Source organism: Mustelus asterias, chromosome 3 (assembly GCF_964213995.1).
Source record: "Mustelus asterias chromosome 3, sMusAst1.hap1.1, whole genome shotgun sequence".
Taxonomy (NCBI): Eukaryota; Metazoa; Chordata; class Chondrichthyes; order Carcharhiniformes; family Triakidae; genus Mustelus; species Mustelus asterias.
In genome coordinates, this window is record NC_135803.1 from 72,311,193 (window position 1) to 72,372,140 (window position 60,948).

At 42.5% G+C, this 60,948-nt stretch overlaps 1 protein-coding gene across 1 annotated transcript; it reads left to right on the forward strand.

Annotated features, from left to right (window-relative positions):
• The first annotated feature begins 29,258 nt into the window (after window positions 1-29,258).
• Window positions 29,259-60,568, forward strand: LOC144484396 (allantoinase, mitochondrial). The gene is made up of 11 exons (XM_078202920.1): window positions 29,259-29,426; window positions 33,286-33,437; window positions 41,290-41,404; window positions 48,718-48,864; window positions 50,384-50,429; window positions 51,890-51,983; window positions 52,916-53,102; window positions 56,432-56,570; window positions 57,504-57,676; window positions 57,762-57,794; window positions 59,485-60,568. The coding sequence occupies exons 1-11, from the start codon at window positions 29,277-29,279 to the stop codon at window positions 59,620-59,622; spliced, it is 1,374 nt and encodes a 457-aa protein (XP_078059046.1). The 5' UTR covers window positions 29,259-29,276; the 3' UTR covers window positions 59,623-60,568.
• The last annotated feature ends 380 nt before the right edge of the window (window positions 60,569-60,948 follow it).

The following is a 60,948-nucleotide window of genomic DNA, read 5'->3' on the forward strand; positions in this document are numbered from 1 at the left end:
CTTCAGGTGCTACGAGACCTGATTATATCTAGCATTCTCAGCTGCTTCGAGTACTTCCAGTGTCCAATCTGCTGGAACTCATTGCTGGTTGGGTGGGACCTTGCTGGCACAAGAATGATTGTGGGATTTGTACATTACTAGCAAGGCCAGTATTTATTGCTATTGCTAATTGCCCTTGTAAAGCTAGTGATGAGCTGTATTGCAAAACCATTGCAATCCATGTGTTGTAGGTACATGCAGTGCTTATAGAGATGGAGTTCCAGGGTTATGATCCAAGAGCAGTGAAAAATTGGTGAAATATTTCCAAGTCAAAACATTGAGCGAAGAGTGCTGTTGAAGGAGCCAGAGTGAGTTGTCGCAGTGCCCATTGCTGATGGTACACACTAGCCACTGAATGCTGATGGTGGAGGAAGTGAATGTTGAAAGTGGTGGATATGGATTGTGTCAAGTTTCTTGAGCATTGTTGGAGCTGTACTCATCCAGGCAAGTGGAGAGTATTCCATCACACTCTTGACTTGTGCCTTGTAGATGGTAGACAGGCTTTGGGGAAATCAGGTGCTGAGTTACCCTACCACTGGCACATTTTCCAGTCTCTGTCTTGACCTCGGGGTTTAGACATCTGTGAGGGGGATGAAGTCGGGGGTTGGGCCAGAGGGTGGGTGTTGAGTGGGGATGGTTGGCTGGTTGGGGAGTGGGTTTGGGTTGGGTGGGTAGATTGCGGGTCATGTTGGGGGGGGGGGCATTGGCTGCATTGCATTCATCCTGCAGTTTTCTTACTTTATAGAAAGAGGGAAGAAATCTGTGCGTGCGAGAGAGAGAGAGAGGCATGTGAGAAAGCGACATTGGTAAGAATGGCCATCAGAGCAGCATCATGGTACAGTGGTTAGCACTGCTCCCTCATAGTGCCAGGGACCTGGGTTCAACTCTGGCCTTGGGTGACTATCTATGTGGAGTTTGCATGTTCTTCCCATGTCTGCATGGGTTTCCTGGCATGTGTCCCGAGGCATGGTACATTGGGGAAACATGCAGACGCTACGACAACGGATGAATGAACACCGCTCGACAATCACCAGGCAAGACTGTTCTCTTCCTGTGGGGGAGCACTTCAGCAGTCACGGGCATTCAGCCTCTGATCTTCAGGTAAGCGTTCTCCAAGGCGGCCTTCACGACACACGACAACGCAGAGTCGCTGAGCAGAAACTGATAGCCAAGTTCCGCACACATGAGGACGGCCTAAACCGGGATGTTGGATTTATGTCACATTATCAGTAACCCCCACAGCTTGCCTCCTGGACTTGCAGGCTGTCCTGTCTGGAGCCAATACACATCTCTTTAACCTGTGCTTAATGCTCCCTCCACCCACATTGTCTGTATCTTCAAGATCTGGCTGGCTGTAGGGATTCGCATTCTAATCAGTATTCTGTAACTTGATTTTTGTGTCTCTGTGCCCTGTTTGAGAGCACATTTCCACTCCATCTGATGAAGGAGCAGCGCTCTGAAAGCAAATGGTGTTTGCTACCAAATAAACCTGTTGGACTTTAACCTGGTGCTGTTAAAACTCTGACTGGGTTTCCTCCCACAGTCCAAAGATGTGCAGGTTCGGTTGATTGATCATGCGGGGTTAGGCGATAGGGTGGATAGGAGGGCCTGGGTGGGATGCTCTTTTGGAGAGTCAGTGCAGACTCGATGGGCCAAATGGCCTCTTTCTGCACTGTAGGGATTCTTCTTCTTAGAGAGAGGAAAAAATAGAAGTAGGGAATAAATAGATGAGGATGAAACCAAAGACTAAAAACTGTTGGGGATGGAAGACGCAATAGAATTTTTAAAAATAGTGCAAGTGAACAATGGAAGCTAAACATGCTGGAAATACTCAGCACCCCCATTGAAATCCATGAGGGGAAAGGAAAAGTTAATGTTCCATATGTATCTTACGTCAGAAATGGGTCAGATAGACAGGGGAAAGATAAACATGCAGACACTGGAAAGAAAAGAATGAAAATTAACACAAAGGACAGACAAGATAAAGTGGCAGAGGCGCCAGGCCCAAGGGAGAGACAAAAGGTGACAAAAGACTATTGTGATATCAACTGAGCTGGAGAAAATTCCACTAGTTTTGAGCTATGTTATTTCTGTAGAAAATTCTCACGGCTTCTCAGAAGGGGACAATAATGGGCTTCCTGACGTGATACAATTGGTAGGATAACTATCCCAGCATTTCTTTAGAGGCAGCTACAAGGGAATCATGTCACAGCCCACATCAAAGGTGAACTGTCACCTTGGCAACAGTCCTCGGGGACTGTCGTCAGCTGAGCTTGGAAAAATGGCATTTCTTGCACACATCCATCAGACTAAGCTCTAAAGGCCTGTGTACCAAGCACAGCTTTGTTGGGGGATGGTGCTAACTTTCAAAGCATCTCATTTTTGACAGCTGTAAAAAGCAGAGCTGTTGATCTGGGTGCTGCCCAGACTGCAGTCAAACTCCACATTAAAAGAGCTGAAAAGGAACCTTACTGAAGTGTCATCTAAGGACCTACAACCACGCACCCCTTGATTCAACCTCTCCTTCAAAGTCCATGAACATGTGTTCCCATCCTCCATGCCCACCTTTCACACAACTCCATGTTTGAATATCGCACTGTGCCAGCCGTGGCTCAGGTGGTATCAGTCTCGCCTCAGAGTCACAGGATTCTGGGATCAAGTTCTACTCCAGGGTTTGAGCACAAAAAGTAAGGCTGATACTTCAACGCAGTACCGAGGAAGCACAGCAATGTTGGAGGTGCTGTCTTTTGAATGAGACATTAAACCAGCACCTGTAAAAGAAACCATGGCACTATTCAAAGGATGAGCAGCAGAGTTATCCCTGATGCCCTAGCCAATGTTTATCCTTCAATCGACATCAAAAGAGCAGATTATCTGGTCATTATCACAGTTGTTTGTTGTGTGCATATTAGCTGTTGTGTATCCTCCATCACAACAGTAACCATGCTTCATAAGTGATTAAATGTCCGTAAAGAGTTTTGAGACATCTGATAGTTGTGAAAAGTGCTGCATAAATGCACATCTTTCTTTTCCCTCAAATCAGATTTCCACCTGGCCACAGCAACATATCAGTGCTTTTCAAAGTCCTTGTTGATATCCTATGTGACTATAAGTGGGTCATTATCACTCTTCATCCTTTCTGTTGTCCCTACAGCCTTTGAGACGCAACATATTCCTCCAACATCTCAACAACGTTGTCCAGCTGGGTGGGACTGCCCCAAGTTCCATTTCTATCTCAAAGCAAAATACCGGAAAGCAGAAATAAAAACAGTAAAATGCCGGAAATATCCAGCAGGTCAGGCAGCATCTGTGGAGAGAGAAGTAGAGTTAAAATTTCAGATTGTGACCTCTCACCAGAGCCCACTCCTATCTATCCTGTCTGAGCCAAAGAATCACCTGCAATGGCTCCTCTTCTCACTCCTACACCACCATCTCTGGAGTTGCCCAAGGATCTACACTTGTATAGTAACTCTTATTTCTCATTTAAAGGTTGTCCCTTTGCGACATCAACTCACATCGGATTCCACTCAATAACACCCGGCTGTAGCTCACCACCATCTCTCTCAACAACCCCACCTCTGATTTGTCAAATAGTTTATGCAACATCCTGAATTCGATGAGGAGAAATTTCCTCCAGTTAAAACATAGTGGAGTCTGAACACATTTTCCTTGGCCCTGGCCACAAATGCCAATCAGTCACTCATTCCATTCCCTTCGTTGGCCCATGCCTGAGGCAGCCCGATTCTCATTAACCCACTTGGCATCTGTTACAAACACAATGTCTCTTCTTCCTCTTAACCTCTTTCTTGTGACATCCAGAGAGCTTTGGATTTCTTTAGGGGTTGTATTCAGTACAGTGAGGCAGGGAGGAGGACTGAATACCTGAGCGAATAAGACCATAAGACATAGGAGCAGGATTTTAGGCCACTCGGCCCATCGAGTCTGCTCTGCCATTCAATCATGGCTGATATTTTTCTCATCCCCATTCTGAATACTGAAGTACAGTGAAAATAACAGGAAAAAGAGCAAGAAGAAACGTTAACTAGTGGCTACCTCCTGTCATGGCGATGGTGATAGAAACTTGGAGAAGATTCTCAGCAAGGCTGTCTGCTGAGTCCTTGTTTGTATGTTTCTCAGGTAAGGTGCCCAGTGCCAGCATTTGAAATCTCAGCGTTCTGCTGACTCACCAAAACACTAAATCAATATGCTGAATCATGTGGCTGAATGCATGCTGTATGCCAGTAGATAATGGGAAAGGGGCTGAATGTGGGCTGACAGCACCAAAGCTGGTTACTGCTCTGACATCATCTCTGCTGCATTAGAATGTAGGAGCTTTGTGACAGAAATAAGTCGCCATGTCCAATTGAGTGGTTGCTTTTTTAATTGACTGGGGAGGGAATCTGATGCATGGTCTATCTAGACATTAGCACCTTCAAACCAGAGCTCTGTGGCTGAAGCTTCTCCGATATACAGTCCAGGAAAGTCAGTAAAGGCAGCATTAGGTGCTGCAACTGGACTTGGTGGCTGCCCAACTCCGAGATGGGAAAATCATCTGGGATTCTGACTTCTATGTCGAGGAGCGATAGAGGTGTATAGGTTTTGGATAAAGATAGAACTGGACTCAAACAGAATGCATTCACAGTTAATTGGCCTGGAGTCAATGGAATCAGGGGCTAGGTGGATTGGCCATGCTAAATTATCCCTTAGTGTCCAACGATGTATAGGTTAGGTAGTAGCCATTGTAAATGTGCAGGGTTACGGGGATAGGGCAAAGGGGAGGGCCTGGTTGGGTTGCTTTTTCAGAGAGTTGGTGCAGACTCAATGAGCCAGATGGCCTCTTTTTGCACTGTAGGGATTCTATGGTATACAAAGGACGGTCATCTGCTTGTCCACATTACAACCACAGCTGCCAACTCACAGGTGAAGAATAGCCATTTTGAAGGCATACTAAGATGTGATCAGGGGCAGCAGCAAGTGCAGGAATCAGCAGAAACTAATGGGATCATAGACTGACGGGGGTGGGTGGGGATGCAGCAGCTGAAACGGTCGATTCACAGCCGCTGTGGGGGGTGGGGGTGGAGAGTCACATTCCAATAGAAGCTAATTGGGGTCACAAACCAGCTGCAGCTCAAGGGCTGTGACCATCTGGGTTTCTCTCAAACCTCATGCACAATGACCAGTTGGCTGCTCACTACGTTTTCCTGATTGCAGCTAAGTATCACACTGGCAGACCATCCTCCTCAGGCTAAAATTACTAGTCAGATTAATTAAATGCAAGATAATTACAACAGAACAGAAGAGCAGAGCAAGAGGTTATCAGTACACAATGCACAAGCTGTTCTAAAATAATAAGAGGCCTGACATCTTAGCAGTTATTTCCGGTTGTCATGTACCAAGTCTGCTGAGTTATTGATTTTGTGGCATCTCTGCTTGACACCTTAACCGGAGTTTTCTCGTCCACGGGAATCATGCTGGGCTGGGGGGGACCATACCAAGATCCGTTGACGCGGGCGGGATTTTCCAGTTTTGAGGCAAGCGCTGCTGGAAAACCCAGCCCTTCGTGTGTAGAAAAAACTACAAGTCACAAGAGAATCGCAAAGCTCTTCCACACTTTTCTGGGACTTCAAAGACAGGTTTCCTCACTTTAAATCAGTAGGTTCCTTTCAATAATCTGACAACCGAACATAACCTATTTCAGTTCTCATGGATTTCTCAGTACCTAGATGCAATGGATAACAGCAGCATGCATTCATTTAGAGCCTTTAAAATAGTGAACATCCTAAGGTGTGTCACAAGAGTGTTATCAGATGAAGTGTAACACCAAACCACATGAAGTGGTGGCACAGTGGTATTGTCACTGGACTAGTATTTCAGAAACCCAGGATAAAGTTCTGGATTCAAATCCCACCAGGACAAATGGTGAAATTTGAATTCAATAATAATCTGGTGTTTAAAACAAAAAGTCTAATGACGACTATTGTTGTAAAAACTCATCTGGTTCACTAATGACCTTTAGTGGAGGAAATCTGCCATCCTTCTCTGGTCTAGCCTTCATGTAACTCCAGACCCACAGCAATGTGGTTGACTTTAAAAAATGTCCGATGAAGCCACTCACTCAGTTCAAGGGCAATCAGGGATGGGCAATAAATGCTGGCTCAGCATTAAATAAAATATGATGACTGGTGGTCTTGAGGAACTCCTTAAAATAGGAGAGAGATAGAGAGAGGCAAAGCAGCAAGGGAGCTGAAGACACAGTCATTAATGATGGGGTGAAGGAAATCAGGGGTGTACAAGAATTGGAGGAGTGTAGAGACCTCAAATGGTTGTAAGGCTGGAGGAGATTACAGAGATAGGGAGCATTGAAGCCATGGAGGGCTTTGAAAGCTTAACCATCAAGCATAATTGACTGGGGCTCCCAGTCCTTAAACTCACACTTATCATCTTTCCCAATGGGTCTGACCCAGATAACTCCTGCACAGTTAATATCTCCATATAGTTGACAAAGGAAACCAAGCCACATACTCAAGTAAAATGCAGCTGAAACAAGGGAATATTTACTAATCTTCAGATCATCGAGAAAAGGAAACAGAATCGGGTCTGATAACGCAACTGCTCCTTTGTCTGGTATTATCAAGTGCAGAATCCTGCGGCCTATTTCACATTGGGTAAGGTGAAGGGAAATCCATTGAGAATTAGTAGCCTGCATGGCGACTATGTCTCTAGCTTACCCAGGCCCCACTGTGCTGCTCTGCTCCCCACTGTGTGGCTTTTCGGCTTACAAGAGAGCATAAAGAGAGAATTTGGCAAACAGTTGTGACAGGAAATCCTGCCCTACAAACTCAACAGCCTCCCTACTTACAAATGACATCAAGGGATATGGGAATAATGGGGAAAATGGCATGAAGAGGTGGATAGGAACATAGGAAAATAGGAATTAGGAGCAAGAGTGGGAAATTCAGCCCTTCAAGCCCAATCCGCCATTCTATATGATCATGACTGATCTCCATTTCATCCTAACTCCACTTCCCTGCCTTTTCCCCATAGCCCTTTATCCCACTTTTGATCAAATATTTATCTATCTCTTTCTTGAATCCATTGATTGATTCTGCATCCACTGCACTCTGGGGCACTGAGTTCCACAGATTCACAACCCTCTGTGGAAAGTAGCTGTTCCTTATCTCTGCCTTGAACCTCCTCCCTCTTATTCTACAACCATGACCTCTTGTCCTAGACTGTTCTAAAAGGGGCAACATTTGGTTAACATTTACTTTACCAATCCCGTTGAGTATTTTATATACCTCAAACAAAGCTCCCCCCTCCCCATATTCTTCTGTACTCCAGCGAGTACAAGTCCAAGCTACTCAACCACTCCTCATACCTGGAACCTCTTCTGAACCACCTCCGGTGCCACCACATCATTCCTCAAAGAAGGTGACCAAAACTGAACACAATTCACCCAATGTGGTCTCACCAATGCCTTATACAATCGTAACAACACTTCTCTACTTTTATACTCCAGACCCTTTGCAATAAATGCCAAGATTCCATTTGCCTTCCTTATAACATTCTGCACCTGCATACCCACTTTGAGACTCATGCACAAGGACACCCAGATCCCTCTGCACAGAAGCCTTTTGAATCTGTTTTCATTTATTTGTCCTTTTATTTTTCTGGCCAAAATGGATAGCCTCGCATTTATTCACATTAATCTCCATCTGCCAGATTCTGGCCCATTCCCCGAGCCTGTCAATATCCATTTATAAACTTTTTATCTCCTCATCACAGTCTGCTTTCTCATCTATTTTCGTGTCGTCAGCAAATTTCACCATGTTACATCCCTGCTGGATCCCTGTGGATCCCACTCTATCCCTGCTGGACCCTGCGGGACCCCACTAGTTACAGATCACCAACTGGAGAAGGACCCATTTATCCCAACTCTCTTCTTTCTATCAGTCAGCTAGTCCTCAATCCAAGCCACTACTCTATCCCAAACCCCTTGGGATCTAACCTTCTGATTCAGTCTCTTGTGTGGCATCTTATCAAATGCCTTCTGGAAGTCTAGATATATCACATTCACAGGATCCCCTTATCTACCTTGCTGGTTACATTCTCAAAGAACTCTAGCAGGTTTGTCAAACAAGACTTGCCCTTCACAAAACCATGCTGATACTGGTGAATTGAACTTTGCTTTTCCAGATGCTCAATCACCTCTTTCTTAATGATTGACTCAGCCATGATCTGTTTGGATGACAGAGCTGGCTCGACAGGCCGAATGGCCTACTCCTGCTCCTCTTTCCTATCTTCTCTCATCATGTTCTGATCAATGAGCTGAGAACAGTATTTACATATTCAAATGAGGTGACTTCACATGGGTTACTTCACTTGTGGACCAAAAGCCATGTGTCTCCCATCTCAGCTACATCAAACTAAACCAAATTTCCATCTCACTGTCCAATGGAAACAATAGCAAACAGAAAATGTCTCATTGGAATCATGGAAACTACTTCCACAAGTTGATGGAGAGCAGGGGATAATGGGAGTCACATGGGAAGAAGGCACAGCATCAAATGCTAGAGGATAAAAGGCGAGAGCAGCTGATTGGAAGCTAGTTTATTTGAGCTCACAGCAGAAGCCGATTGGGAGTTGCAGATAAAACTGGCAGGCCCACTATATTCATTCATTGAAACAGCAGGCCCACTATATTCACTGTTTGACAGGCTGAACCTCAACGCTACATCACAAAACTACATCCGATTCCTAACAGCCTTAGTCTGCCTTGTTCCAGCTGGTAAATCATTGCTAACTGTGTGTGTGCTCCACCATACCAGAGGACCCTCATTTAACCTGAGGGTCACCACACCTCAGGCAAAGGGCAAGATTGAGAAGGTAGGACCTTCATGAATAACCACAGCCATACAGGAATTGAACCTGTGCTGTTGGCATCACTTTGCATCACCAATCAGCCATCCAGCCATCTGAGCTAACTGACCTCCCTGCTGTCTAGTTTAGAGTTGTTTCTTGTGGCAGGGAATGGACCAGTGGGAGATGACAATTCTTGTATGAGTGCTTTATTCTGTATGTCCAATACACTGCATGTGGCAGTTGACAATCTAAATAAAGTTCAATCATCATGGATATTTCAAAATTCACCCCAAATCTGACCTGATATTTGACTCCCGGTCCCCTGTGTCAGTGCCTGGTACTTCATTGAATCTGATTGCATTCCAGATTTGCAACTTGTGGATTAATTGCCTCATTTGATTACAGGCAGATTCATTCGCAAGTGTGGTCCTGCATTGAATTAAATTTGAGCTGCCTCACATCAATGGAGGAAAATGGTGGATGGGTATAAGACCATTTTGTCCATTGGCCCAGTTTCATATCTTCCTTGTGCGATCAAGCGCCATGACCTCCATCACCCAAGTCTCCCACCTAACAATGGCCACATATGAACATAAAAGTAGGAGAAGGAATAAGCCATATGGCAGAGAAAGACTCTAAGCCAATGTAGGGTGGGAAAATATCTGGGAAGTTCCTCTCAAATCCCTGAAAGAAATCAAAAGAAGTTTCAAGAAACCAGTGTCCATAAGACACATCACCACCACATCTGTCTCATGTAAGTTCGAATATTGACCAAGGCTGAGAATTTATTATTTTAACACTTGCAAAAATCTGTACTTACTGTATAAACTGGCAATGTGTTCCACGTTTCCTACCATCCTCTAAAATACCTTCTGACATCTAGCCCAGTTCTGCCCTTGCGTAACTTATATATTTGTCCTCTGGTCCTCTCTAATCTATCTAATTCAAATAGACTAACCACATGGGCAGAGTCCAATCCCTTCATTAAAGACTTAAATCAAATCTCTGCTTGCAGTCTATGGTTTTCTAACATTAAAAGTTCCAAGCTCTATAATCTATTGTGGTAACTAATAGTTGTTAAACTAAGTATCATAGTATAGAATCATAGAATATTTACAGCACAGGAGGAGGCTACTTGGCCTGTCACATCCATGCTGGCTGGTGCTAGAGCAATTTAGATAGTCCTACTTCCTGACCCTCTCGTTGTGGTCTAGAATTCTTTCCCCCCTCACATACTTATCCAATTCCCTTTTGAATGCCAGGCAATGCATTCCAAATCATAAATACTCACTGCATCGGAAAGGTTTTCCTCACGTCACTCTTGGTTCTTTTGTCACTCACTCTAAATCTATATCCCCGGTGCTTAACCCTGCTGTCAATGGGAACCATTTCTGTCTATTTACTCTGTCTAGATCCCTACAGTGGTGCCACTGTTGCATCTCAACTCCAACCAAATAGATTCTTTCCCCGACCCCACCAGGACACCCTCCCTCTCCAACACCATAATCTGCTCCTTAATCGATATTGGCACCCCTCCTCCTTCCTTTCCTCCTTTATCATGCCTGAAGACTTCATATCCAGGAATATTCCATACCCAGCTCTGTCCTTTTGGGAATCAAGTCTCTATTATCGCCATGACATCACATTCTCACATGGCTATCTGCGCCTGTCGCTCATCAACCATATTTATCACACTTTGTCTGTTTAGGTATATGCATTATAAACCTGAATTGGATCTCACTGTATTTCCTGTTAGTCTGGACCTATGTAATGTTTTACTATTTCTTACTCTAGGACTACCTTTCTCCCAATTCTTTGTGCAACATCCTACTCCCCAAGCCTTTGTGTGCCTTGTTCCTTCAGTCTCGTGGCCTTTCCTAAACAATTGCCATCATTCTTGGGGACCAACGCTTGGCACAATATTTTAGATGATATCCAACCAAAGACATATACTAGAACAGTGTAGTGCTTTGCATTTTGTATTGGATTCTCCCAACAATATTTCACAAATACTCGAGTTGTTTTTTCTATAGTCTGACAGTGCTGGTAATTAAACCTTTTTTTTGGTATATACGCAATCATGTTGTTCGGACGATTTGTGGTGATTGTCTCTAAGGGCCACACAGCAGAGTAAGGTTTGGGTGACCAATTGGGACACAGAGTGGGTTATCACCCGAGGAGTCAGAGTCCTCTCTTAGACTGAAGACATGTAGAGGACTATGGGCAGCCATATGGCTGCTGTACAGTTCTTCGTATTAACAAATACCTTTTGTGTTTCTAATGAAGTATGTTAAAGTGTGCTATTCATTTGGCGAGGAGGATAAAATGATGATGACGCTGACTCTGGCCCGACATCTATGGGTATTCTGTTTTAATCGAAGTCTGAAGAAAAAAGTACTCATCCTAATGCCTCTCTTTCGGTGCACAGACCCATTCGAGATATGAAGGTATTGCCAGTCCCTCTGGGAGAGGCGCAGAAGAAATTGGCCGACGGAGTCAAAAGTTTAGAAACGTTTACCCTGCAAAGCAAGAGCTGTGGCTTTAAGTTTTAAAAAAAAGTTGCTGCAAAGTTTTTTTTTAAAAGCACACAGAAAGCAGGTTTTAAGTGAAATAGAAAAGAATGCCCCAAGGAGCTACAGCGAGGTGTCCTGAACCATCCAAAAAATCAAGAAGTTGAAACTGATAAGCTCCCATACCGGGCAGAGCCTGCTGGGTTTCCATGGCAGCAATCCTGCACTGATAGATTTCAAGCAGACAAGTTCTGAAGTTTTAAAAAGACAAATTAAAACGTTTAAAAACAACGGCTCTATTGGACCTCGAGTGCCAGTGAAATTGACAAAAAAAAGCCTTCACACAAAAAAAAGGACTCTCCAATGAGGAGAAACTACTTCTCTCAGAGGTTTGTAAATCCGTGGAATTCACTGCCCCAAAGTGCAGTGGAAGCAGAATCAATCAACAGATTCAAAAATAAATAGTTATGTTTCTGGTGAAAGCGGGACAAAGGGCTATGGAGAGCAGGCAGGAAAGTGGAGTTGAGACCAGGATAAGATCAGCCATAATCATGTTAAATGGCAGTGCAGGCGCGAAGAACTGAACTGAACTGAACACTCCTGCTCCTAATTCCTATGTCCCTATGATTTATATTATATGGGGACAGGACAAGTTTGGCCACAAGTTCCTGGAGTTTGAGTTCAGGCCAGATGCTAAGAGTTGACTGGAATGTCCAGAACTCTGAGTGTGGCTATGAATTCCAAGTCTAGGGAGGTTAAGAAGTTGTGGAGGGAAGGCCAAGCCAAGAGTGCCAGGCCTCGTGCTGCTGCTGCTGTTGAATGTCTCTGTATGAATGTAAAAAAAAATACAGACCTTACCTTTGAAGCTCAAGATTATTGGAATGTAAAGCAGCATCGTTTGCATGCTAAACATTAGTTCCTTGGCTATGATGGTCTGGCGATGTGAAACGCAGTGTGGTGTTTGTATTCCCTGCTGGCAGTTTTACATGGAAGTTACAGCACAATAACAGGCCATTCGGCCATCACATCTATGTTGGTGTTTCCATTTCATACAACCTTTCCCACTCTCTTGATTACACGTTCAGGTTTACCTTCAGTTTCTTTCTTCCTCGTGTGTTTATCAACTTCTTTGGAAGTAGAACCATTGAAAGGTTACCAGAAGGAGGCCATTCAGCACATTGTCTTTGTGTCAGTTCCCTGCAGCAGCAACTCAACTAGTCCCACTCTTCCATTGGCATGTAGGCCAATAAATTAGATAGTTATCCAGCTCCCTTTTGAAAATCGCATTTGAATCTGTCTACACCATCTTTTCAGGCAGTGCATTCTGGATCCAAACTACCTATTGCATAACAAGTTTTTTCTTCATGTCACCTCTGATTCTTTTGTTAATCACATTCTTGTCATTGGCCTGCTGCCAATGGAAACATTTTCTCCCCATTATTCAATCCAGATCCATTATGATTTTGAACTTTGCGAATAAATTTCATCTCAACCTTCTCTTCTCCAAAGAGAACAGTCCCAACTTCATCAATCTATCCACGTGACTGAAGTCTTTCATCCTCAAATCCACGCCTATAAAACTTTACTGCATCCTTTCTAAAACCATCATATGCTTCCTGTTGAGGCTGAACCTATGTTCGATGAAGCTTTATAACTTACTTGCTTTTGTAATCTGTACCCCTATTCATAAAACCCAGGATTCAGCATAATTTATTAACTTCTCAATGTGTCCTGCCATCTTCAATAATTTATGCACATATACACCCAGGTCGCTCTGCTCCTGCATTCCCTTCAGTATTGTACCCTTCATTTTATGTCACCTCTCCTCATTCTTATAACCAAATATATCACTTCACACTTCAGTACACTGAATTTCATCAGCCCACGACTGCCCATTCCTCCAGCCTGTCTCTACCCTCACAGCGCCAGGGACCTGGGTTCAATTCCGGCCTTCACTGTCTGTGTGGAGTTTGCACGTTCTCCCTGTGTCTGCGTGGGTTCCTCCAGATGCGCAAGTTAGGTGGATTAGCCATGCTAAATTGCCCCTTAGTGCCTCAAGATATACAAATTAGGGGGAATTAGCGGGATAAATATGTGGGATTATAGGGTTATAAGACTGGGTAAGAGTCGGTGCAGCCTTGATGGGCCGAATGGCCTCCTTCTGCACTGTAGGGATTCTATGAAGTCTATCACTATTCTTCTCACAGTTTACAATACTTCCAAGTTTCTTATCATCCACAATTTTTTAAACTGTTCGCTGTTCACCCTGGTCTAAATTATTAATGTAAGTTAAGAAAAGAAGCGGTCCCTCGAACTACCATCCCCAATCAGAAGTAAGGTTTTCTGTAATTCATGTATTAATAGGCTTGAAGTAAATAATTAAACAATTGCATAATTAAATTCTAGCTATGCTAAAGACTAATGATTCAAAATGCCACATAGTTCAAAATAAAATGTCTACTGGCTCTGATGTTTTTCACTTAAAAAGTATAGTTTTACTGACTTTTGGGGACTCAAATGATTAATACATTGGAAGCCAATGAAATAGTAGGTTTAGAAATGATATGGCCAACACATTTGCTAAGAGCTCTCACATGTCAGAAATCGGCACTCCACCCTTGTGTATAATGTGATACCTAAAGATTTTTGAAAATCCAGAAGAGCAATATCAGCTGGGATACCTTCATTTCCAGCCAGGGCACCTGTTGAAGAGAAAGGAGAAGAGATTTTAATCACATATACCCATACAAGGTTGAAATCTAGATCGAAGAGAGATAATAAAGCAGCTTGCTGATTCATTGCACCACCTTCCTGTATTTTGCAAATTGGAAAATTTGCAAGATAGCTGAAAGACTATCATTTTATAACTGCAGGTAGCACCACTTAATTTTCAAATAAATACCTGTCCCCTTGATTGGATCACTGCAGCAATCTGCTGACCTATGTGTTAATATTTGGATTCCCAACCTCTGGTATAATGGCATAGCAAGTCATCATTCCAGGACAACACTATCCCTTAATTGATGCCCCATCCACTACCTTAAACATTCACTCCCTCCACCGCTGTCACACAGTGGCAGCAGTGTGTACCATCTAAAAGACGCTATGCAACAACTCGCCAATGCTCCTTCAACAGCACCTTTCAAATCCACGACCTTGACCACCGAGAAGAACAAGGGCAGCAGATGAAAGGGAACACCACCAGCTGCAAGTTCCTCTCCAAGTCACTCCCCATGCTGAGCTTGGAAATATATCACTGCTCCTTCATTGTCATTGGGTCAAAATCCCATCCTAACCGCATTGTGGGTGTACCAACACCACATTGACTGCAACGGTTCAAGAAGATGGCTCACCACCACCTTCTCAAGGGTAATTTGACACTCGCATTCCTTGAAAGGATACAAAAAAAACCCTACCAGTGTCCAGCGCCAAAAATAATGGAAACTCTGCCTTCCTTTTATATACTTCAATAGCAGTCAAATCAGCTCAACATTAAAGGGTCGATTTTCTTGATGCCTTCTTCCTGAAAATTGCCTGTATTCCTGGATGCAAACCTCTCACTGCCCCAGGATTTCCAGGTTTCATCACACCCACAGTCTGTGCTGGCTGATCAAGGTAATGATATTGAAGCCGGGAAATTGTGGGGTTTCAGGTGGTGCTGTCTCCCATCTAATTTTCCCATCGTCTGTCTCCCATCTAATTTTCAGGACAAATGTACACTGGATACTCCAACACGGAGCTACCCATAGCTACAGGTCACTGTGCTGTTCCCCTATGTCCGCTGACCCTCCAATCCACAGGCTGAAGATAATGAGGTGAGGGACATTGTTTCACTTTTAACCTACAGAAGAGATTTTTCGGACAAATGGAATTTTCTAGCTGCTGATTTCCATCTTCAACCAGGGATTGATCTCAAAGACCTGAAATATACAGTCAGTCAGAGAGGACTACAGTTGTGCTTAAATTGCCTCATCCTTCTGCTAACACTGGTCCCCAGTGGATTGTTGTGGGATGTGGGCATGGGCACAGGTGGAGAAAGGTGCCCCTCTGTTTGGAGAAGTCCCTCTATCAGGGAGAAGACTCTGAATCACAAATAGCAAATCGGAACAGTTTGGCTTTCTGCTGCTGCTGACCAGTGAGGGGCAGAGGTCGGGTCAGGTACATATTGAGTATTACGTAGGAAAATCTGTTCTGGATTGTTTAGCTAAATTGACCTGGTGGATGACTGTAGCAAGAGCTGGCCTGCAATGTTTCTTAAAAAAAAACAACAGCAAAGAAAATCCTTCTTCAAAGTGGATTCTCCATGATGCCTGAAGAACATAATCACAAGAGGGGAAAAAAGACGATAATTATGTTGTAATGCTGCAAAAAGGTAACAAGATGTCCACTCCTGATTTAATAAGAAATCTTACAACACCAGATTAAAGTCCAACAGGCTTATTTGGAATCACAAGCTTTCGGAGCGCTGCTCCTTCATCAGCTAAGTCGACTCACCCGATGAAGGAGCAGTGCTCTGAAAGCTCATGATTCCAAATAAATCTGTTGGACTTTAACCTGGTGTTGTGAGACTTCTTACTGTGCCCACCCCAGTCCAACACTGGCATCCCACATCCTGATTTAATAACACAGAATAAACCAGGAATGAATCTGCTTGATTGAATTTGGAGAATTAGAAAGCTGCAGGTAGGTCCTAGTGATTCAAATCAAAGCAACACCTTAACAGCTTTAGATACAGAAATAAAATATTTGCATTTAGATCACATCTTATCATTTTTCTTAAGTGTCTCAATTTGCTTCACTTCAAGTGAATTACTTTCAAGTGCTGTTATTCAGTACATGGCAGCCTATTTTATGCATAGCAAGGTCCACAAACAGCCCAAAGGTGAATGAATGGTTACCCTGTTAAAGCAGAGTTGTCAACATTAGACAATTGCCTGGCGTAAGCCATGCAGTGAAGCATTAACTTTTACCACAAACTTAAAAGTGCAAGCTGCACTTGTTATACGAGCTGTAGGGCCCATGGAACAGGCCCATTAATAGATGTCACCCATTTAAGATAGTGATGGGGAGCAATTTCTTCTCTCAGAGGTAGTGATTCTGTGGAATTCTTTACCGCAGAGGACTGTGAAGGCTGGGTCATTAGGCATGTTCAAAGCTACAATAGACAGATTTTTAATCAGTGAGGAAATCAAGTGTTTATGGAGATAAGGTGGGAAAGTGGAGTTGAGGATCACCATTTCAGTTCAGTCATGATCTCACTGGATGGCGGAGCAAACAGGATTGGCCAAATGGCCTATTTCTGCTCCAATGTCTAAAGGTCTCCTGACATTAATAGACCTACTCTCCTTTGAGAGAATGAATGGAAACAAGACGACAATCCATCCCAGCACTCTTAAAACTGATTAAACATTGTCTATTAAGATTATTTCTTCAAAGGTTTGAGAGGGAGAACTTAAACTTATAGAATCATAGAATTTTACAGCATACAAATAAGTCTCATACCTGTGCAGTTCTTTGAAAGAACTATCCAATTAGTCTCACTTCCCTGTTCTTATCACATAATTGTACAATTAAATCCCCTTCGAGTATTTATCTAATTTCCTTTTGAAATTTCCAGTTAGTGTTGCTGTAGTGTAGTGGTTAGCCCTAACACAGGAAAAATCTCGGTTCAAAACTGGGTAGGAACATCAGTGAACACATTTAATTTCAGTAGTCTTGTGGGGCAGTTTGTAACGTTCCTAGCTCTGAAACAGAATCACTCCATGACTAAATGGTCACAAAAGATCTGATTCTGCTTCCACTACCCTTACAGACTGTGGATTCCTGATCACTGATTATGTAAAGAAAATCTCCTGACCTCCCTCCTGACTCTTTGTCCAATTATGAAAAATCCTCTAATTCCTGTCCATTCTGACACTAGGGAGTTTATCCTTATTCACAATAACAAAACCCTGCATAATTACTTCTATCAAATCTCTCCTTAGCCTTCTCCGCTCTAAGAACATAAAAACATAAGAAATAGAAGCGAGCCACTCAGCCCATTCTGCTATTCAATAAGATTATGGCTGATCTTTTACCTCAGTATCATTTTCCTGCACTATTCTTGTGCAGAAATGTGTAGAAGTCTTTCGATTTCAGTCTTGAACATACTCAATGACGGAGCCTCCACAAATTCCAAAGGTTCACCACCCTCTGAGTGAAGAAATTCCTCAGTCCCAAATGGTCTGTCCCTTATTCAGAGACTGTCCCCCCTGGTTCTAGGACCACCCCCCAGGCAAATGTCCTTCCTGCATCTACCCTATTGGTGATAGAGGCAGGTAGACTCACATCCTTAAAAAAATATCTGGTTGAGCATTTGGCACATCATAGCATTTAGGGCTATGGGCCAAGTGCTGGCAGATGGGATTAGGTGGGAATTCATGCGTTTGTAATGTGTCGGTGCAGGCTCAATGGGCCGAAGGGCCTCTTCTGCGCTGTATGATTCTATGATACCCTGTCGAGCCCAGTAAGAATTTTGTATGCTTGAATGAGATCACCTCTCATTCTTTTAAACTCCAGGGAATAAAGGCCCAGTCTCCTCAATCTCTCATCCTGGGACAACCCTGCCATCCCAGGAATTAGTTTGGTGAACCTTTGTGGCAAGGACATTTTTCCTGAAGTAAGGAGACCAAAACTGCACTCAATACTCCAGATGTAGTCTCACCAAGGCTCGATATAATTGCAGCAAGACATCTTTACTTCTATACTCAAATCTTCTTATAACATAGGCCAATGAGAATAACTCCAATTTCCCTTGCCTCTAACACTTACGTCTCATCCTGACTGCCATCCTGGTCAGTCTTTTTACACCCTTTCCAAGGTCTTAACATCCTACAGTGTAGTGGCCATAATTGAACACAATATGAGGCCTATCTTATAATTTATAAAGGTTTGGTATAACTTCCTTGTCTTTACACCCCATTCATAAAGCCAAGACTCCTATATTTCTTATTGATTTGTCTTGCCACCTTTAAGAATTTTTGTATATAATTCCCTGTGTTTCGATGTTCCTGCAACCTCTTCAAAACTGAACATTTAATATATTGCCTCTCCTCAATCTTCCTTCCAAAGTGCATCATTTCATACTTCTGTGTATTAAATTTTGTCTTTCATGCGTCAGATGTGCCACCTTTCATGACTTCAGGACATTCCAAAGCACTTCATAGCCAATTAACTACTTTTTGAAGGGTAGTCACTGTTTTAACATAGGAAAGGCAACATCCAGCATTGCACCACCAACAGCACTCAGATAAATGGCTGGATAATCTCTTTAAGGTAGGAGATAAAGTTTGGCCAGGGCATCAAGGAAAAATCCAGTGCTCTTCCATCAATAATGTTATGGAATCTTTTATCTTCACCTGAGAGGGTAAATTAGACTTCAGCCAAGCACCTCTTCAGAAAGGTGGCATCTCCAGCCATGCCACACACTAGCACACTGAAGTGTCATCTGTTATGTGCTCCTTTGTCTGGAATGGGCCCTGAATGCACAACCTTCTGACTCAGAAGTAAGAGGGGTTCCACTGATCCAGAGCTAAAAATGAAAACAATCAAGCAACCCGAATGAAAACAGAAAATGCTGCAAAAACTCAGCAGGTCTGGTAGCATCTGTGGAGCGAGAAACAGAGTTAATGTTTCAAGTTCAAAATGAGTCTCCTTCAGAACTGGAGAGAGGTAAGAAGGTGATGGGTTTAATGCTGTTGAAAAAGCAAGAGGGGCAGGTGGAGCAAAATAGGTGGTCAGGGATAGGTTAGAGGACAGGAGAGATTAAATGACTAAGATGTCATGAAACACAAGACAAAGGAAGTGGTAAGGATAACACTATTAAAGATCAAAGCATTCCTCCAGAGCAGGTGTTAAAAGCAGAATAAAGGTCAGCACTGTCTGAAAGCAAAAGCATGAAAACAAGATATAGGGCAGGATTTTACGGCCTCGCTCATCCCAAAAAAGTAAAAGCCTGCCCAAGGTTGACGGACCTTTCCATGGTCCACCCCTCACCCGCTTTGATTCCCATGGCGGGTGGTATGGTAAAATTCCGGCCACAGACTTGTACTTGGGTTTTGGGGTGGGGGGACGTAAAGAATCAAAATGGAGGACAGAGTTCATGGTCCCAAGTTGTTGAACTCCAAGTTGAGTCTAGGAGGCTGCAAAATGCTGAAACGGAAGGTGAGGTGCTGCTCCTCCAGCTTGTATTGGGCTATACTGGAACATGGTAGCAGGCCAGGGACAGAAATGTGGGCATGAGAGCAAGATGGTGAATTGAAAGTCAAGTGACTGGAAGGTTGGAGTCACACTCATCAACTGAGTGAAGGTGTTCTGCAAAGCGGTCACCCAGTCTGTGTTTGACCTCCTCACTGTAGAAGCAACTTGAGTGCTTGGTTTTATAGTTATGGTGTTTCCTGTGTGAACACATGCCAATCTGTAAAACTCAAAAAAGATGCTGAACAGCTTCAAAAGAAGTTAACATATTCCCCAAAAACTGACAACAAACAATGTACAACTGAAAATTATCCTTGACCAAAGACGTGGGCGGAATTCTCCGGCAACGCTGGTCTAAAAGCCGGAAATTCCCACCCGACTGTCAATGGGGTTTCACGTCCACGGAACCCAAATGCTAAAATTCCAGTGGCAGGTGGGATGGGAGAATTCCGGCCATATTTTCAAAGTGGCTGGATCATTTCAATTCCTTTTTGAATTCCAATTGAATAATAGATGTCAAGTGTTTTACGAATATTTTGGGATTATATTCCACAATTAACTTTCTTGATCTGTACAAGATGAAACCCAAGGGCTTTACATATCAGGCACAAACTTAGGCAGTTACAATCATTTTTATCATGGGTCAGTATAAAAATGTTTAAAGGGAAGAGTGAGTTTTGATGGTGCAAATTTATTTTTCCTACCAGGGTTCCCCCCTCCCCATGTGGCAAATTTGACTTTTGGACATTTTCAGTTAATCAGATCCATATCAGTTGGTAAAGTTAAAACTGAGACACAGCTGCTTTCTTTGCTGGAGAGAGTTTACTGACTCAGTTCACAGTCAACATTACTGCAACATCCAGTGCCCTCGCTATCCCTATTTCTACATTTGTGAGCATACCAATTAAAAAAAGGGGCAAATTAACAAATTAGCCAATCAAATAAAACAGTTTAGGGGACTCACCCCTTAAGAAAATACTAACAAAAAAAACCCTTAAAGGAAATTAAATCAAAATGTTATGGGGTTCAAAAATACATCCTAGCCCCCGCAGTGCCCACCGATTATCACTATTTATATTCTTTTGGTAAACAAATATACAGTTCACTCAATGTAATGGAACAGGTTAACACAAATTAGACTGGGGTGGGGGGGGGGGGGGGGGGGGGGGGTGGTAGTTCCTTAAAAGGACTATTAACTAAATCCAAACCAAATCACCAAAAAACTTAAATATATAAATCCCGGGGGTGATGATGCACCCCAGCTATCGCGGTTTCCCCATTTATAGGTGTACAAAGACCCATCATCATTTAACAATGTTAACATTAATGGCGATTACAACGTAATTAATAAGATATTTGACATCTTAGTGTACTTCACAGCATTCTGTAGCACACAATGATTCAGGATTTGTAGCTACAACTATTGTTTCCCAAAATTTATATATTTAAATATTAAAGCAATAGTAATTATCACAAGTCAGAAGTGACTCATGATTTTCAGCGCCATTAAAAGCAAATACTTAATGTGTACAACACAGTAGGCTTTTAAGTTGCCTAATTGAATTTGATAATAGAATCCTAAGATTATTGAAATCAATGTAAATAATAGAACATTTTAAATGCAAGGCAGCAGGAAGATGTCTCATTGCATTTACAATGCTTTTCAGTAGGAGAGCGTCAGATAACCATCGAACATCCATTCTCTGGTTCTACTCCCCCAGATACAGTTTGTAGAGAGATTTTATTTCGCTGCTTAGCACTCTGCCAGCCTCTCTTTAGTTCACTTCCCCCCTTCCTTACCCACTTGCTATTTCCCTCTTGCTATGTTCTTTCCCCTCTATTCCCTTTACCCACTTCTACCCAGTGGCTAATGCATAAGACAACCCAACTCCTTCTCTCCAAGTACTTCCAGTATTAAAAGCCACCATTGTCACCTCTGCATGTAGGAGAGTTTATACCACACCTCCAGCAAAGTTATAGTGGAGAATGGGAGATATCCCAGAAAATGTCCGGCTCTTATTCACTTCGAGGTATCCATTATCTATACAAGCTGTCCAGAGCTCTCAATTAGATTCCAGCTCGTAACTCACTCCCGGGCAATCATGATTTAAAACATTAACCAACCAAGCCTTTCAATTAGATTCCAGCCCATAACAGGCATTTATTGTTCGGTGTAATACATAACCAGGGGCTCTTCTTACATTGTTGTTTAGGCCAGGAGTACAATAAAGATCTGGATAATGGATAGACTATTTTGAGTGGTTGAAGCACATATATTCTACAGAGGAAATGAGTCAGTCCATCTGCTAGCAACCAGAGGGAGATTTATTGGCTGTTACAGGAGAATGATTTTGCACAAATCTAGTGCTGTCTTTGAATATCCCCAAACTCAAACCCCCACAGAATAAGTTGAGCAATTCTCAGCTGAAAAGCTCCTACATTCATTTCCCCACGCTGAAATTTCTGAGCAACACTTCAATTTAGTGAGAGGCTTTATCTGTAAGTAGCTGTTAAAAAGGCACACACTATGATATTTCATGGGACTTCTCCCAGTCATCCCAATTGGCAATCCCAGATCTGCCATGTAAATAGGATTTCTGCCAATGTTCCATCAAAGTTACAATATGGAGAAAACCCCTCAGGATATTACTGCCACCTGTCTCTTTGACTACAACTTTGGTCTTCAGCTAAGTCCCAGAGCTGAAAGGGCAAAGTTGGACAATGCCCCAATCCAAGAGAATTCCATGTAGTGAAAATAAATAAGTGTTTATCATACTTTTATATCATAAGTGATTGTTTCATTAATGGTATAAGTATGATGTAGGGAGGACTTGCTGATTTAAGCTACTTTGGCGTTGTGAATTCTGCACATCTACTTTCAGGATGCAACCACACATCAGGAGTTGGCTTCACTAGCACGAGCCTGAGCACATCATGTATGAAAAATCGTTTTCATTTGAACTCTACACACATTGGATTATGTCCAATGGAAACAATAAGGAGCATTGGAATTATACATAATTGACAGGGGTTTGAGTTCATATTCATGCACTTTCTGGTGTAACTGGCTCACCTCACTTCGAAAGCTCATGATTCCAAATAAACCTGTTGGACTTTAACCTGGTGTTGTGAGACTTCTTACTGTGCTTACCCCAGCCCAACGCCGCCTTCTCCACATCATTCTGGTCTAAAGGTCAGCTTTCCAGCTTATTGGCCTCACTCTGTTTATGGACATTGTTTAATGTCGCCTGTTCTATTCTGGGAGAAGTAAATAGAGTAAGAAGTTTAACAACACCAGGTTAAAGTCCAACAGGTTTATTTGGTAGCAAAAGCCACACAAGCTTTCGGAGCTCTTAGCCCCTTCTTCAGGTGAGTGGGAATTCTGTTCACAAACAGAGCTTATAAAGACACAGACTCAATTTACATGAATAATTATGAATCATTATTCATGTAAATTGAGTCTGTGTCTTTATAAGCTCTGTTTGTGAACAGAATTCCCACTCACCTGAAGAAGGGGCTAAGAGCTCCGAAAGCTTGTGTGGCTTTTGCTACCAAATAAACCTGTTGGACTTTAACCTGGTGTTGTTAAACTTCTTACTGTGTTTACCCCAGTCCAACGCCGGCATCTCCACATCAGAAGTAAATAGAGCCAGCTCCTCACTTTCGAGACAGAAGTATGATAATTCTGTTGGATTGGAGCATTGTTTGATTTCATACCCTTCCAGCTCTGCGACCTCAGCTGAAGTCCAAAGCTAGTCAGAGACAGGTGACAGTAACATCCTCAGGGGCTTTCTTGAAGAACCACTGTGCTTTGGATTTGCCACTGACATATTGCATGCTATGTTTAGTATGTTGACCAGAGTAAATTCATGTTATTGGTATGCTCGTGTGGATAGAAGGCAGGATGAGTGAAGTTGCTGCAACTCCATGACATCCAAGAGGTATTATCAATAATTGATCAGCATTTTGCTGTTGTGATTCCTCTTCATCTAATAAATGTAAATTAAATAATTTACATAACCCGGACTCTCACGTATGCTCACTCACTGTCAATGACAGATGTCTTTCCACTGTTCAATAGTTACATTGCGTCATGAGTGCTGGTTTCCTGGAGCGATGTATTAAACCAAAGATAAACTCTCTCTTTATAGAGTTTCCTAATGTTTATTTGTTACTATAGAGCACAAAAGGGCCAAAAGGAGCAGGAAACTTCCAATTCAATTCCAAGTCTGAGCTCAGTTATGTCATCTTTCAACAACAGCAACAACTTGTATTTATATAGCGCCTATGTCCAAATGCACTTCACAGGAGTTAGAGCAAAATTAGACACAAGGTAATATTAGGGCAGATCGCCAAAAGCTTGGTCAAAGGTTTAAGCAAAAGGAATAAAGAGAGTTAGTGAGGCAGAGGGGTTTCTGGAGAGAAGCCCAGAGCCTATGACTGAGGGATCTGAAGGTGCGATGACTAATTGTGAAGTGTTTAAAATTGGAGATGTTCAAGGGGCCAGAATTAGCCATCTCAAGAGAGTTGTGAGCTAGAGGTTGAGAAAGGGAGGGGCGAAGCCATAGAGGGGTTTGAAACCAAAGATTCAATTAGTTTTAGCAACCCTGGGTGCTGCTGATGTCCCAGAGATGTATAATGGGGATTCTAGCTGTGTTTTAGGCTATAGCTATAGTCTGGTCCTCACCTATTAACCTTCGATCTGTGACCGTCTTCAAGCAAGCTAATACATATGTAACTTGCTATGAGTGAAGTGTCATGTTATGACACAGAGAATTCCACTTTAAGCATTGTAGACCACCTATGTACATCATTGTATCAACATGAGGGAGACAGAAATCCTCAAGATTAGTAAATCAGTTACCTCTTGAAAGCAATTGGATATACTGTCTAATTGCAGAGAACAATCCCATCCTCATTCTTTAGTGTACAACAAGACCTGGTTGCAAGAAATTCGATGGTTTCTATGACTTCATAGCTACAGGAAAAGTAGTTGCAGTCACTAATGAACCACTGAGATAATGTTGCAACATCAGACTTCCTTCCATCCAGACCATTCCTTTTATATTGTATTCCATAGAACCATAGAAAATTACAGCTCAGAAACAGGCCTTTAGGCCCTTCTTGTCTGTGCCGAACCATTCTTTGCCTAGTCCCACTTGCCTGCACTTGGACCATATCCCTCCACACCCATCTCATCCATGAACCCGTCCAAGTTTTTCTTAAATGTTAAAAGTGACCCCCGCATTTACCACTTTATCCGGCAGCTCATTCCACACTCCCACCACTCTCTGCGTGAAGAAGCCCCCCCTAATATTCCCTTTAAACTTTTCTCCTTTCACCCTTAACCCATGCCCTCTGGTTTTTTTCTCCCCTAGCCTCAGTGGAAAAAGCCTGCTTGCATTCACTCTATCTATACCCATCAAAATCTTATACACCTCTATCAAATCTCCCCTCATTCTTCTACGCTCCAGGGAATAAAGTCTCAACCTATTCAATCTCTCTCTGTAACTCAGCTTCTCAAGTCCCGGCAACATCCTTGTGAACCTTCTCTGCACTCTTTCAACCTTATTTACATCCTTCCTGTAACTCGGTGACCAAAACTGTACACAATACTCTAAATTCGGCCTCACCAATGCCTTATATAACCTTACCATAACACTCCAACTTTTATACTCGATACTCCGACTTATAAAGGCCAATGTATCAAAGGCACTCTTTACGACCCTATCCACCTGTGACGTCACTTTTAGGGAATTCTGTACCTGTATTCCCAGATCCCTCTGTTCAACTGCACTCTTCAGAGTCCTACCATTTACCCTGTACATTCTACTTTGGTTTGTCCTTCCAAAGTGCAATATCTCACACTTGCCTGCGTTAAATTCCATTTGCCATTTTTCAGCCCATTTTTCTAGTTGGTCCAAATCCCTCTGCAAGCTTTGAAAACCTTCCTCACTGTTCACTACACCTCCAATCTTTGTATCATCAGCAAATTTGCTGATCCAATTTACCACATTATCATCCAGATCATTGGTATAGATGACAAACAACAATGGACCCAACACCGATCCCTGCGGCACCCCACTAGTCACAGGCCTCCACTCAGAGAAGCAATCCTCCACAACCACTCTCTGGCTTCTTCCATTGAGCCAGTGTCTAATCCAATTTACTACCTCCCCATGTATACCCAGCGACTGAACCCGCCTAACTAATCTCCCATGAGGGACCTTGTCAAAGGCCTTGCTGAAATCCAGCTAGACAACATCCACCGCCTTCCCTTCATCCACTTTCCTGGTAAGCTCCTCGAAAAACTCTAATAGATTGGTCAAACATGACCTACCACGCACAAAGCCATGTTGACTCTCCCTAATAAGTCCCTGTCTATCCAAATATTTGTAGATCCTATCCCTTATCACACCTTCCAATAACTTGCCCACCACCGACGTCAAACTTACTGGCCTATAATTTCCCAGATTTCTTTTGGAACTTTTTTTAAACAACAGAACAACATGAGCCACCCTCCAATCATCCGGCACCTCCCCTGTGAATACTGACATTTTAAATATGTCTGCCAGGGCACCTGCAAGTTCAACACTAGCTTCCTTCAAGGACCGTGGGAATACCCTGTCCGGTCCTGGGGATTTATCCACTCTGATTTGCCTCAAGACAGCAAGCACCTCCTCCCCTTTAATCTGTAAAGGTTCCATGACCTCCCTACCTGTTTGCCCTATTTCCGTAGACTCCATGCCCGTTTCCTCAGTAAATACGGATGCAAAAAAAACATTTAGTATCTCCCCCATCTCTTTTGGTTCCATGCACAGTCTACCAATCTGGTCTTCAAGAGGACTAATTTTATCCCTCACTATCCTTTTGCTCCTAACATACCTATAGAAGCTCTTTGGATTTTCCTTCACTCTGTCTGCCAAAGCAACCTCATGTCTTCTTTTAGCCCTCCCGATTTCCCTCTTAAGTAGCTTCTTGCACTTTTTATACTCCTCGAGCATCTGATCTGTTCCTTGCTGCCTGTACATTTCATACAACTCTCTCTTCCTCTTAATCAGTGTTACAATCTCCCTCGAGAACCAAGGTTCCTTATTCCTATTTACTTTGCCTTTAATCCTGACAGGAACATACAAACTCTGCACTCTCAAAATTTCTCCTTTGAAGGCCTCCCACTTTCCATTTACATCTTTACCAGAGAATAGCCTGTGCCAATCCACACTTCCCAGGTCCCTTCTCATTTCATCAAATTTGGCCTTTTTCCAGTTCAGAACTTCAACCCGAGGACCAGATCTGTCCTTATCCATGATCAGGTTGAAACTAATGGCATTATGGTCACTGGATCCAAAGTGTTCCCTCACACTCACATCCATCACCTGCCCTAACTAATTTCCCAATAGGAGATCCAATATCGCATATTCTCTAGTTGGCACCTCTATGTACTGATGTAGAAAATTTTCCTGAACACATTTTACAAACTCTACCCCGTCTGGACCTTTAACAGTATGCCAGTCCCAATCTATATGTGGAAAATTAAAATCCCCTACTATCACAACTTTGTGTTTCTTGCAGTTGTCAGCTATCTCTCTGCTGATTTGCTCCTCCAATTCTCACTGACTATTGGGTGGTCTATAATACAACCCCATTAATGTGGTCATACCTTTCCTGTTTCTCAGCTCCACCCATAGGGCCTCTGTAGACAAGCTCCCTAATCTATCCTGCCTGAGTACCGCTGTAACATTTTCCCTGACCAACAATGCTACCGCCCCCCCCCCCACCTTTTATCCCTCTGCCTCTATCCCGCCTGAAACATTGGAACCCTGGAACATTGAGCTGCCAGTCCTGCCCCTCCTGTAGCCAAGATTCACTAATGGCTATAATGTCATATTTCCATGTGTCTATCCACGCCTTCAGCTCATCTGCCTTCCCCACAATACTCCTGGCATTGAAACAGACACATCTCAAAAGGTTATTTCCACCACACTCTACCCTTCCATTTGTGATTTTGCTTGAACTAACCTGTCTTTTTACCCCTGCTCCACTATCTGCTCTGGCACTCTGGTTCCCATCCCCCTGCAAATCTAGTTTAAACGCTCCCCAATAACACTAGCAAACCTCCCTGCAAGTATATTGGTCCCCTTGTAGTTTAGGTGTAACCCGTCTCTCTTGTACAGGTCCCACCTGCCCCAGAAGAGGTCCCAATGATCCAAGAATCGGAAACCCTGCCCCCTACACCAGTTCCTCAGCCACATGTTCATCTGCCCAAGCATCCTACTCCTACCCTCACTGGCACGTTTTCAAGCACATTTTAAACCCCTACCCAACCCCTGACATCCCTCAATTGCACAAGCATCTTAGGGACCAATGACACCAGCAAGCTGACCCCTGAATCTATCACTGCGTCGGATTTGGAGAGACAAAGTTCAGGTTGGTTCAAGATACTTAGAAGCAATACCTACAGAAATCATTGCAAAATTTCTTAAAATACTTTCCGGGGATGACAAGATATAGAGGATGTAGGAATGTGTGTGTTTGGTGAAGGCATTCATCAGTGCCTGAGGAGCATGTTCTAGGCTGTGCTCTTAAATAATGCAATGGATCAATCTTGAAATTGGATATTGTGCACAATCTTTGTGAGCCAGTTCTTGTCCTTGGCCTTTGTCACATAAATGCTGCTTTTAGTACTTCCTTATGATGGTAATTTGGTAATGATCGGTGTTGTGCCAATTATCCTGGCATTTCAATCGTGCCCATTAGATTTTGATTGCTGCCAGCATCAGCCCCATTTATGTACATCAATCTGCTGAATGTATTGAAAGGAGACATTCACCTAGTGTAGATTTTAGCTAATGAATCTTCCTTTACTGATTATTTACTGCCATAACAATCTTGAATTGAATTACTTGCATTACTTTTGCAATTCCTATTTCATCTTTAAAAAGTGCAATACTAGCCAGAGCATTAAGCTGTAACTACAATGCTGAGTACTGAGCTGAGAATTCAATTACATTTTCAACAAGATGACTACCAGTTACAAATCTGTATAAATTCCACAATGTGTTTGTACTTGAGGTTGGATTAGGGGCTGGGGTCCAACTGCACTCTCACATCAAGCCGCTCATATGTTCCTTAGACAGCACCTTCTAAATCCACAACCACTACCACCTAGAAGGACAAAGGCAGCAGATACCTGCGAACACCACCACCCGGAGGTTCCCCTTCAAGCCACTCACCATCCTGACTTGGAAATATACTGCTGTTCCTTCACAGTCGCTGGGTTAAAATCCTGGAATTCCCTCCCTAACAGCACTATGGGTGTACCTACACCTCAGGGACTGCAGCAGTTCAAGGCGGCAGCTAACCACCACCTTCTGAAGGGCAACTAGGGATGGAGAATAAATGCTGGCCTAGCCAGCAAAGCCCAAATCTCATTAAATGAATTTAAAAAGGTAGAGATGTATTTTGCCGTTCAGGTTCCTACCCCTCATGGACCTAACGATTATTTTGTGTGTATCTGTTGTCAATCATCCATGTCTCTTTTGTTAATGATTGACGTGGTGACTTAGACACAGAGTTGACTGGTCACATGCTGCAAGAATTCTGAACAGCCTGGAAGAATTTTGTTTCGAAATGGAAGCAGGCTGTCAGCTGTGTGTGGTGAGGAGCAGAAAAGTGGTGTTGGATTCAGGGATCTACCCAGCTGACATCATCATAGAAGGGGACAAGATTGTGGGCATTCAACCCAAGGGAACCACGGCACCATGGGCACTGAATCAACAGGTAAGCCCAACAGACAATGTGCAGTTTGGACATTCATTACATGAAAACAGCAAACATTATCAGCAGCTTGCAATTCTCCATATTCCCACATTGTATTCTCCACACACCCACCTGGTATTTTGTACAAACCCTTCTGGGGCAGGTACAGGATTGCTGTCCAGAGGACATTGAACTAAAGGCATCAAGGGGGTATGGGGAGAGCACGAGTATGGGGTTGAGGTAGAGGATCAGCCATGATTATATTGAATGGTGGAGTAGAAAGGTTGAGTAGCCTACTCCTGCTCCTATTTTCTATTTTTCTATGATTTAAGATAATTGGCAAAAGAGCCAAAGGTGATGTGAAGAAAAACGTTTTTACACAGCAAGTGATTAGGATCTGTCATGCACTGCCTGAGAGTGGTGGAGGCAGATAGAATTGTGGCTTTCGGATTGGTATTGGATAATCACCTAAAGAGGAAACATTTGCAGGGTTACAGAGAAACGGTGAGGAGAGAGCTGACACAGACATGACGAGCTGAATGGCCTCCCACTGTGCTTTAACCATTGTGTGATTCTCTGACTCTCTGGTGCTATGTAGCACAATCAATTCTAATAATCTGATTAGGAAAGTACTAGCTCAGCTGGTAGCACTTTCACCTCTAAGCCAAATGGTTCATGGGTCAAACCCCATTCCAGAACTTGAGCTCCTAATTCAGGGCAAGTTTCCATGGCAGCAATAAGTTCACAATAGCGGAGACATTAAATCAGGGCCTGTTTGCAAGTTCAGTTTGAATGTAAAAGTCCCAGTGGCAGCATTTGATGACCCAGAAGTTGTTCTAGTGTCCCAGCCAACATTCATCCTGCTATCTTGCACTCCAAAGAACAGATTGGCGGGTCATTTGCTGTTTTGTAAGACCTTGCTGTGGATGAAGGATATTTTCCAGCTCCAATCACTAAGTGACCCACTAGCTGCTCACTAATTAAACGATAAGATCATAAGATGTAAGAGCAATTGCCCTGAAATGTCCTGAAGGTGTGAAAGGCATCACTTGTTCTAATTCTAATTAACCTACTAAATCCAGAAGGGTACATAGGGATGGGAAAAGGAATTGGTCCCAACCCTGTAGAAACTTAATCCTCACGCGGTTGGGTTGGGGGCTGGGGAGCATCATTACCCCCGGGAATGTCATTTTGATTTAGTTAGTGAAGCTTCCTTTACCATTTTGTTTGTTATCATGCCTCACCACAGTCTATCATTCCCTATCTCTTATGTTTAATTTGATTGTTTTCACTTTAACCTAAAGAGTAAAAACTCAAGCCTGTAGTAGCCAGACTCTTTGCTAGCAGCAAACCTCCTTTGTAAAGCTCTGGCTGGCTGTTTATAGTCACTGACCAAGGTTTCATTAGCAGCACAACCCAAACCCAAAGCTTCCACCACCTAGAGTTACAAAGACAGCATCGTGCATGGGAATGCCATTCCCTCCCAGTCACACACCATAAGACATGTGTCCCTGCTCCTTCATCATAATTGGGAACTCTCAAGCTAACAACATTGTGGAAGTTCCTACCACACAGACTGCTGAAGTTCAAGAAGCCTCACCACCACGTACTGAAGGGCAATTAGGGATAGGAAATAAATACCATCCATAACCTGAGAATGATTAAAAAGAAACAAAGACAACAGTCTCAAACAACACTGACCATGTTCTGCATTCTATTGAGGTTCCTGTCACTGATTCTAATTAATTTCAAGTGGCAGTTCATCACGCAGAGGCACTGTCTCCATTAAAAGCCTTTTGATAAAGTTTTTTTTGTTTGGAGAGGCAAGATCATCTCTGTCAAGTGGACTTCACTTGACGTGTGTAATGAGTCAGGAAGTCCGACTGGAAAGAAACATAATTTCATACGGAATGCAAAGTTAAGCTACTACCGTGGTATAAACACATTAATCCCTGCCTGGGACTACAGTTTAGCAGGCCCAGTCCTGGGCCTGCCTTATAAAAGGCTTAGATAATGAGTTCCAGCTGGGCAGGCCACTGTCTGTTACTGGGGGAACTCTAACCCAACAAGCCCCACAGGGAGTTCAATCAGTGATTCCCTCTGGACCTCTTGGGGATTATCACAATGTGATAATTCATCTAGATGTGATTTAGACCCTCACATTAAATGTCTCACAAATCTCTTCTCATCTGTCCCATGAGGGCAGTGCACTATTTACAGAATTACAGAATTGTTATGACGCAGGAGGCGGCCATTTGACCCACCCTGTCTGCACTGGCTCTCCAAATGAGCATCATGACTTAATGCCATTCCCCTGTACCCCTGCACATTGTTTCTATTCAAATAATCATCTAATGCCCTCTTGAATGCCTCGATTGAACCTGTCTCCATCACACTTCCAGGTATTACATTCCATACTCCAACCATTCCGTGTGAAAATGTTTCTTCTCGCATCACATTTGCTTCTTTTGCAAATAACTTTAAATCTGTGCTCTCTCATTCATGATCCTTTAACGTGCGGAAACAGTTTCTCCCAATCTACTCTGTCCAGCCTTCTCATGATTTTGAGCATCTCTATCAGATCTCCTCTTAGCCTTCTTCCCTCCAAGGAGAACAGTCCCAACCTCTCCAATCTATTCTCATAACTCAAGTTTCTCAAATCTGGGACCATTCTTCTAAACCTCTTCTGCACCTCTTATAAAACTGTACACAATATTCCAGCTGTATAAGTTTAGCATAACCTTCTTGCTCCTGTGCTCTATGCCCCTATTAATAAAGCCCAGGATACAGTATGCTTTACTAACCACTGGCTCCACTTGTCCCAGCACTTTCAATGATCTTTGTGCATATACACCTTGGTCACTTTGCTTCTGCCCTCTTAAGAATTATACCCCTTATTTTATATTGTCAGTCCATGTTCTGTCTACCAAAATACACAACCTCACACTTCTTCACATTGAACTTCATCTGCCACCTATCAGCCCACTCCACCAACTTGTTTATGTCCTTTTGAAGTTCTATACTATCCGCCTCACAGTTTACAATACTTCCAAGTTTCATATATTCTGCAAACTTTTAAATTGTCCGCTGCACACCAACATCTAGATTATTAATATTTTTCAAGAAACGCAAGTGTCCCAATATTGATCCTTGGGAAATACCACTACAAACCTTTCTCCAGCTTAAAAAATATCCATTGACCATTACTTGTAGCAAAGTTCCCTTTACAATGTCCATCAAACATTCCCAGCACAGGGTTAGATACAGAGTAAGTCTACCTCTTCACTGTCTCCATCAAACACCCACAGGATAGGTACAGCACAGGTTAGATACAGAGTAAAAGCCCTTCTACATTGTCTCCATCAAACACAGTAAGAAGTTTAACAACACCAGGTTAAAGTCCAACAGGTTTATTTGGTAACAAAAGCCACACAAGCTTTCGGAGCCCCAAGCCCGTTCTTCAGGTGAGTGGGTCCATCAAACACTCACAGGGCAGGTACAGCTCGGGTGAGATAGAGAGTAACTGTCCCTTTACACTATCACCATCAAACCCTCCCACTTTCTCAAGGGCTATTAGAGATGGGTAATAAATGCTGGTCTAGACAATGATGCCTACATCCCACAAATTAATTTTTAAAAAGTGCTCTAATATTGTCCTCCCGTCAGTCTATATTGGATTCAAGCTCAGGTCATATAGATGTGCGTAGGATGTGCACAATGCTGCCTTCCCCCATTTACACAACCTGGAGCTTTTCCCAGAGCACAAGACAGCTGGATACCATACCTTTAAAAAGTGTAGAGGTGATCCAGTGGCTAATAATTGATTGTGATGTCCCTGGGTGCATTTTTGTTAATCTCTGTTAATCATTGATTGGTGTAGATTTTGGATGTTGGAGACCTCGTGGTGATGCCTGGCGTTGTGGACAGTCACGTCCATGTCAATGAACCAGGACGCACTGACTGGGAAGGCTATTGGACAGCAACGAGAGCAGCAGCAGCTGGTGGAATAACAACTATTGTCGACATGCCACTGTAAGAAAGCAGGAAACAAACCTGTCACATAATGTGTCAAACTGAAGCATTAACCCTGTCGAGTGAATGTGTGAGACTGAATTATTAACCCAATAGAGTGAGTGTGTCAGACTAAAGCATTAACCCTGTAGAGTGAGTGTCCGATTGAATCATTATCCCTATAGAGTGAGTGTGTCAGAGTGGAGCATGAACCCTGTAGAGTGAGTGTGTCTTAATATGTCAGATTTCTATATGAATAGGTAAAGTGGAATAGCCATTCCCTTCTTGTGGTAATGATCTGGTGTTCAAACCCCTCCACAACTGGTGTATTCTAATTTAGTTGATTAAATTAAGCTGGAATAAAAGGCAGTCTCCATCATGGTGATCTTGAAACGATCCAGCTGCTGTACAAACCATCAGATTCACTGATGTCCTTCAAGGAAGGAAATCCGCCATCTTTTTGCAGTCTGCCACACGCGTGATCTAGATCCACAGCAAAGTGGTTGCCTCTGTGTTATCTTCGAAAATGACCCAGCCACTGACTCACTCAGTTGTATCAAACTGCTACAAAAATCTGAATAAAAATAAAAACTAGACAGCAGCGGCCTCGGTATTGGATGTGACAAAGGAATTCCCAGCTCAGTCAACCCTGTAAAGTCTTCCTCACTAACATATAGGGGTGTGTGCCAAACTTGGGAGAGCTGTCCCACAGACTAACCGACTCACCTAATATATTCACCTAACATACTCACCTAATCAGACCTTCCAGTCAATGTCCCAGACACCACCATCACCATCCCTGGGTATGTCCTATTCCACCAGCAGCACAGGCCCAGGAGAGGTAGCAGCATAGTGGTATACAATTGGCAAGGGCACAGAATGTATTCTGAGTGAGGGACTTGATTGCTTGGTAGCAATGTTACTGCTCAAGCTGGACAGGTCCTGAAGAAAATATCTACCAGTTTGGGCCTGCAGTAGCAGGTAAAAGAAGCAACAAGAGGGAAAACTGTACTTAAAGGGCCTCATCCTCATTAATCTACCTGACCCAAATACATCTGCCCATTACATTACTAGTAGGTATGACCACCACATAGTCCTTGTGCAGCCAAAGTCCCATCTTCACACTGAGTACATGCTTCATTGAATTGAGTAGCATAGTCCCACTGTGCTAAGTGGGGTAGATTCAAAACAGATCTGGCAACTCAAAACTGGGCATCCAGGAAAGACTGAGACTCATTTTCAGCAGCTGAATTATATTAAACCACAATCCGGAACCTCATGGCCCAGCATATCCCCCATTTGATCATTACCACCAAGCCGGGGGGGAAGATCAACCCTCGTTCAATAAAGAATGTAGGAGGGCATGTCAGGGGTGGCACCATGTAAACTCAAAAATAAGATGCCGACATGATGAAGCTATAACACAGAACTGCATTCCAAAGATCAAAAGCAGCATGCAATCGACAGACCTAAATTATCCTTAACCTACGGACTAGAACAAAGCTGTTCAGTTCTGCCACATCCAGTTGGGAATGCTGGTGGACAATTAGAAAACTAATTGGAGGAGGAGGAGGCTTCTAAAATATCCCCATCCTCCATGATGGGGAGCCCGACATGCTCATGCAAAAAACTTGACCGAAGCATTTGCAACCACCTTCAGCCAGGAGTGACGAGTGGATAATCCAACTAGGCCTCCTCTGGAGATCCCCAACATCGCAGATGCCAGTCTTTAGCCAATTCGATTCACTCCACATGATATCAAGAAATGGTTGAAGGCACTGGATATGGACCCTGACAATATTCAGCAATAGTACTGAAGACTAGTGTTACAGAACTAGTTTACCTCTTGCCAAATTATAACAGTTACAAAACTAGCATTTACGAGACAAAGTGGAAAATTGCCCAGGTATGTCCCGTCCACAAAAAGGACAAATCCAACCCGGCCAATTACCGCCCCATCAGTCTACTCTTGATCATCAGTAAAGAGATGGAAGGGGTCATCAACAGCTCTATCAAACGGCACTTAAAAAGCAACAACCTGTGCATTGACACTCAGTTTGGGTTCTGACAGGGTCACTCAGCTACTGACCTCATTACAGCTTTAGTCCAAACGTGGGCAAAATAGTTGAGCTCAATAAGTGAGGCTAAAGTGACTGCCTTGGACATCAAGGCAACTTTTGACTAATTGTGCCATCAAGGAGCCCTAGCAAAACTGGAGTCAATAGGAATCTGGAGTCAATCATCTCAGCAGGAGTTCTTCAGGGTAGGCCCAACCATCTTCAGTTCTTCATCAATGACCTTCCTCCCATCATAATGTCAGAAATGGAGATATTCACTAATAATTCCATAATGTTTAGTTCCACTCACATTTTCCCAAACACTAGAGCAACCCATGCCCTCATGCAACAAGACCTGGGTAACATTCAGGCTTGGGTTGGCAAGTGAGCAGTAACATTCACACAAGTGTCAGACAATGATCATCTCCAACAAAAGAGAATCAAACTATATACCATTGAATTTCAATGGAATCGCTGAATTCCTACCATCAACATCCTGGGGGTTACCACTGACCAGAAATTTAACAGGATCAATCACAAAAATATTGTCACTACAGGAGCAGATCAAAGGCTAGGAATTCTGTGACAAGTAACTCACCTCCTGTCTCCCCAAAGCCTGTCCACAATTTACAAGGCAAAAGTCACGAGTGTGATGGGATACTCCCCAGTTGCATGGTTGGGTGCAGCTCCAACAACACTCAAGAAACTTGACACCATCTAGGACAAAGCAGCCCACTTGATTGGCAATCATCCACCACCTTAAACAGTCACTCCCCCCACCACTGATGCACAGTACTATATACAAGCTGCATTACAACAACTTGCCAACTGTGCTTCAACAGCACCTTCCAAAGCCTAGACCACTACTACCTAGAAAATGGCCAGCATATGCATGGGAACACCACCACCTGGCGGTTCCCCCTCAAGCCACACACCACCCTGACTTCAAAATATATCACCATTCCTTCACTGTCATTGAGTCAAAATCCAGAACTCCCTCCACTGGTTTGAGTCATACCTGGTACATAGGAAGATGGTTGTGGTTGTGGATGGTCAGTCATCTCAGCTCCAGGACACCTCTAAAGGAGTCCCTCAGGGTAGTGTCCGAGGCCCAACAATCTTCAGCTGCTTCATCAATGACCTTCGCTCCACAAGGTCAGAAGCGGGGATGTTCGCCGATGATTGCACAATGTTCGACACCATTCGCAAATAACATTCGCACAACACAAATGCCAGACAATGACCATCACCAATAAGAGACACTCTAACCACCCCACTGTCAACATCGTTGGGGTTATCATTGACCAGAAACTCAACTGGACTCACCACATAAACAGTGGCTACAAGAACAGGTCAGAGGTTAGGAATACTCCGGTGAGTAACTCACCTCTTGACTCCTCAAAGCCTAGCCACCATCTACAAGGCACAAGTCAGGAGTGTGATGGAATACTCCCCACTTGCCTGGATAGGTGCAGCTCCAATAACACTCAAGAAGCTTGACACCATCCAGGACAAAGCAGCCTGCTTGATTGGCACCACATCTACAAACATCCACTCCTTCCACCACCAACACTCAGTAGCAGCAGTGCGTACCATCTACAAGATGCACTGCAGCAATTCACTAACGATCCTTAGATAACATCTTCCAAACCCACAACCACTTCCATCTAGAAGGACAAGGGCAGTAGATACATTGGAACACCACCACCTGCAAGCTCCCCTCCAAGCCACTCACCATCCTGACTTGGAAATATGTTGTTGTTTCTTCGCAGTCACTGGGTCAAAATCCTGGAATTCCCTCCCTAATGGCATTGTGGGTCAACCCACAGTACATAGACTGCAGCGATTCAAGAAGGCAGCTCACCATCACCTTCTCAAGAGCATCTAAGGATGGGCAATAAATGCTGGCCGACCAACGACACCCATGAATAAAAACACTGCTCAGTGGGTGCATCTACATCACATGCTCTGCACCAGTTCAAGGCAGCGGCTCACCACCACCTTCTCAAGGGAATTAGGGATGGGTAATAAATGTTGTGATGTGGAGATGCCGACGTTGGACTGGGGTAAACACAGTAAGTCTCACAACACCAGGTTAAAGTCCAACACACCACATTTGGTGGCTTGTGCTACCAAATAAACCTGTTGGACTTTAACCTGGTGTTGTGAGACTTCTTACTGCAATAAATGTTGGCCTAGCCAGTGACTCCTACACCCTGTGAATGAGTTACAAAAAACTCCCAAAGCAGTGTGTAGATTTGTGTCTTAACTTTAATAGTGCGCAAGTGTGTTAGATATGTGCTGTTGTCCTCCTATCCTGTTCATGTACATATTTGTCTATGAGGAGTTTGTCATAGAAAAGCACAATTATTAATATATGTATAGGCCAATAAATTAACAGCCTAAAATCAAATCTTTCAAGAATAAATCTCTGTTTTCTTTCAAAGTTCCCTCCAATAGGGTGCACTTCCATTACCATTGTCCCCCTAAAACTATCACACCCCGGCAACGTCCATGGACTTGCTGTACCAGGCGATCCACTATGCACAGTTAAATAAACAGTGCTTACTCTCCCTTCAGTTTATGGAGCTTTAACCAGTTTTGATTCAGATGTTACAATCTAAATGATGTACCAACAGTGCCACATAGTGACACAAAGTAATAAGTCCTGATTACTGCTTCCATCAATAAATACGCAGGCACAGACAGGATAAGAAAGTGCTGTCTGTCTGCATGGTAACAACCTGCAATCTATGGCCTAGCTGTTCATTTAGTTTTCTCAATTTTAAAAAGTCCATATTTTTTCCATCAGTAACCGATGTATATAGTGCCCAGCCCCCTGACTGTCCTATGATCTGTGACTATATTAATAATTAACTGGTCTAAGCAACACCAAGTCCCCTTCTCTCCAGTGACCTGTAACTCTCTGAAAGGATTTATGAAATGTCACCGGTAGGGTCAACATGTACTGCTCATCCCTAATTACCCTGGAGGAGGTGGGTCACCATCTCTTCCTGCCAAACGGCAACCTCCCTAACGGCACTGTAGAAGAACCTTCACCTCATGGGGTGAAGGTTCTTCCACAGTGCCGTTAGGGAGGGTGTTGCACAATTTTGACCCAGTGATGATGATGGAGGTTAGAGAAATTTCAAATAATCAGGGAATTAAGACACTAACAAAACTACTAGCACTAAGTGAAATGACTCCAGATCAGACTTAGACTAACAGGAGCACTGTCTGCATAAAGACACATATAATCACAATAAGAGATTTAAACAAATAAGAGATTTGAACAAGCATTTCTGATTTAAACATGCATTTTGGATTTTTAAAATTTATTTTTAAAGTAATCTGTACACTTTAGCCAAAGGCAGGATGCTCCAGAGCATGATGGGATGAAGACTGAGTGAGACGAACCACATTCTTTGGAACAATGAAACCACAGAATGTGTATGTTTTTATCAGCATAAGTTACGGACAGTATGGGTTCCCAAAGCAAGATTATGAATAAAGCTGCTCAATTTGTGCTGATAAGACAATGCTTCTCAGACATGGGAATAGCAACTGTCTGACTCGACCATTGACGCAATTGAGAGTTGGTGAGGACAGCACCTTTGAACTCTATAGCTATGCATCAGGGGTTGCTAAGCGACAGGGGGAAGCAGCAGCATCCGGATTCTACAGACCAATGAAATCCCATGATGTCAGAGGTTGGAATGTAATTGGCTAAGGTCAACTAAGATCAATTTGATTTGTACTAATGACGACTGGTTCATAACTAATGGGAAGCCAGGAAAAGCAAACATGAAAATGTATAATTGTTCTGTCTGATGTATTGTAACTTAAGAGTGGTATTGGAATGCTCAGCACCTCTTCAGAGAGGTGTTTGACTGCCCAATGCTATCTCCCCCAGCAATCGTCAGTCAAATAAAGATGTGTCTTTAACCAGGATACTGACTTCACGAGTCTTTGTATTAGCTGAAGTTTTGGCAAATAGTCTCTGAAAAAAATCCACAACAATGGATATATGTCTAAGTCAGGATGATGGAGGGGAATTTTCAGGTGATGGCGTTTCTATGTGCCAGCTGCCCATGTCTAGGTGGCAGAGGTTGTGTGTTTGCGAGAGAATAAGAATGTAAGAAATCAGAGCAGGGGTAGACCATGCAGCCCATTGAGCCTGCTCCATTATTCAATACAAAGATGGCCGATCAGGGCATTAAATCCACTTTCCTGCCCACTACCCAGATCCCTTGAATCCCTGAGAGACCAAAATTCTGATTATATCCCAGCCTTCAATATATTCAGTAATGAAACATTCATAACCAGTGGGATGGGACATTGCCAGGAATGGTGAGGGAGGATTCTGGGACATTGGCTGCAAAGAATGATTCAGTGAATGTATCTACATCAGACTGTTGCTTGACAACACTGTGGGGCAGCTCTCTCAGTACTGACACAAGTCCCTAGACGTTATTGAGGAGGATTGCACAGGGTTGACTGGGTGGGTATGCTTCTGTTAAATCCAAATTAAATGCCTGGATTGAATTACAGCAGGTCTGTCCAGTTTTATTCTTACTTTAATTCTTTGCAGCAGTTTGATACAATCTGGTGGCTTGCTGGCCCATGTTGGAAAGCAGTTCAAAGCATTGGATCTGGAGTTACACATTGCCATACCAGGCAAGGACGGCAGTTTTCCTTTCCTCATGAAATTACTGAAGTGGCTGGGATTTTGACAACCAGTAACTCAATAGTCATCATTACTGATACTAGTTTTTTTTACTGCAGATTGCGGAAGGATATATTGGCCTTGGAGGGAGTGCAGAGAAGGTTCACCAGGTTGATACCAGAGATGAGGGGTGTTGATTATGAGGAGAGACTGAGCAGATTGGGTTTGTACTCGTTGGAATTTAGAAGGCTGAGGGGGGATCTTATAGAGACCTATAAGATAACGAAGGGGCTGGATAGGGTGAGGTGGAGAGATTCTTTCCACTTAGAAAGGAAACTAGAACTAGAGGGCACAGCCTCAAAATAAAGGGGGGTCGGTTTAGGACAGAGTTGAGGAGGAACTTCTTCTCTCAGAGAGTGGTGAATCTCTGGAATTCTCTGCCCACTGAAGTGGTGGAGGCTACCTCGTTGAATATGTTTAAATCACGGATAGATGGATTCCTGATCGGTAAGGGAATTAGGGGTTATAGGGATCAGGCGGGTAAGTGGAACTGATCCACTTCAGATCAGCCATGATCTTATTGAATGGCGGGGCAGGCTCGAGGGGCTAGATGGCCTACTCCTGCTCCTATTTCTTATGTTCTTATGTTCTTATTGTGAATTGTTACTTTTATATTGAATCCAAATATAAATTGGTTTATATTTAAACCAATATAAATTAGTTTAAATATAAACCAATTTGGTTTATTGGTGGAATTTTAACTCGTATCTCAAATTACTAGTCTAGATTTCTGGATTACAAGGCCAGCAAAAGTAAAGTTGCCATAGCCCCAGATGACTATAGGCTGCTGTTCCCTTTGAGGGAGAGAGCTGACTGGTGGTGATTTTAACTTGAAGATCACCACACCTCAGGCGATGGGCAAGTGGCCTTCACGAATGTCCTCAGCCAGTACAGGAACTGAACCCATGCCTTCGGTGTCGCTCTGCATCACAAACCAACTATGCAGCCAATGGAGCTAAACTGATATCCAAATCAGTAATGCAACCACTACATCACATTCTTGATGTAAACTGATGTCCCTACCCGTTTACTGAGCTGTGACTGTATTCTGAATAACTGACAGGTGTTTCTGTGTTTTCCCATTGGGCAGGAACAGCATTCCTCCAACGACGACATTAGAAAACCTCCAAACTAAACTGCATGTTGCCAAGAACAAGTGCTTTGTTGATGTTGCATTTTGGGGAGGCGTTGTCCCAGGCAACCAGGTGAATATTCGAAAAATTATCAAACCTTGTCTATGAATAGATCAAATATCTATGGGTCACTCAGGTTCAGAAGGATCAGATGCTAAATGGAATTTGCATGTTTAATTTGTTGCTAATGTGTACGTTGAGAACTCAGTCACTACGAGTGCGTTCTGTAACACTAGTTTTCAGTGAACAGGTTAACTGAACCATTAACAAACTGAATAAATTCCTTCTATTAACTATTCCTGAACAAAACAAGATTCCAATGGTATGCTGTTCAAATAAATACAATTCCCACTTATTAACAAAATAGAATTTAGTCATTCTCTAAATTACAACCAGGTTTTGTGGCTTCCGGAATATTCTGGGCCTTCTCTGTTGATTCTTCTGTCCGGAACAACTTTCTTCTTTGGTACCTTTGCTATCTAGATGATGCTTTCTCTAAGGCATAGATGAAGCTATGAGAGCCAGTGATTCTCTTTCTCTCGATAGTTGACAGCTGAGAGGTGTTGGCTCTGGCATGTGGCAGTTGCTCTCCCCTCTTTGTCCCACTTCCTCCTACATTTATACCCATGATGACATATCAATATTTCCCACAATAGGATTGGTTCTAAGTTGTCAAAACCATTGATTTAAATTTAATAAGTTTTTGGTATCTAACTGCCTGATTCAAATTGATTGGCTAAATTCAAAAGCCGGTTGTCTTGGTTAAAAACTGCTGCTTGGCCTTTCAATACAAATGTTTCAGTTTGGGCTCTTTATGTACTTGCATTTTAAATTTCTAAGTACAGAAAAAGCAGCACCTTTTAACAGGACCATGCAATACTTTTACAATTTTACAAACACCAAATTCTAACTTCCTACCTCCCACTCAACAATTACTCTACCCAACTTCGCAACACCTCCCCCTTAAGAAAAAAATGAACCATTATGAAAAGATGGCTTCTTTTTTTAAAAAACCTTAACTTCATTCTATTACTAGTTTCATTGCTCACTAATCTAGAGTTTAACATTTTATACTAATCCTATTTGTATATAACATTGAACACTACCATTTCTATCTAATAAACATTTTTCTTTTGAACTCACGATAGAGCATCCGCAATATTTTCACAACCCGCAACATGTACAATCTGTAAATTAAACGCTTGTAACATGAGATTCCAATGAAATAATCTGGTGTTTTTGTCCTTGTATCTTACCAGAAATGTCAAAGGATTGTGATCCAAATACACAATCATCTCTGATGCATTGTTTGCAACATAAACATTAAAATGTTGGAAGGCCATTACCAAACTTAAGAACTCTTTTTCAATTGTTAAATATTTTTTCTGGTGGATATTGAGTTTTTTTGAAAAATAACCGATTGTGGTCTTTCAATTCCACTATCATCCTCCTGTAACAACACAGCCCCAACATCTACATTGCTCATGTCAATGGCGACTTTGAAAGGTTTCAAAAAAATTTGGCATGGCCAAAACGGGTGCAGTAGTTAACACTGCTTCTAAATTCTCAAATGCCTCCTAGCATTTTTCTGTCCACCAAGATTTGGTGTGGTTTTTTTTAACAAATCCGTCAATGGTGCCACTATGCTACTAAAGTTTGATACAAATTTTCTGTAGAATCTGCTCAATCCCAAAAATCTGCAGTTCCTTCTTCGAGGATGGTTTTGGAAATTCCTCGATGGCCTTTGTCTTCACGTTTCTCGGTGTCATCCGTCCGTATCCAATGTTGTGTCTAATAACGTCACTTCCGCATTCTCAAATTCTGTTTTTGCCAAGTTAATGACCAGCTTTTCCATAGTCTCTTGAAAAGCTCTGCCAAATGCTCCATGTGATCTTTCCATAAATGGTTAAAGATCACCAAGTCATCTACGTAGACAGCACAATTAGTCAATCCTGCAACAACTCTATTCGTAAGCCTTTGAAAAGTGACTAGTGTGTTTTTCATCGCAAAGGGCATTACTTTAAATTGATGTAGCCCATTTGGGGTTACAAAAGCAGAAACTTCTTTTGCTCTCTCTGACAAAGATACTTGCCAGTAACTCCAAGGTAAGTCCAACTTGTCCTACTCTTTCCACACAATCCTCCAGCTTTGGAATTGGGTCCGAGTCAGATTTAGTCATGGCATTGACCTTCCGATAATCTATGCAGAATCGTCGAGGTTTGGGAACCAACACGATCGGCGAACTCCATTCACTTTGACTCGGCTTTATGATGTCTTCTTGTAGCATCACTTCTACTTCCTTCTGAACCCGCACTGCTTTGAGAGGATTAAGCCGGTAGAGGTGTTGTTTTATCGGAACAGCATTCCCTACGTCAACCTCATGTACTATGGCATTAGTCCTCCCCATTCTATTTCTACATAGGTCCTCATAGCACTGTAACAAGTCTTTCAATTAGTTCCCTGTTCCGAGGACAGATAGCTCACTGCCCTATTCCATTCCTTAAGGATTTCGTCATTATTCAATTTATTCGGAAACCCATCAAAATTCAAATCATCTGTATTTGACTCCTCATTCTGAGTGGCAGTAACTAATATCATTTCTCTGGTTCCCTTTCCCTGTCACAGTACTGTTTCAGCATGTTCACATGACATACTCTATAATTTTTTTTCCCATCTGGCATCTTTATTAGATAATTCACCTGACTTAACTTCTTCTCAATCTGATAGGGACCACTAAACCTTACTTTGAAGGGATCTCCTATCACTGTTAATAGCGCCAATACTTTATCCCCACGGGCAAACTTATGAATTTTAGATTCTTATCTGCTTCTTGCTTCATTCAGTGCTGTGCCACCTTCAAATGTTGTCTAGTCAATTTAGCTACTCTGTTTAATCTTTCTCTCACCTCAGATACATAATCCAGCTGAAAGATCTCTGACTTCGGACCTACCAACTTTTTCATAATTAATTTTAAAGGCCCTCTTACTTTGTGTCCGAATATCAATTCAAATGGAGTAAACTAAGTCGATTCATTTGGAGCATCTTGAACAGCAAATAATATAAATGGGATACCTTTATCCCAATCATTTGGGTAATCCTGGCAATAAGCCCTCAACATGGTCTTTAGGGTCCGATGCCACCTTTCCAATGCTCCCTGGGATTCAAGATGGTACGCACTCAACATAAAGTGTCTTAATGCCTAAACTATCCTTGACCTCCTTAAATAATTTGGCAGTACAATTGGACCCTTGGTCGGACTGAATCTCCCTGGGAAATCCATAGCGGATAAAGAAAGGAAGCTCCTCCGCAATCTTTTTTGCCTTGACATTCCGTAATAGAATTGCCTCTGGAACCCTGGTAGACACATCCATTACGGTTAGCAAATATTGGTTCCTTCTTTTGGTTTTAAGGAGGAGACCTACATAATCAATTATAACCCATGTAAAAGATTCTTCAAATGTGGGTATTGGCATCAAAGGCACTGCCTGTGGCTTTCCTACCATCTGACACATGACAGGTACGGCAAAATTCAACCACATCTTTATGGAACCCAGGCCAATAAAAATGCTTCTGTATCTTAGCCTGAGTCTTCCTCACTCCTAGATGACCTCCTACAGGTAATTTGTGCGCTACCCGCAATACTTCCTGTCTGTATTCTACCAGCAACACAATCTGGTGAACTTCCGCCCATTTCTCATCTGCACTAACATGCCAAGGTCTCCATTTCCACCTTAAGCCTTTATCCTTAAGGTAATAGTTTGGAATACACTCTGATTCCTTTTCCAAACAGGCTTTATGATATGAACCCTTTATCGTCTCATCTTTTTGTTGTAACTCCATTAATCTTTCAGAACTAAACACCTCTGCCTGATCCTTTCTCCCTTTCTGTTTTAATTTATGGCTGTGGGATCTTGTTACCACACAGTCCGGAAAAATTCCAGGGTATTTTTCTTTTAACTCCTCAGTTCCCCGGTTTTCTTTTGGCTTTTCCACTACAATGGGCATCACCTGTGATCCAGCTATATCGTTTCCAAGAATAAACTGTATTCGTGGAATAACCAAGTTTTCCATCACTCCCACTATCACTTCCCCAGTCTTGATTGGACTTTCTAGCCTCGTCTTACACTGGGGAACACTATTCCTCTCTCCATTTATTCCACAGATTACCACTCTCTCGGGCAATATTTCAGAAGGAGTGCAAATATTTTCATCTCTTAATATTAGAGACAGACTAGCTCCCGTATCTCTCAATATTTTCATTTCTTTACCTACTCCCCCCGTTCTACCCGAGTAAATCTTACCCACATAGGTGAAGTCTTTGAAAAGATCAGGCACTATCTTACTATCCAGCTTGTGCCTAGGCTGTGCACTCTGCTTCAGCTCCTCGACTCCTCTCGGGATTTCCTTCACTGCCTTAACTAATCCCATTGGTTGAACCTCTTTTACCACATCCTTTTTCCTAGTGCCTTTCTTAAGCCACCAGCACTGTGACTTTGTGTCCCACACCTCATTACAGTGAAAACACCCGAGGTCTTTCACCTCTTTTCCATCCTCTTGGGTTTCTTTTTTCACATGTGGTCAACTGTTCTCAGTGTGATCTACTTTTTGTTTTTCATTGAAGGATCTCCTTATTTCCCAATTTCTATCCCTCGCGGAATGAAATTGCTGTCGGAAGCTAGATTTCCATTTATGCACTAATGCGTATTCATCTGCCATCTCTGCAGCTCTTCTCACTGTTTTAACTTTCTGTTCCACAACATGAGTTATCACTTCTGAATGTGAGTTTTTGAACTCGTCCAGCAGAATAGCTCGAAGAGCCTCATATGTTTTTTCTATCTTTAATGCTCTCAACCATCTACCGAAGTTTCTCTGTTTAATTCTTTCAAACTCAATACAGTCTGACCTGATTCCTTTCTTACATTTCTGAACCGTTGTCTATACGCTTCTGGTACCAATTCATAGGCACTCAAAATCACCTTTTTTACTTCTTCATATTCTCCTGACACCTCCTCTGACATTGCTGCCAACACCTCAGTAGCCCTACCTACCAACTTGGTCTGAATTAACATTACCCACACATCCTCTGGCTAGTTCATCTGTGTAGCCAATTTCTCAAAGGAAATGAAAAAGGCTTCTGCATCGCTTTCATCAAATTTTGGTAATGTTTGGACATATTTGCATATATCTTTACCAGGCAGACGGTTATGATCATAGAAATCATAGAAACCCTACAGTGCAGAAGGAGGCCATTCGGCCCATCGAGTCTGCACCGACCACAATCCCACCCAGGCCCTACCCCCACATATTTTACCCGCTAATCCCACTAACCTACGCATCTCAGGACTCTAAGGGGCAATTTTTTTAACCTGGCCAATCAACCTAACCCGCACATCTTTGGACTCAAAGATGCATTTGCTAATCATCACATCTATCTTGCACTTTTACTTCTGTCATTTTAAGTCTTTTTGCTTCAAGTTCCAACTTCATCTTGTCCAATTCAAACATTCTTTCCCTCTCCTTTCCCCTTTCTTTTGACTCCAGCCTTTTAAGTTCACTTTCTAACTCCAATTGTCGCATTTGCAATTTAAGTTTTTCTAACTCCACTGCACTTGACTGTTTCTCTGATATATCTAAATGCTTGGCTAACTCCGTTACAATTTCAGCCTTCTTATCATACTTGGTTAAACCCAATTTTAGCCTGTTTGCTAATTCTACAAGTGTCATCTTTTTCTATCTTTCTTGGCAAATTTGGGAAGGATCTTTGGCCCAGAACCTGTTTGGCAAGATTAAAAGCCATTTCCCCAATTTTGATTTAACCGACAACAAGCAACCGAAATTAAACAGATTTTCCAATTCTCACTTAAGGTTGATTTAAAGATCTAGGACTGTTCAAATTCCGGACCAAAGCCCTCAATCTCTTATAAAGCAGAGGTGGACCCCCTCACCCCCTCTCTGAGAACTAACAGCAAAACACCTCGCCCCATAATCTGTAAAAAGTGTTTGTGAAGTGCTGCAACCTGCTCTTCAGCAACTTCTGGTGGTTAAATACAAAATAAATCCCTGACACTCACTCTAAAATCAACATGTAAACATTTATTTATCTAACTAACAGTGAACAGGTTAACTAAACCATTAACAAACCGAATAAATTCCTATTAACTATTCCCGAATAAAACAAGATTCTAATACTGTTCAAAAAAATACAACTCCCACTCATTAACAAAATAGAATTTAGTCACTCTCTAAATTACAATCAGGTTTTCTGTCTTCCGGAATATTCTGGGCCTTCTCTGTTGATTCTTCTATCTGGAACTTTTCTTCTTTAGCACCTTTGCTATCTAGATGGTGCGTTCTCTAAGACATAGATGAAGCTATGAGAGCGAGTGATTCTCTTTCTCTCTAGAGTTGAGAGCTGAAAGCTGTTGGCTCTGGTAGATGGCAGTTGCTCTCCCCACTTTTATACCCATGCTGACATATCAATATTTTCCACAATAGGATTAGTTCTAGGTTGTCAAAACCAACAGATTTAAATTTAATAGTTTTTTGGTATCTAAGTGCCTGATTCAAATTGATTGGCTAAATTTAAAAACCAAGTCTTAATAAAAACTGCTGCTTGGCCTTTCAATACAAATGTTTCATTTGGGCTCTCTATGTACTTGCATTTTAAATTTCTAAGCACAGAAAAAGCAGCACCTGCAATGCTTTTACAATTTTACAAACACCAAAATTTAACTTCCTACCTCCCAATCTATAATTACTCCACCCAACTTCACAACAATGGTGAGAAATTAACTTCCAAGCATCAAGATTGCCAGATCTTCTGCCCCTGGGGAAATCTCTTCCAACAGGACTACAGGTGACAGACACCAGTCTGGAGCTCTCCACACCAAGTGTGCACCATTCCCAATCTACCAGCTGTTCAAAACCGGGTGCATGGATCGGAGTTCCCACATCCCTGATCCGTTTTCCTTTAAGTGAGACCCTGAGTGGCGCTTGAAGATTGTGGTTAGAGGAGAGTGGGACTGGATGGGAGGGGTGGTAGTTTCTGATCCCACAGTTTCAGGACTTTGGCACCCAATTCTGCAGTTGAGGAATTTCCAAAGTCTCTTGTCCAACACCTGACTCCTGTTTTAACCCTGATTTAAATGTGAATGTTCACCATCATGGTGGGAGAATTGTCAGTGCCAGTAATCCAACCTAGCATATTCTGGCCTTTAAGTAACCTGACTGTAACTTAAATAGATGGGCTCAATTTCACTAGCAAAACAAAATGAAGAAATCGGAATGAGTCAAGTGTAAAGTTTAAACTGAGGGTCAAGTCTGGCACCAATCAAGTAACTTTGAACACACTGCTGCAAAAGTTAATCCCTCTGCTTTATTCCAAGTCTGCACTACGCCCCATGATTGCAGCTGGAGTCCCGGGATTCAAATGCTTCCTCATTCACAGTGGAGTGGATGAATTCCCTCATGTTACTGAGACAGATCTGCGGCAAGCCCTGGTTCAACTGCAGGGTACAGGTCGAGTGTTACTGGTAAATACGCAACCTCTCTATCTCACTTTATCTCCATCTCTCCCTTTCTATCTGTCATAATAGTTAAATATACACACACTGCTACCCTATCTCAACTCAAAACAATACAGGTCAAGGTTCATGTAATCTGTTTTTGATTAAACTGGTTGATTGGTAACTCATTGCAACCATGCACATGGAACAGAGACAGTTCAGAAATAGCCAAATCTGGTACTAAAGCATTAGGTTGACATAGGGTGAGCTTTCCAGACAGATAGGTGCAAGACTAAAATGGAGAAGCTAATATACAGGAAACCTCCGAATAGACAGATCCAGAGTTGAAGTATAGTCCAATATATATGAGATTCTCTGGATAGACAGATCCAAAATGAAATATAGCCCTACAAATAGAAACCATTTGGATCTTCAGACCCAGTGCTGAGGTTCTATCCTACATATAGTGAGCCAGCCCTCTGGATAAGCTGATCCAGTGTGAAGTTCAGTCTGACGTACAGTGAGCCCTCTGGATAGACAGACTTAATGCAGAAGCACAAAGCCAAGAATCAGAATTCCTACAGTGTTTGCCACCGTGCTGCCCCAAAAAGAATGTGAACCCTTCCGTGAATTCAGAGGTTTGCATTCTCATTACTGCTAGTTGAACACCGTATCCGGGATTTGCTGCCCATCAGGTTTGTTCAAGATCACAGACATCAGGCACACACGTGCAAAATGTTGCCAGCTGCTCCATTCTGAATCACACTGCTGTAAGCTCCCACCTTATACCCTGAGCCTGAGTTGTGTATAGTACCAGGAAATGGTCTGAGCTTGGATCAAACAGCACTCTTACCTCTGGATCAGAAGCTTGTAGGCTGGAACTTCAGGTGGACCATATAATCCAGGCTGGCATTCCAGTGTAGTACTCAGTCCTTTGGTTGAGTTATTAAAGCTGGCTTTATCTGTCTATTTCAATGCATGCCTTGGTCAATCTCTCATCCAAGAGCTGATTAAATAGTCACCCATTTCAGTACTGCGTTTGGGATTTTAAAATGTTTAAACTGACTGCTGGATTTCCAATACAACAGGACAATGTACTTCAAAGGTGATTATTCTTAAGAAACACACAGTGTACAACACAGTGGGAAACTCCCTTCACACACAAACACACTTTGTTCTTTATTTCCCCAGATTGTAGGAAATAGGCATCATGTTATTCAATGTAAAATAAGATTCAGCTCCTAACCTGAGCATTCTAGAAAGGACGTGCTCGAAACCAATCTTACTACAATCTCTCACAAATTCCATCAGTGCTGTATCTGATCTGGGGGTGTTTGATGGAACAGTAAGAAAACAATTCATCTAACCCAATTAACCCATGTTGTACTGGACCTGGGAGGGTTGATTGAACAATGTAAAGAGAGATTTACTCTGCAGTTTGTGTGAAAATACACAAGATTGGGGAAAACAAAGTGGAATGTTGTCCATGTGGTGACATTGCACTTCATGCATGAAACAGCTAACAGAATATGTATTGCTTTTTCAGTTCCATGCAGAGAGAGAACTGGAGCATGTGAACCCTTTACTAAACAGTAAGTATAAGAAACAAAAGAGTGATGAAAAATAGTTATGCAAGATCCAAGGTATCAAATATACCTTGTAAATTTAATATCATGGATATCCATTTGGATTCCAATTGTTGGCCTGTTTTGAACATGTATTATTTTAAGAGGGATATTTCCACACAATTACTTGCTGGAAAAACATCTGTAAATGTCAGCTTGGCACTGTGGTAACAATGCTCAACTTGCTGCATATTCAGAAGTCCCATTTTCTGATCCGATATTGGTCAAGGTGGTGAAGGCGAAGTTGCATGGGATTAGAGGTGAGCTGGCAAGGTGGATATAGAAGACAATGGGTAGCAGTGGAAGAGTGCGTTTCTGAATGGAGGGCTGTGACTAGTGGCGTTCCTCAGGGATCAGTGCTGGGACCTTTGCTGTTTGTAATACGTGGGGTTTGATTAGTAAGTTTGTGGATGACACAAAGGTTGGTGGATTTGCGGATAGCGATGTGGACCATCAGAGGATACAGCAGGATATAGATCAGTTGGAGGCTTGGGCAGAGAGATGGCAGATGGAGTTTAATCCGGACAAATGTGAGGCAATGCATTTTGGAAGGTGTAATGCAGATAGGAAATATACAGTAAATGGCAGAACCCTTAAGAGTATTGATAGGCAGAGGGATCTGGGTGTACAAGTACATAGGTCACTGAAAATGGCAACGCAGGTGGAGAAGGTAGTCAAGAAGGCATACGGCATGCTTGCCTTCATCGGCCGGAGCATTCAGTTTAAAAATTGGCAAGTCATGTGCAACCTACACCGACATGGGCCATGTGCAACTTTTACAGTCACCAACCATGATCAAGAGCCTTTACTGTCACAGACAAAGGCCCTTTGAAAGAATGGTTATGACAGGAACTTTTGGAAAGCCAAAGTTAAAAAACTTCAAAAATACTTATCTTATTTTGACAATCATCCAGTTGTGGCTAGCTGCATGCATCCCACTGACATTCCCATTGATCAGCCAATCAATTTTAAATTAAGCATTTCATTATGACAAATTACTTAGCTGATAAGTGTTAATTCTTGATTTTAGCCTTTTATAAACACATTGTGCTATTAGATATCCGATACCAGTTTCTGCTTCAGTCCATCATTGCAACTTCAAAGTTCTTGCGCCTCTCGTCCGTTTCCACCTCTCTCCATTTCTTTTGTTTTTCTCTGTCATATTCCCCGAGCTGTTTCTATCTCCCTCTTTGCTCTTAGTCCTTTTCTCTCACCATTTCACTGCCTCTAGCCCACTATATCAATGCTCCTCTTTCCGTGCCTCTGCCTCTCCACCCCCCCCCCCCACCCCCGTTGTTTTCTCTCTCTCTGTGCCTCTTCTGCTCTTGCTCCATGATTCTGCCCCTCTCTCCCCATTCTCTGCGTCTGTTTCTCTATTTCTCCATCTCTCTTATTTTGTGTCACGTGACTGTCCCCTGGTTCCTCAGATCCCTGCGATTACACAACATTTCTGGTGACCCGACCCGATGAGATGGAGCTGGAAGCTATTCGAACAGTTATTAGACTCTGTCTCCAGTACAGGTAAAGAATAATTCAACTGCAGAGAAAGCCCAGGCTGCACTGAAAGGTAATCCTCTCAGATACTCAGGAACAGACACAAACCATTAAAATTCACGTATAGGATTCTCCTGAGACAGCAGTGTTTTCTGACCAATAGATTCTCTGGAGGTTGCATCAACAGCAAATGAATGAATAAGACAACTGGAGTGGGGAAAGTATTAAGGTAACTGGAAAAGGGGCAGTGGATATAAAACAAGCGGAAAGGGGGCACTGGACAAAAATGGAAATTAATTTGGGCAGTGAGCAAAAAGGGAGCTTTGGGAGATATAAAACAACTGGAGAGGGTATTCCAAGTAATACTCTTTCGTATCAAGGAGATTTCAGATTAAAATAAACCAACTTCATTTCTACCCAATTTTGTGCTGGGATCACAACTGGTTGAGCTAATTACACTTCCCATTCATTTTGACTATTAGTGAAAAATCTACATCAAACTGCAGCTGTATCAATCCAAGCAAAGGCCCAAGGATGCTCTCTGTACTTCCCGCCCGTTAAAGTCCCCCAAACAGCAGCAAAATCATCCTTCATACACAAAGGTGAGGGATCACAATACCATTCCTTTAACTCATTGCCATATCTGCAGTATTTACCAGGTTTAAGCAAGAGATAGGCCTGACTGCATCATCCCTGGACTGTGTTTAAATCCTGGTGCTAAGCAGTTTGTTAAACCACAGGCAGCATCACCCAATTCCATGTGAAAGAGTGAGGCATCCTCCACTCTGTTCTGATGCACATCAGCACCCAGAACCCTCTGAACAGTCAGTGTCTGTTTATAAGTTTCCAAAAGGACACAAAGGGCACGTACCTTTCTGAGCTGATTTGGTTCATCAATGGATGGATAGTTCAGTAGTAGCAATCCAGTCGCATTCACTTTCTTTTCTTCTCTGTCTCAGAGTTCACTGTCATATTGTCCACCTTTCCACTGCGGAAGCTCTACCCATTATAAAGGAAGCCCGTAAAGCAGGAGCTATGCTGACAGTTGAGACCACTCACCATTACCTTTGTCTGGCTGCCGAAGATATACCAAACGGTGCCACACACTACAAGTGCTGCCCTCCGATTAGGACAAGAAACAATCAGGTTTGGATTCAACATTTTATCAATAAGTCCATTTTTAAATTGATTTCAGAATGAAGATCGGATGTCATTCAAACCACAATATCTTCGAGGGGCTCTTATTTTGCTAAATTCCCTCAGCCCAAAATGGACCCTGGTAGTCAGCTTCTCTTTTCAACCTGAATGTCTTCCAAAGCTCCAAATGTATCAATTGTGATTTGATGAATTGCATTAGCATCTATTAAACATGGTGTCTGCTAAAGTCACCTTGACTTTTCTGCACATCTCTTCCAACAACTCTCATAATTACAACCCTTTTCTGTGTTTTATCTGTAGCTCCTCGGAACTCTCCTCCTGTAAGTTCCAAATACCACGTGTTAAGTTCCAAATATCACCATTAAAATCCAGTCTCACTGTACTATCTCTTATTCTAACCCACGTGCAAACTATAGATGTGCTTACCTTGCTCAGCCTCCGGATCCCATCAAGTGCAACATTCTGACTGGATGAAGGGAGATCACGTGTTTAGTTCTTGCTTGTGTTCTGGTGGTCTGGTTCCTGAGGGTAGGCAGGGTTGGATCTCTTTTATAGTGAAAGTTGCCATTAGCTTGGGCAGTATCCTGGTGGTCCACAAATTGATACAACGATGTGCATGCCGAAATTCAGCAATGATGGTTCCCTCGGACTATGAGATTATTGTAGGGATTGGGTGGATGAATTGTTTTAGTTCAGGCATCCTATCTGTTGCTAGAAATCACCACAACACCCAGTCCCAAGGAGGATATGTCATCCCTTATGCAGTTCTGAGCAATAACTGATTCTCACCAATAAGGAGCTGCTGCTGATTTCCACCAGTTGGGAGCGATAGCACCAAAAGGGCGAGGGGGCGGGGAGTTTCCCAGCACTGTGCTGGCCCAGAGTTGCTGAAATCAGGTCCTGTTCAGCTAGGCTCTTCTCCATCTCAGACACTGATTGAACTGATTATCTTTTAGCCTCAAGACCAGTCCAGATCCTATTTTTTTATTCTTGAATATGGTCCTTGATTTGATTTATTATTGCCACGATTTGGTATACAGTGAAAAGTATCGTAGGGATTGGGTGGATGAATTTCTTGCACGCGATACAGACAAAACATACCGTTCATAGAGTACATGGGGGAAGGAGAGGGTGCAAAATATAGTGTTACAGTCATAGCTAGAGTACAGAGAAAGATCAACATAATATAAGGTAGGTCCATTCAAAAGTCTGATGGCAGCAAGGAAGAAGCTGTTCTTGAGTCGATTGGTACGTGATCTCAGACTTTTGCACTCTTTTCCCGACGGAAGGTGGTGGAAGGGAGAATGTCCGGGGTGCGTGGGGTCTTTGATTACGCTGGCTGCTTTTCCGAGGCAGTGCGAGGCTGGGTTACTTGATGGACTGGGCTACGTCCACAACCCTTTAGTTTCTTGCAGTCTTGGTCAAAGCAGGAGCCATGCCAAGCTGAGATACATCCAGAAAGGGTGCTTTCTATGGTGCATCTGTAAAGGTTGGTGAGAGTCGTAGCTGACATGCCAAATTTCCTTAGCCTCCTGAGAAAGTAGAGGCATTGGTGGGCTTTCTTAACTATAGCATCAGCGTGGAGGGACCAGGACAGGTTGTTGGTGATCTGGACATCTAGAAACTTGAAGCTCTCAACCATTTCCACTTCATCCCTGATGTAGACAGGGGTATGTCCTCCACTACGCTTCCTGAAGTCAATGACTATCTCCTTCCTTTTACTGACATTGGAGGGAAAGATTATTGTTGTCACACCATTTCACCAGATTATCTCATTCCTGTATTCCATGTCATCATCGTTTGAGATCCGACCCACTACGGTGGTGTTGTCAGCAAACCTAAAAATTGAGTTGGTGCGGAACTTGGCCACACAGTCACAAGTGTCTAAGGAATATAGTAAGGGGATGAGGACACAGCCTTGCAGGGCACCTGTGATGAGGATAATCGTGAAGGTGTCGTGGTTCCACAACTCCCACAATGGAAGTAAATCCCCTCTCAGATGCTGAGAGGCATTTTCACCTGGCTGGAGAGTCTTGAGCTAGGGACACAGTCTCAGGATAAGGGGTTGGCTATTTCAAGCTGAGATGAGGAGAAATTTCTTCACTCAAAGGTTTATGAATCGCTTGAATTCTCTACCATAGAGCGGGGTGGATGCTCAGTCAAGTACCAACTGAAATAGATAAATTTTTTGGCACAAAGGGAATCCAATGGAATGTAAAATTGAGATACAAGATCAGCGTATACAAAAATGGGACATGCTCAAAGGGCTGTATGGCCTACATTTGCTCCCATTTCTTATATTCCAAAAATCCGCAGGTTTAAAAACCAAGTTTGCTTTCAGATGATGATTAATGTAACTGGAACCAAAAAAGTCAAATGGTGAAACTGATAAAAGGGCTTCTTGAAGAACAAGATTCATCATCACCAAGTATGCTCTGCCAAAAAGCAGGTCTTTGGCTCATAGCAGTCTTTCTATATCTATCTTATGTTAGTCTTTTCATTTGCCAATAACCTCCTCCAATTTTCAAGCCATCCAACGTTGATATTCTCTTCCTTTTTCTTTGAAATCTTTCCTCCACAACATATTTTACAAGTCCGTTTCCCTTTAGAAAGTGTCCAATCCAGTTCTCTGCCTTGTCCAAATTATGTTCCAACATATTCCTTGGTCTGTTCACTTTCATCATTTGTTTCTTTTTCTGCCCAGCTGATCTTTCTCATTCTCCTCCAAACCCACATTTCAAAGCTATTTAGTAGGTTGATCGTCCCCTTCCATAAAGTCCAACTCTCATTTTTATACAAAACAATTCCAAATCAAGATGTTTCACAAGTCATTTTTAAGTTGTTTGTTCAGCTTTTCAGTTAGTAGCCATCTCTTTTTACCAAATATAGCCTTCCCATTGCTATTCCTGTTATTTCTTTGTTGCATCTTCTATCTGTGGCTATTATGCTTCCAAAATGCTTGAATTCTTGCACCTCTTCTAATTCCTCTATGAATATTTGTAAGTGATTTTGAGATATGCATCACTTTGATTTTGTCAATGTTCACTTTCATTCCAAAGGGCAAGTCTGCTGTTACTAGGTTACTGAACAGAAAATAGTCCAACAGATCACTGTCCAAAATACCAACTTGTCATTGTTCGTACCTTGCTTACCGAAAGTGATCACACTCCAAAAATTATTTGCATGAACCATCTTGAGATACGTTGATGCAATAAGACACCAGATAAAGTTATGTTATGCATGCCCTATAATTTTTAATCTACACCGGCCTACAAACTGATTGTGGTGTTTGTTAGTTACTGTCTGTCTCCATGCAGGAACAACTATGGACTGCATTGAAAGCTGGAATGATAGACATGGTGATCTCTGATCATTCACCATGCACTGCGGACCTCAAACTGCTACAAGCTGGAGACTTCCTTAAAGCATGGGGAGGGATTTCTTCTCTGCAGTTTGGTGAGTCAGCTTGTGTCAGCCAAATTCAAACAGGTAACACATGCACTGTTGACATATGGATGGCCTACTGTCAATAGATCGACAGAATAACTGTTTCAGTTGTTAACACTATTGCCTCTGTGGCAGAAGGTTGAGAGTTCAAATTCCACTCTGGGGATTTGAGCTCATAATCTAGCTGCACGCTTCAAAGCAGAAGAATGGTTAGGTGTTGTATTTTGTCTTTGCCTAATCAAGTTGTTGCATCAGATCCCATGGCACTATTCAATGAAAGGTTGGTAGGTCTGCCTAATGTCCTGTCTGACATGCATCCCTGAACCAACACCACTAAAGCAAATTAACTGATCCTTTATCTTACTGATGTGTGAAATCTTGTCCTATATGTACCCATCATTGACAATATAACACTAACTATATTTTGTAAGTAAAGAAGGTTGTAAAGAACTATGGCACATTCTGGGCATGTGAAATGTCCTTTATCAGTGCAAGTTCTCCCTAATATACGCACCATGTGTACAGTTAACTCAAATTATTAAAAAAGACTGCACTGTTAGTATGTAGACTATTTACTGTCAACATAAACAAGTGCTGTGTACACATTGTCATAGGCATGTAGTCAAAGACCATGTACTATTTGCACAGAGCCTATGATCATACACCTTATTTGTCACCTCAGTCTTAAAGCTAAACTAATGTAGAACCCACTTAAGTGGTACTAAATAGTGTAGTAGGGTAGTTTATCCTTCATTTTCATTCAGGAGCTATTTACCACCGTCAACCATTGATAGTGGTAAGTCATTAGTCATCCCCAGGGTACAGAGCAGAAACTGCATTGACAGTTAGGACCTGAAGAGCAGGCATTGTCTATGTATAAGTATTGTGGTGGCCAATGCCTGTCATCAGCTCACTGTCTCGACAATGTCATTCTTTTAAAAGGTCTTCCTCTGTTCTGGACCTCTGCGCGACAGCGAGGATTCACTCTGCAGGACACAGTGAACCTGATGTGTAAAAACACAGCCAAGCTGTGTGGGATTGAGAACAGGAAAGGCTCTCTGGCTCCTGGTAAGGATGCTGATCTTGTGATATGGGATCCTGACAGAGAGTTTGAGGTAGGTTCCTAACATCATCACCTTCATCATGAGGATGTTTCTGTGTCTGACTATAATCTCAGTAACTGAATATTGTTGTTTGCAGGTGAGAGAGACCTTAATTCAACACAAAAACAAAGTAAGTGTCCTGATCACAATCTTTAAGCTTATCTTCTTTGAATTCCTATGGCTGAAGGCCACAATGGCTTTAGACTTGTATAATTCTCTATCAGTGCTGTGTACAGAGTTAGAACTTCGGCCCTCCCTCTACCTCCTCTTCACATGGAGAAGTGCTCCCATTCTTTGAGTAAAGCTATCAATCACTGCTCCGAGAACTGGTAGAATTGGTGCAGTGAGATAGAGCATTGAACAGATGGCCAGACTAAAACTTCGCAGATGAGGCTGCAAAGTCAAAGCAGATTGTCCCAGGACTGACACTGGCTGTGGTGTTGAATGTGAGTCAGTGTCAGGACTAGCCCTAGTTGGGCTGTTGAGTGTAAAGCAGGCACAGGACTGGCCTTAGTTGGGCATTAAGTGTAAAGCAGTCACAAGATTGGCACCAGTTGGGCTATTGAAGGTGAGACAGAGGCTTTGGAGGTATAAAAGATTCAGAAAAATCAAAGGATATCTTCAAACTGCCAGACACAGGCTGCTGATCCTAAGTAACAACAGGCGCATTACATATTCCTGCAACAACACCAACTATGCAGTGTTGCTAAGCAGATGCTCAGCCTTTTCCCCCCATCGCCAACAGAATAAAATCAACACCCAGGCTGCTCATTCCTGTTCACCATCAGCAAAGCACTGAGCAAGATTAGGATTAGTTTCTGTACCTAGGACACTGACTCACGGATAGATCACTTTCTGTACCAAGGACACTCACTCGTGGATAGATTAGGATCACTTTCTGTACTAAAGACACTTACTCATGGATAGATTAGGATCACTTTCTGTACCTAGGACACACATTGATATTTGACAGAAAATAGATTAAATACAAAAATAAAACACATCAAACCCCACCCTCCCAGCTCAACTGAAACATACGAATAAGCATGGGACTGGTTTGTGCAGAAAGTTAAATGCTTGCCCTTTCACCAGATTTCCTGGTTCAAATGCAGCCCTAACAAGGATCTTAATCCCCTCTGTTGGTTGCGAGGGTTGCACACGACTAGTCAAAGTTGGGTTTCCAGTGGTGCAAAACTAATCTTCATTTTGCGCTGTTATTCAGGGGATGCTTAAAAGCTTGAAGTTAAGCCACTTCATGGTGACAGAGTAAACTCTTTACTCAGTCTCCAACCATGGCTGTATATATATATATATATATATATATATATGATAGGAGCAGGAGTAGGCCATGCAGCCATTCAAGCCTGTTTGCTATTAAAGAAGATCATAACTGGTCGTCCAGCAACTTTACTTTCTCATCCTATCCCCATATTCGTCAATTCCCTTAGAGTTCAAAAGTCTCAAACTTGAGTCTTGAATCTACTCAATAACTGGGCATTCACAGTCCACTGCGGCTGAGGATTCCAAAGATGTACAACCTTTGCTCTTCCTTTCAGTCCTAAATGACTGGCACCTTATTCTGAGATTGGCATACCTCGTTCTAAACCCTCTAACCATTAAAATAGCCACTTAACCTCTAAAGGTCAAGCCCTCTGAAGAATTTTATATGATCCAATTCCTCGCTCTAGTACTAATGCTGTCCCTGCATGCCCAATATTGGAAAGTGTTTCATTTACAAGCACAGAAGTCCCTCATCTAGAGAAAATTACCCAAAAATGTCTATTTGAAAACAAATTACACTAAACCTGTTTCCTTTCCAGTTGACCCCGTATCTTGGATGTAGACTTCAAGGAGAGGTTTTTGCTACTATTGTCCGGGGCAAAATAGTTTATCTACAAGGAGAATTTTCTGACAAACCGCTGGGAGAACATGTCCTAGTCGACGTTACTCAAGTATGAACTAAACCAAGATTCACTTTTATGCTCTTTCCCCAGTAATCCATTAATCAGAAACAACCTATGTAAATTTTAGTACACTGCATCTAGAAAATACAAACCAGTTGCTGCTGAGTGGACCAATGTTTAACATGATTTGCACGACATTTCTTTATGTTATTTTAACATGATGCCAGAAATGGATTGACTACTCAACTGAAATGTAAGAGTTTATATTCACAAACATATGAAAAAATGGGTAAGAAAGGTCCTCAGAGTCCAGCCCGCTTGTCCTACACAACTGTGATGTCTTGTATACTTCTAACTCTACCTGGAAGCTACATAATTTCCGGTGAGACTCAAGAAAGTTATTTTAAAAAACCAATCCAATAATGGGGAAGGGAAGAGGTCAAATACATCTGGAAAATTCCTCTTTGACCATTAAGCAATTGAAAGTAGTCCAGGAGACCATTCCAGCCTCAATTAATGTACAAGGTAATCTCCACCACAGCCAGGAACAGGTCCAGAACTCACTTGAAGCAAGTCAGTAGATCATCATTCATCACGAGTAAAAGTTTGCCGCAATGGTCCACTATTTTCTGGGAAAAGATTAATGGCTTATCATCCAACATTAATATATGCAACAGGAATTCCTCATCTACAGATTTCACATCAAAGTTCATGCAGAAAAGGTCTTGGACACTGAGTGATAACTGTCAGCGTGTAGCAGCTCAGAGGTTGTCTGATGGACCACAGCAGAGAAAATACACCCCGTGCCTGTGTCATGATAAAGTACCTACCACAAGCAGTAGTTAATGTGCCATACAAATCAATAACCTAATTACTCCTTTTGTTTAATGGGTGCAGTCTCAGTCTGAACATAATTGAGGTGCTGCAGCACAGAACAGGCTGATTGCAAATTGACATCAGACTTTACACCATGTTGATTGACCTTTGAATAGAAAAGAATACCGAACAGAGTGCCAATTGGAGACTAATATCATATCCATCATTTCTCCTCTTGCTATCATGCTATGACTTCCTGAAATGATTTAATACAATCACTTCTTGGCACAGTTCAGTTTTCAGGACTCAGACTTAGAAACTCAGTTTACAACTATTGCAATCCATACATCAAACAACCTTTGTACGAAAAAACTCGGTCGGTTGGCGTGGCGTTAAGATCATGTGTGAGGGGCGAGTATCCTGGCTCGTACCCAGTTTCTCACCTCTTGTGATCTTACCAGCCCCGATCTGCCAACATAATCAGCCTCGAAAGGGTGGGAGACTGAATGGCCTTGCTGGAGAAGGTCCTCACCAGCAAGGATCATGTATGGTCCCCAGCAATTG

Coding starts and splice junctions, on each gene's coding strand:
- LOC144484396 (XM_078202920.1), top strand. CDS start 29,277: ATGGAAGCAGGCTGTCAGCTGTGTGTGGTGAGGAGCAGAAAAGTGGTG. Junction 29,427..33,285: donor CATGGGCACTGAATCAACAG/GTAAGCCCAACA, acceptor TGATTGGTGTAG/ATTTTGGATGTTGGAGACCT. Junction 56,571..57,503: donor GATTTCTTCTCTGCAGTTTG/GTGAGTCAGCTT, acceptor TTCTTTTAAAAG/GTCTTCCTCTGTTCTGGACC.